General features: G+C 39.5%; 1 protein-coding gene across 2 annotated transcripts; it reads right to left on the minus strand.

The window, feature by feature from the left end:
- Nucleotides 1–2,387: 2,387 nt before the first annotated feature.
- Nucleotides 2,388–38,051, minus strand: LOC117713832 (aldo-keto reductase family 1 member C15). 2 transcript variants are annotated; one of them, XM_076939404.1, is made up of 9 exons: nucleotides 37,801–38,051; nucleotides 33,368–33,535; nucleotides 32,040–32,156; nucleotides 31,152–31,229; nucleotides 30,108–30,230; nucleotides 21,467–21,576; nucleotides 7,352–7,517; nucleotides 5,147–5,229; nucleotides 2,388–2,665 (listed from the first exon to the last, which is right to left on the minus strand). In XM_076939404.1, exons 1-9 carry the CDS (start codon nucleotides 38,020–38,022, stop codon nucleotides 2,623–2,625), a joined length of 1,110 nt encoding a protein of 369 aa, XP_076795519.1. In that variant the 5' UTR covers nucleotides 38,023–38,051; the 3' UTR covers nucleotides 2,388–2,622. The 2 variants fall into 2 exon arrangements, with proteins under 2 accessions (XP_076795519.1, XP_034366214.2); XM_034510323.2 differs by lacking the exon at nucleotides 32,040–32,156.
- Nucleotides 38,052–72,089: the final 34,038 nt, after the last annotated feature.

Genomic DNA, 72,089 nt, shown 5'->3' on the forward strand with positions numbered 1-72,089 from the left:
GCCATCATGGTCTACATTGTAAGTTCTAGAACATCCAGGGATTTGTAGAGAGACCCTGTTTCAGAAATTGAAGGAAGCAAGGAAATAGCACCTAATACTCCTATTACACGACAACCATTCATTCTTCCCATTCTTGAAGTTTTTCCAAGTAACTGTCAAGAATATTAAAGATCTGAGATTTTAATCTGACTTGCAAACATGTTTGTGCATGTGCATAGGGGTTAGTGTAGTGGTTTGAATGAAAATGGCCCTATAGGCTCATAGAGACTGGCACTTTTGGGAGGTGTGGTCTTGTCAGAGTAGGTGTGGTCTTATTGGAGGAAGTGTGTCACTTTGAGGTCTCAGATGCTCAGGCTAAGCCTAGTTATTGTTCTAAGTCAGTTCCTGCTGCCTGTAGATCCAGAGGTAGAACTCTCAACTCTTAGTACCATGTCTGCCTGCATGCTCCATGCTTCCCACCATGACAACAATGGACTAAACAACTAAAGTGTAAGGCAACACCAATTAAATGTTTTCTATTATAAGAGTTGCCATTGTTAAAGATAAGTAACAGTTTGTTACTTGTGACAGTATCTGTGGCCAAAGTCAACCCTTTCGAGTTGGTTCTTACATTTCTAGTTTCCAAAACATGAAGTGAAGCAATTGCTTGGCACTTGAACAGTCAGTAGATCGAGTAAAAAGAGAACAACTTTTGAGCATTGGAAACCCAGATTATTTGCAAGGGATGGTTAGCCTAGCTGCCTCTTTAACAAGAAGATTTGTTGCTTCTTTTATTAGACACACTTCATATTTCCTTGAAGGGAGCTACTATCTCTACATGTCATGACTGTTCACTACACAAACTTCTTGAGCAACTGACATAGAATGAAGAACAGTCAGTTCTTCTGCTTGTCACATGTAAAGTGACTTACGAAATCCTAGCACTCAGAGGGTCACACAATCCTACCCCTACGCAAAGAACACAAACCAACTGTTACTACTAGGAAGGGGTTTGGCAGTTTCCTCTATATATGTACCACACTCCAGTTGAAGACAACACATCCAAGTCTATTTTGGCAGCACAAATTGATCTTGAGAGTTGTTTGGTTTTGTTTGGTTTGTCATTTTTAGGTCACAAAGTTGTATAGGTAAGGAAAGAGAAATGGTTATGAGAGGAGCTAGGGAGTGTAGAAAGTCTGAACACAACACATACAAAATTCTTAAAGAACTGATTTTTAAAAAGAAACACAAACAGAAAAATAAGTTAATACAAAGAACAAAGAAAACACAAAACAAAAAAAACAAAAACAAATAAAACATTAAAAATTAAAAATTTAAAAGAATAAAATGTAAGGGGCCAGGCAAAATTACTTTCCAGTAGATACCTACTGATTTCTCTCTCTCTGTCTTTTTTAAGTGTTATTTTTACTTTTTAATTATGTGAATGTTTGGGGGGGGGGGGTTGCTGGCTGCTTTTGTGTGTCAACTTGACACAAGTTGGAGTTACCACAGAAAAAGAAGCTTCCCTTGAGGAAATGCCTCCATGAGATCCAGCTGTGAGGCATTTTTTCAATTATTGATCAAGGGTGGGAGGGCTCTTTTTGGGTGGTGCCATCCCTGGGCTAGTAGTCCTGGGTTCTATAAGAAAGTAACTGAGCAAGCCAGTAAGTAAAATCCCTTCATGACCTGTGCATCAGCTCCTGTTTCCTAACCTGTTTGAGTTCCACTCCTGACTTCCTTTGGTGACAAACAGCAATGTGAAAAGTGTAAGCTGATTAAACCCTTTCTTCCCCAACTTTCTTCTTGGTCATGATGTTTTGTGCAGGAATAAAAACCCTAAGACAGAGGAGGCAGGTAGGGTCACATGGTTGCATGTGCCCACAGAGGCCGATAGAGATACTCTTGTCCTAGAGCTGGAGTTACACTTGTGTCATGCCAACATGGGTACTGGGAACTAAACAGTAAGAGCATCCACACTCTGAACCTCTCAGCCCCCTCCCCCTTCCACATTTCTCATGGAATGCTTCTGAATTTATTTTGTTCAAAACACACTTATTTCAGTAGACTTACATACTCAAAACATTTATATATTTCCCTAGTTTATTACATAAACAATGCCTGAAAATAAAAAAGAAGGCTCAAAAAACAACCCAAAATAAAACTTCAACAAAGTTTAGCTAGAAAACAAAAAGAATGTATGCCACTGCCAACTAATAAAATTACCTAAACCTGCTTTGATAACTAAAAATATTAAATAAGTCGATAATACCCATTTCTTTACAATAAAAAAGTACTCTAGAATTCTTGAATAATGTTCAAGAACTTGAAGAAAATACATTCAAAAAGTATACAATCCAATTGTTGAAACTTATTTTAGTTTTTGCAAATAAAAGATGCACACACAAAACTTGCATAAAAATCAAGGAAACAACATCAAATACTTCTTTTAATTTGTAAATGCTCTGTCATTTTCTATCATTTTTAAATCATCAGGAAAAACAAATGTCCTCACTCGTGATTTGTAGTTTTGTGAGATTAGACAGGCACAAGGCAACAGGGATCCTGCTTCTTAGCCACCCCACCAAGCACAGCTACACACTGCCTGGCGGGAAGAAGGTCTCTGTGATGCTTAGCAGCTCATGTTCAATATTCTTCCAAGAATGGATAGTAAGGGTGATCCAACGCACTGAAAGAGAAGAAGAAATACTTGTTAGTTCACTAGTCACACTTCTGATAGACAAAATGATGAGTGTCCAAAATTTGAGGACCCAATGAATCTTCAGTGGACACTATCTGGCTAAATGCAACGCGATACTTAGGTTGTAGATCAAGTGATTTTTTTTTTCTTTTTAAAGTTGTGTTGTTGTTGATGATGATGATGTTGTTGATGATGCTCCTGCAGCTTATGGAGGTAAAAGGACAGATCTGTGGAGTCAGTTCTCTCTTCTCACATTCTGGGAATTGAACTCAAGTCCTTGAGTTTGCAAGACAAGTTCCTCTACTCCCTGAGCCATCCTGTCAGCCCCATTTCATGATTTTCTATATTTCAAGTTAGTAAGACTATGTAGATAAGGAAATGGGTATGTGACAGGGAGGAAAAAAGTTGAGGAATGTTTGGGAACAAAGGGTGTGTCCTGGGAAAGGATTGTCACAGGGCAAATGCCATTGCACAGAGAGAGGAGGAAGCTTACAAATATTAACTTTGAGAGTCCATCTTCCACAAAGATTATTTGAAGTACATGGTACACTGCTTTGGTATAGACAAACTTAGAATAGGCTTGATATATTACTGTGTGTTCATTATTATTGAATTCTCTTTTATTTCTTTTGATTTCAATACACATTAATGAGAAAACATTTTCCTGGGCCTCTTAATGTATCATGAGCCACAGTTTGTCTGATCCCTGTGTCTGGTGAGCAGGTTAGCCCTGAAGACACTTACTTTGACCAAAGGTCATGAGGAGATGTTTTTAAAGTCAGTCCACAATGATGCAACTTTGACTTTTAGACAAAGTCACATGTTCTCTGTGTTTACCTTGAACTCACTGAATAATAGAGGATGACTTTAAACTTCTGTTCCCCCTGTTTCCACCTCACAGGTACTGGAAATAAAAGCATAAGCTACTGTGCCTGGTTTTATATAGCGCTCGGGATCAGAGCAAGAGCGTTGTGCGTGGGAAGCATTGTTCCAACTGAGCTACAGCCCCAGCATGACTGGTTGTGAAATGGGGTTGATCCTGAGTCTGACTACATGCTGTGAACTTCAGAAGAAATCTCTCTTCTGAGGTCTATAGCGAAGCATTTGTTCCACACCTATTCTGAAAATCAGTCATGTCTTCTCTGTAATGACATTATATTGAAAGTTATCATATGTTGTTTGAGCTCACTGAGAAGCTGGCTCTGGAAGCAGAGTTGTTTATTCCCTCATTTAAGAACCAAAGTATTTGGTCTCAACCTATCTTCCAAGGCCCTTTGTCTAGGGTCATTAAACCACCATCATTACCATCACCACCACTACCACCACAACCACCACTCCCTGCCAAACTCTTAAAGGGAAAGAAAAAAGCAATGAAAGAACCCAAGAGTGAAAACATCATATCTTTGAGAACAGCTAGAGGTTTCCATAATATAAAAGTGCCTATAGTGGGAAAGAGAAGCCAGCTCAGCTATGGGAATTACCTCAGCTTCCCCTGGGACCTGCATATAATAAACTTTCAAATACCCTCCTTCTGTGTGAACTCCTGTTCCCATAGAACTTTGTTTACTCCCATGGGAAGAATGCTTGCACCTGCCAAGGAATGCCAAGGGCAAGATATGTCCCCTCCCTTCCTCAGCTGGGCTGCTCAGAGTACTCAAGGACATTATACAAACAGCCCCCATCCAGCCAAAAGACTTTCTGTCTCCTAAGCACATCTAGTCATGAGAAATACTCTGAACGTTTTTCATTGTTTCTCTCTCCCAGCTTTGAACTCCAACCTATCCAGAAGAAAATTTCAGAGAATGTCAGTGAAGATATGGTTGAGCAGCAGAGTGTGAAGTCTCCTGGTTCTGTTGAGTCTTGAATTTGACTTCAATTCCTCACCACCACTCACTAATATGGATCTTGATATTCCCCAGTTGGTTTCCTCTGGATGTTGTCAGGACCCATTTTTGATAATGCAATCTCTGTCTTTGATCATTTGTTCTAGTGGGAATCCTCACCCAAGGGGGTTAGCCACTCTTTTCTGCTCAGGACTTTCTATTATGAACGCTAGTTGACTGCCTTGGCTTCCCCGGGTGGTTTTTGCTGGATCTTTGTAAGCCTCCAGTTTAACAATGTTACCCAATTGCTGCTATTTACACTCATGCTTAGAAGCCTCACCTGAGTGACCCTGTGCTCTGCTCAGGGTCCTCTCTATTGAGAACTCAGGCTGGTTGCTTTAAAAGCATTCTCTCAGTCAACTTCTGGATATTTAGAGCGCACAATTCAATCATGTCTATCTATTTATCACTATGTGTTCTTTTACATTGACGTGCTGTATATGTAATAAACTCACCCATTCAAAACCAAACATTTAGCTACACTGACCACTCCATGGATCTATGATCATCTAAGAACATCTTCAAAGCTCATCTGCATGCTACAAAATGCAAACAACCTACGAAATGGTCTAGAGGAGTCACTTACAATGATATTTTAGAATATCGAAAATTTCTGTTGAGGCTATCGATTGCTTTCATATCCTCTGGGGTCAATTCAAATTCAAACACCTATAAAGAAAGAGCAAGTCATAAATAAATAAATAAATAAATAAATAAATAAATAAATATATTGTAGACATTTTAAATTCCAATACAGGGTTTCTACCCTGTCTTTGATCATTCAGTTCCCTGATTTAAAATGCACAACTTTCATTATTTACAATAAACCTTGATTACCACTAGAGCTTGGCAGATATTTACCCTCTATGGTATTAAAATCTATTATCCTATCAATAATTCTGAGCTATTACTTACTATGTTTCATCTGGGTTGCTCTTAACTCCAGTTGGCCAGCCCTCATGGCCACATTTTCATGAACTCATCTAACCCATGGCAACTTCTCCTCCATTTACCTTCTTCTCCCCCTCATGGTTCTCTCTAACCCCCACCCAGGAACCCTAAGCCCCACCTATGTCTGTTCTGCCCAGCTATTGGCTGTCAGCATCTTTTTTCACCAATCAGAAATACCTTGGGGGCAAAGTCACATAACTCACTTGGATCTACTGCAGACTCTCTTGTATCTGGGCAACCAGGTCTTAAGGGCTGCAGTTACTATTACAGTATACAGCAAAAACGAAACTTCAACAAACAGGGAAAGAAATAAACAAACAACTGAAGTTGCACTCTATTGGGGGAATATAAAGGGGTACAACAAGGGAGGCTTTAAGAGAAGCATTTCTGTCACCAGAAATGACACTGGCTTCCAGACGGTCTGGGTCTGAGAACATTTGGCTGAGTATTGCAATCCCTCCTTTCCTTTTTTACTCTGATCCACTTCACGAAAGAAAGACTTATCAATTGCAAATCTTCTTAAATAAGTCAGGTAAAAAGGGGACACCCAGCTATATTTTCATATCTAGATTAAATACTAGATTTAGCTTCACCAAAATTTGCTGAACATTTTTTCTTTTACCACCCTGGAGTTTGATCCAGCTTTGAAGAGAACCCGATTTTAGGACATAGTATAACTCCTCTCCAGGACCTGACTGAGTTGAAGAAAAATCATCCCCTGATAAACTGTTCAGTCATGTTACTCGATTACCTCACAGTTCTCAAATATTATCTATGTCTATTCTTCCTTCTCAAAAGAACCTTTCTGATTATCACTAAATTAATGGATCCTGTCTTAATCATTTTCTCCCATTTGAGAAAGACTCCCTTGCTCAAATCCATTTTTGTTTATATTTGATAACATGGAGTGTTTTAATAGAAAAGCAGAGATCTTTAGTAAAATATGTTAAGTCCATTACCTCTTCGTGGAAAAAAAAATCCAACAAAAATTCAAGATCTTAGGATGTAGTCATAGCTTAGTGGGTGAAATCACTTGGTGCATGAGCATGGGGACCTGAGTTCAAATCTACACCAATACAAAAAGTAAGTCATGACTGTGCCTATATCCCCAATACTATAAGGTAGAGGAAACAGCAGGACTACTCAGGCTTGATGGCTGTCAGCCTACACCAGATTCAGTTGAGAGAGCCTCTCTCAAGACAATAAAGCAGAGATTAAAGAGAAGAATATCCACTATAGAACATACACAGCACCATATACACCACATATATTAAAATCAAAAACAAAAACAGAAAACCCTGCAGAGTCCCATCCATCTGTCTACATACATACTACATATAATAAGTGATTTTGTTAATTTAGGAGAGACCCTCATATAGTCTAAACTGGCATTAAATATTATACGTATATATTTGTGTCTCTGTGTGTGTGAAAATTAAATAGTTATCTATTCATTTGTCTATTAAAAGTATCTGTGGTAGTTATGTTAGTTGTCAACTTGGCAAAATCAAGAATCAACTGTGAAATCTCACAGTTGATCTTGGGGCATGCTGGTGTAGGATTATACTAACTGATATGAGAGGACTCATTTAAATGTAGGTAGGATAATTCCCTGGGCAGGGCATCTTGGACTACATAAGGCAGATGAAGAAGAGATAAGCATGAATTCAACCTTGTCTAGTTTTTAACTGTAAATACAATATGACCAGTTTCCTCAGGCTCTTCAAGCTGCTGTCTATGGTATACAGAAGCCATGCACAGGGATGAATGAATGGCCGGTACTCCCATTTGAGGGAAAACACCTCCATGTCTTTCTGGAGAGATGATCTTGGGTCTTTACCTGGAAGTTCTCTTTGATTCTCTTCTCATTGAAGCTCTTGGCCAGAACCACGACACCTCTCTGCAGCTGGTAGTGTAGGGCAACCTGGCCTGGAGTTCGATTGTGTTTCTTGGCAATGGTCATTAAGACAGGATCCTCCAGGAGATATGGGCTATCACTGCTGACCCTGAAGAAAGAAAAGTAAAAGGACACACACACATACTCACAGGAAGATTAAAAAATCTGGTAAGCCCCCCCCCACTGGAGATTAAAAAAAAAAACTAGGAAAGAGATCAACAGGAGTCATAGTTGCAAGCATCATCAACAGAATACAAGAGATAGAAGAGAGAATCTCATGTGCAGAAGATACCATGGAAAACATTGACACAAAGAAAATGCAAATGCAAAATGCAAAAAAAAGCTCCTAACCCAAAACATCCAGGAAATCCAGGACACAATGAGAAGACCAAACCTAAGGATAATAGGTATAAATGAGGGTGAAGATTCCCAACTTAAAGAGCCAGTAAATATCTTCAACAAAATCATAAAAGAAAACTTTCCTAACCTAAAGAAAGAGATGCCTATGAACATACAAGAAGCCTACAGAACTCCTTATAGACTAGATTAGAATAAAAATTCCTCCTATCACATAATAATCAAAACACTAAATGCACAAAACAAAGAGAGAATTTAAAAGCAGTAAGGAAAAATGGTCAAGTAAATTATCAAGGCAGACCTATAAGAATTACACTAGACTTCTCACCAGAGACTATAAAAGCCAGAAGATTCTGGACAGATGTCATACAGACTCTAAGAGAACACAAATGCCAGCCCAGGCTACTATACCCAGCAAAACTCTCAAGTACCATAGATGGAGAAACCAAGATATTCTATGACAAAACCAAATTTACACAATATCTTCCCACAAATCTAGCCCTACAAAAGATAATAGAGGGAAAACTCCAACACATGGAAGGAAATTATACCCTAGAAAAAGCAAGAAAGTAATCTTCTTCCAACAAATCAAAAAGAAGATAGCCACACAAACATAAGTTCAACTCTAACAACAAAAATAGCAGGAATCGACAATCACTTTTCATTAATATCTCTTCACATCAATAGACTCAATTTCCCAATAAAAAGACAGAGACTAACAGACTGGATACATAAACAGGACCCAACATTTTGCTGCATACAGGAAACGCACCTCAATGACAAAGACAGACACTACCTCAGAATAAAAGGCTGGAAAACAATTTTCCAAGCAAATGCTCCCAAGAAACAAGCTGGAGTAGCCATTCTAATATCAAATAAAATAGACTTTCAACCAAAAGTTACCAAGGAAGATAAGGAAATACACTTCATACTCACAAGGAAAAATCAAGCAAGGTGAAATCTCAATTTTGAACATCTATGCTCCAAATGCAAGGGCATCCACATTCATAAAAGAAACTTTACTAAAGCTTAAAGCATACATTGCACCTCATACAATAATAGTGAGAGACTTCAACACCTTACTCTCAGCAAGGGACAGATTACGTAAACAGAAACTAAACAGAGACACAGTGAAACTAAGAGAAGTTATAAACCAAATGGATTTAGCAGATATCCATAGAACATTTCATCCAAAAACAAAAGAATATACCTTCTACTCAGCACCTCATGGTACCTTCTCCAAAATAGACCATATAATTGGTCACAAAACAGGCCTCAACAGATACAAGAAAACTGAAATAATCCCATGCATCCTATCAGATCACAAGACTAAGGCTGGTCTTCAATAATGGTAAAATCAATGAAAAACGCACATACACATGGAAACTGAACAATGCTCTACCTAATGATAATTTGGTCAGGGAAGAAATAAAGAAAGAAATTAAAGACTTTTTAGAATTTAATGAAAATGAAGACACGTCATACCAAACTTGTGGGACACAATGAAAGCAGTGCTAAGAGGAAAAATCATAGCTCTAAGTGCCTACAAAAAGAAACTAGAGAGAGCATACACTGGCAGTTTGGCAGCACACCTGAAAGCTCTAGAACAAAAAGAAGCAAATACACCCAGGAGAAGTAGATGGCAGCCAACAGATTGGGAAAAGATCTTTACCAATCCTATATCTGATAGAGGGCTAATATTCAAAATATACAAAAAAAAACTCAAAAAATTAGACACCAGCAAATCAGATAACCCTATTAAAAATGGGGTACAGAGCTCAACAAAGAATTCTCAACTGAGGAATATTGAATGGCCAAGAAGCACCTAAAGAAATGTCCAACATCTTTAGTCATCGGGGAAATGCAAATCAAAACAACCCTGAGATTCCACCTCACACCAGTCAGAATGACTAAGATCAAAAACTCAGGTGACAGCAGATGCTGGCAAGGATGTGGAGAACAAGGAACACTCCTCCATTGTTGGTGGGATTGTAAGCTGGTACAACTACTCTGGAAATCATCCTGGCAGTTCCTAAGAAAATTAGACATAGTGTTACCTAAGGATCCTGCTAGGCATATGCCCAAAAGATGCTCCAACATAGAACAAGGACATATGCTCCACTATGTCCATAGCAGCCTTATTTATAATAGCCAGAAGCTGGAAAGAATCCAGATGTCCTTCAACAGAGGAATGGATACAGAAAATGTGGTACATTCACACAATGGAGTATTACTCAGCTATTAAAAACAATGAATTCATGAAATTCTTAGGCAAATGGATAGAGCTAGAAAATATCCTGAGTGAGGTTACCCAGTTACAAAAGAACACACATGGTATGCACTCATTGATAAGTGGATATTAGCTCCAAAGCTCACAATACCCAAGATTCAACTCACAGACCACATGAAGCTCAAGAAGAAGAAAGACCAAAGTGTGGGTGCTTCAGTCCTTTGTAGAAGGAGTAACAAAATAGTCATGGAGCAAATATGGAGACAATGTCTGGAGCAGAGACTGGAGTAGAGACTGTCCCACCTGGGGACCCATCCCAGGTGCAATCACCAAATGCAAACACTGTTGTGGATGTTAGAAAGTGCATGCTGACAGAAGCCTGATATACCTGTCTCCTGAAAGGCTCTGCCAGAACCTGACATATACAAAGGCAGATGCTTGCAGCTAACCATTGAACTGATCACTGGATCCCCAATGGAAGAGTTAGAAAGAAGACTGAAGGAATTGAAGGGGCTTGTGGCCCCATGGGAAGATTGACAATACCAACCCACCAGAGTTCCCAGGGTCTAAACAGTTATCCTGGGAACACACATGGAGGGACCCATGGCTCCAGCTGTATATGTAATGAAGGTTGGCCCTGTGGGGCATCAGTGGGAGAAGAGGACCTTAGTCCTGTGAATTCTGGATGCCCCAGTGTAGGGGAATTCGAGGGCATGATGGCAGGAATGGGTGGATGGGTGGGGGTACACCCTCATAGAAGTAGGAGGAGGGCAGATAAGATAAGGGGTTTCTGTGGCGGGTGGGGAAATGGGGAAAGGGGGTAACATCTAAAATGTAAATAAATTATCCAATAATAATTATAATAATAAACCTTACTTAGTTACTTTCTTACTTAATAATAATAATAAACCTTAATAGATAATGGAACTGGCTATCACAGTTGAGCATTTGAGACTTTTGTCAGCAAGTTAATATTACCCATATTACTGGGATTCCTCATAATTGTCAAGGACAAGGGACTGTGGAAGGGGCCCATGGAACTTTCAAACAATATCTTCATAAAATAAAAAGGGGGGAGGTATATCCCTGTACACCACAAATTCATTTAACCATGTTCTTTTTATTTTAAATTTTTTAAAAATGTGGATGTCAAGGAACTTTCTGCTGGGTGTCTATGGCACTCTACAACTAGACATACTTATGCATAGGTGAAAGGAAAGGATCCACTTACTAGCATATGGCATGATCTCGATCAGGTATTAAATATGGGGAAGAAGGCATGTTTGTCTTTTTTCTGCAGGATGCTGAAGGAGCAGTGTGGCTACCAGAGCAATGGGTGAGACATGTTGATGCCAGGACAAAGAATGATGCTGACCTGTGAGCTTGCTGATTGTCCTGACAATGGTGACTGGGAAGCTGTATTGGATATATGTTCCTGACCCACCTTTGCTTACCTATACCCCAAATGGTACAAGCTTCCTTGCCTCAAGTTTTTAGACCTTATGGAACAGAGAATCAAAAAGAGAAGTTATAATGACCTTTGTATTTTTCTTAAAGGTGACCAGTTATTCAGACTCAATCACAGACTGGTCTAGAAATTAATCCAATATTGGAAATAATAGCCTTCATTTGGAAGGCTTGTTCTGAACATTTTCAGAGACATATTTGGAAGTTAGCTGCAGTTCTCTATGCTGTTACCCTAGCAAGAGATAAAGTTGGGACAGGATCTAGATTTCAAACAAGTATTAGTATATGTGTTAAGGCTCTTTTAATTGTCAAGTTAAAATTACTTTTGTTTGTTCTACAATACTTAATATAAGGTGCATTGATTGTACACTTTCTAATTGTGTTAGTGTATTGAAACCTGGCATGTCAGTTATAGAGGTCTATCAACCAGCTTTTGTTTTATTGCCCTGAATATCACAGAACCTTGATATTCTGAAAAAAGCTTGCAAGTACTGGATATGAGTCAGGTTTTAAGTAGAAGCAAGGAGGTAGTGGGCTTGATAATTTCCGGTATAACAGCTTTAATTTTATTAATTGCTAACACCATTGCATGTGCAATTGCTTTGACACAAGAAGTTAAGACAGCTACTTTTGTTAATCATTTAGCAAAAAAAAAAAAAAGTGTTTCTAATGTATTGAACATACAAGAGGATTTAGATAGGCACTTGGAACAATGGATTTTCTTTATCCTATTCAAATTATTGGAAGGAGGTTCAGAGTTTAAGAGTAAGGAGCCATCCCAAGTGTCATGTCAAATACCATTGGATTTGTGTTAGTTCCAAAATTTACAGGGGTAGTAATTAGAATTAGGAAGAAGTTTAAAGACACTTGCTATGTATTTGGCATAAGTCTAACACCTCTCTGGATGTTTTAACTTTGCATAGAGAGCTTATGAATTTCAAGAATGCTGCTCTGCTGAGCATTGATGCAGCAGATACTGTTGATAAAATTACCCATGGCCTGAGGTCAGTAATTCTGTTCTGGTCAAGCTTCAAGAATGGCATGTATAGCTTGATATTGCTAGCCCTTTTTGTCCTGGGAATACTTTTATTCCTGCCCATCATGTTAAAGCGTGTCTTTAACAACATCAACATGTTGGTAGCCAAAGTACATGGCTTGATCCTGAAAATAGACCCCCAGATAGTTATTAAATTAACAGGCTGGCAAGCCAAGGACAGGTAAGATTCTACACAGAGCCTGAACTACCTAAGACATAAGTGCATTGCCTTTGATAATGCATATTCCATGATGGGTAAGGAAGGCATTCTTGTCAGAACGACCTAAGACAGGCTCAGTCTTGCTACTAAACATAAAAGGGGGAGAAGCTGAGAACTTTGGGGGCTACTTGACAAGAATCTGACATGGGCCAAGGACAAGGAAATGGGCTTCAGGTGGGAGTCTGACATTAGGCTAGAACAAAGAAGTAATTTCAGGCAGGTATCTAAATTTTTGGCTAGAACAAAGAAGTAATTTCAGGCAGGTATATAAATATTAGGGTAGAACAAAGATGTAATTTCAGACTGTAATCTAAATCTTAAGCTACAACAAGAAAGTAGGCTTCCAACACGAAAATGACTTTGGGCTAGTACAGAGAAGGAGGCTCAGATATTGTGGTCATCCTGATAAGGCCTTAGAAACAGTGATCATGGGAATGTTCACAGAACTTTCCTTATTGCCTTGCTTGTTCTTTGACTATTTGTGTTTCTTGTCTTGCTTTTTCTTTGACTATTTGCATCTATTGTATTGCTAGTTCCTCAAACTAGAACTGACCTTAATACTTGCATGTAATTAGAATGGCATAACGGCAAAAAGGAGAAGGGGGATGGAATAGGGGGGTTCTAGAGAGGAAAAATGGGGAAAGGGGATGACATCTGAAATGTAAATAAATAAAATATCCAATAAAAAAATTTTAAGTGCTTATCTCTAGAACTTTTCCTTTGATAACATCAAGCCACCACTAATTAATAACTGAAAGTATGGGAAAGAAAATTAACAGACAGTAAGTCATGGAAATTGCTATAAAATTTAATGCATTACAGGTAGTTGTGATCACACTGGTCACAAAAGCACAGATGTGTGAATTACAGATAGAGATGGTGGCACACATCTGTAATTCCAGCACTTAGGAGATTAAAGCAAAGGTTCCCATCCATGAGCTTGAAGTCAGCCTGCCCTACATTGCATGACCCTATTTCAAACCATGTCCCTCAGGCAAAAGCAAAGGATTTCAGTAGAATAGGCAAAACCTCTCTGAAGCAAAAGAAATAGTAAAGAAACTAATTGACTAAAAGTGATTTAAAAACTGCCTCAAAAGAAATAACAACTTCAAAAGACATAGACAAGTTTATTATTACATTATTATTACTATTAATTAACTTCTTATTTCACTTTGTTTTACTGTACAAAATCAAGTTTCTATATTAATCATTATACTCTATTTGAAGCAATTGTCTTTGATTAATCATTACACTCTATTTAAAGACCATGTCTTTGATAGCCATCAAAACACCTTCTTTCTTATGCCTCATCTAGGTTAGGGTTTCTATTGCTGTGATAAAGCACCAAGACCAAAAGCAACCAGGGAAGGAGAGAGCTTATTTTATACTTGCACATAACAATCCATCATCAAAGGTAGGCACAGCAAGAACTCAAGAGAGGCTGAGGAGGGATGTTGCCTACAGACTTCCTCAGTCAGCTTTCCTCAACAACTCAGGACCACTATGTTGGCACAGCTCACACCAGGCTGGGCCCTTCCACATCAATTATTAATAAAAATACCATACAGTCTTGCCAATAGGCCAACTTTATGAAGATCTTTTTTTATTAATTGTGATTCCTTATTCTCCTTACCATATAAATCTTGGCTTTTGTCAAGTTGATGGAAAGTCCAGCAGTGCATGCATATACAAATCTGCAATCTTTATCTACAAATAGGTATGAGAATTCACTTAACAACAAACAGTACTATTCACTTAAGCCTATGGATTTTTTTAATTATTAATGTCCATGCAATAATATTCTCATGACATCAGCTGCATTTATCCTTTGAAAAGTCTTTAATAATATGTTGCCTGCCTGGAATGTCAATACCACCACTTCAAAAGATGGTCTTATTTTCTCCTGGGAATTCTTCCTTTTTGACTTCCATAAAACATTATCTCTGATATTATAAGAGAAAATAGTTCGAAGTCCCTCCTAAATTAAAAACTAGATGTTGTAGAAACAAAAATATATTATGGAAATGACATGAATCTGGGTTTTACGTTCTACCCAAGGATCAAAATGGCATGGCTAGGATATACGCAGTCTAATCTCTGTAAATTGTGTCTTTAAATCCCTTTTAGAGTTATTCATGAAGGAAACAGGTAGACACAGATAAAGCCAACATAAAAGAACACTGATGACCCTTGCCTGGTCCTTGTGGCTAGGGCAGACACTTAGCTGGTGTGTTCCCATGAGGATACCTTATCCCAAGACATTCTAGAGGGGCCACTAAACTCAGAGCAGCAGGTAAGAACAATCGCCCACTGCCCTAAATCCCAGAGCTTCAACTGGGAGCAGGGAGTGCTCAGGACCCACCAGGCACCCAAACACCGACCCTGTGGAATATCACTCCCTTCCACCCTTCACCTGGTCCTTGTGGCTGGGGAAGACACCTAGCTGGTCTGCTCCCATGAAGATACCATATCCTGAGACATCCTTGAGGAGCCACTGAACTCAGAGCAGCAGGCACCCATATCCTGAGACATCCTAGGGGAGCCACTATACTCAGAGCAGCTAGAGCTCAGGATCACAGGATCATAGAGACATCTGGACCCTGAGGAGTTCTGACACAAGCAAGATAACTGGAAAGGCAGGCTCCGGTCAGAGACTCTGAGTGCTGATAGCACTAGAGTTAACCAGATGGCGAAAGGCAAGTGCAAGAACTTAATCAACAGATTCCAAAGTTACTTGGTATCATCAGAACCCAGTTCTCCCACCATAGAAAGCCCAGAACACCCCATCACACAGGAAAAGCAGGATTCCGAATAAAAATCACTTCTCATGATGATGATAGAGGACTTTAAGAAGGACATAAATAATACTCTCAAAGAATTTGAGGAGAACACCGGTAAACAGGTAGAAGCCCTTAAAGAGGAAACACAAAAAACCCTTAAAGATTACAAGAAAACACAACCAAACAGGTGAAATAATTAAACAAAACCATCCAGGATGTAAAAATGGAAGTAGAAACAATAAAGAAACCTCAAAGGGAGACTACCCTGGAGATAGAAAACCTAGGAAAGAGATCAACAGGAGTCATAGTTGCAAGCATCACCAACAGAATACAAGAGATAGAAGAGAGAATCTTCTGTGCAGAAGATACCATGGAAAACATTGACAAAACTGTCAAAGAAAATGCAAAATGCAAAAAAAAAAAAAAAAAAAGTTCCTAACCCAAAACATCCAGGAAATCCAGGACACAATGAGAAGATCAAACCTAAGGATAATAGGTATAGATGAGGGTGAAGATTCCCAACTTAGAGAGCCAGTAAATATCTTCAGCAAAATTATAGAGGAAAACTTCCCTAATCTAAAGAAAGAGATGTCCATGAATATACAAGAAGCTTACAGAACTCCAAATAGACTAGACCAGAAAAGAAACACCTCCTGTCACATAATAATCAAAACATCAAATGAACAAAACAAAGAAAAAATACTAAAAGCAGTAAGGGAAAAAGGGTAAAGTAACATATAAAGGCAGACCTATAAGAATTACTCAAGACTTCTTACCAGAGACTATAAAAGCCAGAAGATCCTGGACTGATATCATACAGGCCCTAAGAAAACACAAATGCCAGCCCAGACTACTATACCCAGCAAAACTCTCAATCACTATTGATGGAGAAACCAAGATATTCCATGACAAAAGCAAATTTATACATTATCTTCCCACAAATTCAGCACTTCAAAGGAAAACTGATAGAAAACTCCAACATAAGGAGGGAAACTACAACCTAGAAAATGCAAGAAAGTAATCTTCAAACAAGCCCAAAAGAAGATAGTTACACAAACATAATTCCAACTCTAATAACAAAAATAACAGGAAACAACAATCATTTTTCTTTAATATCTCTTAATATCAATTGACTCAATTCTCCAATAAAAAGACATAGACTATCAGACTGGATACATAAATAGGACCAGAATTTTTCTGTATACAGGAAACGCACCTCTGTGAAAAAGACACACATTACCTCAGAGTAAAAGGATGGAAAACAATCTTCCAAGCAAATGGTCCCAAGAAACAAGCTGGAGTAGCAAATCTGATATCAAATAAAATCGATTTTCAACCAAAAGTAATCAAAAAAGATAAGGAAAGACACTTCATACTCATCAAAGGAAAAATGTACCAAGATTAACTCTCAGTTCTGAATATCTATGCCCCAAATGCAAGGGCACCCACATACAAAAAGAAACTTTACTAAAGCTCAAAGCATACATTGTACCTCACACAATAATAGTGGGGGATTTCAAAACCCCACTCTCAGCAATGGACAGATCATGGAAACATAAATTAAACAGACACACAATGAAACTAAGAGAAGTTATAAACCAAATGGATCTAACATATCTATAGAACATTTCATCCTAAAACAAAAGAATATACCTTTTTCTCAGCACCTCATGGTACCTTCTCCAAAACAGACCATACAATTGGTCACAAAACAGGCCTCAACAGATACAAAAAGATTGAAATAATCCTTTGCACCCTATCAGACCACCATGGACTAAGGCTGGTCTTTAATAATGGCAAAAACAATGGAAAGCCCACATACACGTGGAAACTGAACAATGCTCTACTCAATGATGACTTGGTCAAGAAAGAAAGAAAGAAAGAAAGAAAGAAAGAAAGAAAGAAAGAAAGAAAGAAAGAAAGAAAGAAAGAAAGAAAGAAGGAAGGAAGGAAGGAAGGAAGGAAGGAAGGAAGGAAGGAAGGAAGGAAAGAAAGAAAGAAAGAAAGAAAGAAAGAAAGAAAGAAAGAAAGAAGAGAAAGAAATTAAAGACCTTTTAGAATTTAATGAAAAGGAGGACACATCATACCAAAACTTGTGGGACTCCATGAAAGCAGTAATAAGAGGAAAAATCATAGCTCTAAGTGCCTACAAAAAGAAACTGGAGAGAGCATACACTAACAACTTGACAGCACACCTGAAAGTGTTAGAACAAAAAGAAGCAAATATACCCAAGAGGAGTAGACGGCAGGAAATAATCAAACTCAGGGCTGAAATCAACCAAGTAGAAACAGAAAGAACTATACAAAATATCAACAAAACCAGGAGCTGGTTCTTTGAGATATCAAGATATCAACAAGATAGATAAACCCTTAGCCACACTAACCAAAGGGCACAGAGACAGTATCCAAATTAATAAAATCAGAACTGAAAAGGGAGACATAACAACAGAAACTGAGGAAATGAAAAAAATAATCAGATCCTACTACAAAGGCCTATACACAACAAAATTGGAAAATCTGGATGAAATGGACAATTTTCTAGACAGATACCAGGTACCAAAATTAAATCAGGAGCAGATAAACCATCTAAACAGTCCCATAACCCCTAAAGAAATAGAAGCAGGCACTAAAAGTCTCCCCACCAAAAAAAGTCCAGGGTCAGATGGTTTTAGTGCAGAGTTCTATCAGATCTTCCAGGAAGACCTAATACCAATTCTCTTTAAACTATTCCACAGAATAGAAACTGTCCACAGAAAAAACACTACCCAATTCATTCTATGAAGCTGTAATTACACTCATACCTAAACCTCACAAAGACCCAACAAAAAAAGAGAACGTCAGACCAATCTCTCTTATGAATATTGATGCAAAAATACTCAATAAAAATTCTCGCAAACCGAATCCAAGAAAACATCAAAACAATCATCCATCATGATCAAGTAGGCTTTATCCCAGGAATGCAGGGATGTTTCAATATTTGGAAATCCATCAATGTAATCCACTACATAAATAAACTCAAAGAAAAAAGCCACATAATCATCTCACTAGATGCTGAGAAACTATTTGACAAAATTCAACATCCCTTCATGTTAAAAGTCTTGGAAAGATCAGGAAATTCAAGGCCCATACCTAAACATAGTAAAAGCAATATACAGCAAGCCAGTAGACAACATCAAACTAAATGGAGAGAAACTTGAAGCAATCCCACTAAGATCAGGGACTAGACAAGGCTGCCCACTCTCACCCTACCTATTCAATAGAGTACTGGAAGTCCTAGCCAGAGCAATTAGACAACAAAAGGAAGTCAAAGGGATACAAATAGGAAAGGAAGAAGTCAAAATTTCACTACTTGCAGATGATATGACAGTATACTTAAGTGACCCTTAAACTTCCACCAGAGAACTCCTAAACTTGATAAACAACTTCAGTAAAGTACTGGATATAAAATCAACTCAAACAAATCAGTAGCCTTCCTATACTCAAAAGATAAACAGGCTGAGAAAGAAATTAGGGAAATGACACCCTTCACAATAGTTACTAATAATATAAAATATCTTGGAGTGAATTTAACCAAGCAAGTGAAAGATCTGTATGACAAGAACTTCTATTCTCTGAAGAAAGAAATAGAAGAAGATCTCAGAAGATGGAAAGATCTCCCAGGCTCCTGGATTGGCAGGATTAATTTAGTAAAAATGGCCATTCTGCCAAAAGCAATCTATAGATTCAATGCAATCCAAATCAAAATTCCAAATCAATTCTTCATAGAGATAGAAAGAGCAATTTGCAAATTTATTTGGAACAACAAATAACCCAGGATAGCGAGAACTATTCTCAACAATAAAAGAACTTCTGGGGGAATCACCATCCCTGACCTCAAACTGTACTATAGAGCAATAATGATAAAAACTGCATGGTATTGGTACAGAGACAGGCAGGAAGATCAATGGAATAGAATTGAAGATCCAGAAATGAACCCACATACCTATGGTCACTTGGTCTTTGACAAAGGAGTTAAAACCATCCAGTGGAAAAAGGATAGCATTTTCAACAAATGGTGCTGGCTCAACTGGAGGTCAGCATGTAGAAGAATGCAAATCAATCCATTCTTATCCCCTTGTACAAAGCTCAAGTCCAAGTGGATAAAGGACCTTCACATAAAACCAGATACACTGAAACTAATAGAAGAGAAGGTGGGCAAGACCCTCGAATACCTAGGCACAGGGGAACAGTTCCTGAACAGAACACCAATGGCTTATGCTCTAAGATCAAGAATTGACAAATGGGACCTCATAAAATTGCAAAGCTTCTGTAAGGCAAAGGACACTGTCACTAAGACAAAACGGCAACCAACAGATTGGGAAAACATCATTACCAATCCTACATCCAATAGAGAGCTAATATCCAATATATACAAACAACTCAAGAAATTATACTCCAGACAACCAAATATCCCTATTAAAAAAAAAATGGGTTACAGAGCTAAACAAAGAATTCTCAACTGAGGAAACTCGAATGGCCAAGAAGCACCTTAAGAAATGTTCAACATCCTTAGTCATCAGAGAGATGCAAATCAAAACAACCCTGTGATACCACCTCACACCAGTGAGAATGGCTAAGATCAAAGCCCAGGTTATATTACATGCTGGCGAGGACATGGAGAGAGGGAGAAACACTCTTCCATTGTTGGTGGGATTTCAAGCTAGTACAACCATTCTGGAAATCAGTCTGTCAGTTCCTCAGAAAATTGGACATAGCATTACCTGAGGACCCAGCTATAACACTCCTGGGCATATACCCAAAAGATGCTCCAACATATAACAAGGACATATGCTCCACTATGTTCATAGCAGCCTTATTTTAATATCCAGAAGCTGGAAAGAACACAGATGTCCTTCAACAGAGGAATGGATTTAAAAAAATGTGGTACATTTACACAATAGAGTATTACTCAGCTATTAAAAATAATGAATTCAAGAAATTCTTAGGTAAATGGATGGAACTAGAAAATATCATCCTGAGTGAGGTAATCGAATCACAAAAGAACACACATGGTATTTACTCACTGATAAGTAGATATTAGCCCAAAAGCTTGAAATACCCAAGATTCAACTCACAGACCACATGAAGCTCATGAAGAAGAAAGACCAAGTGTGGATCCATTGGTCCTATGTAGAAGGAGTAACAAAATACTCAAGGGAGCAAATATGGAGACAAAGTATGAGACAGAAACTGAAGGAGGGGCGAACTGGAGACCATTTCCCCTGGTATCCATTTCATGTGCAGTCACCAGAGGTAGACACTGATATGGATGACAGAAGTGCATGCTGACAAGAGCCTGATATAGCTATCTCTTTAGAGGTCTGCCAGAGTCTGACATATTTAGAAGCAGATGCTCACAGCTAACCACTGATCTGATCAAGGGTTTCCCAATGGAGAAGTTAGAGAGAAGACTGAAGGAGCTGAAAGGGTTTACAGCCCCATGAGGAAAGCAACAATACCAATCAACCAGAGCTCCCCAGGGTCTAGACCACAAGCCTGGGAGCACATAGGGAAGGACCCATGACTCCATTTGTATATGTAGGGAGGATGGTCTTGTCGGGCATAAGTGGGAGAGGAGATCCTTGGTCCCATGAAGGATGAACACTGAGTGTGGGGGAATTCAAGGGTGCGGAGTTGGGAGTGGAGGGGTAGTTGAGGGCACATCCTCATAGAAGCAGGAGGAGGGGGTGGGATAAGAGGTTTTGGAGTGTTGGGGGTAATGGGGTAAGGTGATAAAATCTGAAATGTAAATATAGTATCCAATTAAAAAAAAAAGAACACTGATGAACCTGGAGTTCACCCAGGGCACATGAGAAATGGCTGCAATCTTAAGTTGAATTTTGCCATGGGGTTGAAATTTAGTCTGTTTGAATGCTTTATCAACATAAAATTATTGACATAAGGAAGTAAAGTCTACGAGTCTCATTACCAGTATGGGTCTCTCTGGGTTCCCAGGGCACTGTACACAACTAGAACAATGTCTTTGGACTTGCAGAACTCCAGGAGTTTGCTCTGGTTGAGATATGGGTGACATTCTACCTGTAAATTTCCAAAAGGAAATGTTAATAGAATATATGTGTCAACAATGTCATGCAGGTTTTAAAAGTGCCTTAAGGGCCAGTCTACTTCTATATTGACTTAAGTACAATATGTTTCAAATTGATTTTTTTTCCTGAAATACTTTTTTGTCCTTTTGTAAGCATTTTAAGACTAAAATCTTCTGTTCTGATTTGCGGTCTTTGTCACTTTCTATAGAATGAAGCCTAATGCCCTATTAGAGCAATGACTGAGTATAGCCCCAGGGGAGAAGACTGCAAGCTTAGCCTGAAACTCTTCTGTTCTTCTCCAGGCAGAATAGAAGGCTTGCAGAAGGAGCAGAAGGGAACAAATGAGTGTGAGCATGTAAACTATACTGGATGAGAAAATCTCCTGTCCACTAACACCCGTGGACTCAAAGGACTTTGATCTTCTGTTTTCAAATCTTTGCTCTGATCCTTAACATATAAGAAATTCAAAAGCAACATACCAAACTATCGCAGTGACTAATTTCCCCTATTACAGGAAATTTGAATCGGCTAAAATACTTAATATCTTTCATAATTAAGTCAAAGGGGAAAGAGTCAGAGTGGAAACTAAGACCCAGATTAGGGTGGGGACAGAAGAGAGAGTAAGAAAGGGGGAGAGGATGTGAGAGAGAACCTTCTGGTGTAAAGAAGTATTTAACAGCCATACCACCCAGCCACAATGGATAAACCTTCCTTACTCCCTACTTTGAACTAATTGGTTGGAAAAAAAATGTCACAGCTAGGCATAGTGGCAAACACTTAGCTACTTGGGACACTGGGGCAGGAAGGTGTCATCTTCAAGGTCAGCTGGAGCATTCAGAGAGATTCTACCTCAGAATAATTTGTTAAAGGACCCAAGAATATAACTCAAGGTTAGAGTATTTGCCTACTGTGTGTGAGGTCTTTGTTTCACACCTGAGTACCAAGGAAATAAAAAGACGTGATCGTGTTTTAGCCCTCAAGATATTCAGTGATACCAAGCATTGCTAAAAGTGTAGGTGTTTTAATAGTATTCTAGCAGCATTAACTTTTTAAAAAATGTGTTTTTCAAATATGGGCTAAAATGACATCATGCCTACTTAAGTGTGATGATGAGTGTATGTGAAAGAAGTAACTGCAATGCTCATGTACCTCTTGTAGCTTTAAATTTTGCAAAGTTAAAGGGTTTTGAAAGTTACTAAAAATATTTTCAATCTAAGTCTAGGAAAGAAACCACCACAAATTGCCTGGATTTCCACCAGAACGATGCAGCAGCAGTACAGTTTTTGGTTTTTTTGTTTTTGTTTTGGGGGCTTTATATGATTTTAAGCACGGCACACGTAATGTGCTTTACTGAGCAGCTTTTCTACGAGCAGTGATTTTAGTCTAGCAAACATGCTTGCACGTGTCTCCAGCCGCGGCGCTCCAGATGAAGCTGACCCGCTCTTGCGTATGGTGGTGCTACTCTCATGATTGCTTTAAGAACGGGTCCATTGTCCTACAAGTCCATGACTCGTATGAATAAACTATGCCAGTAAACGTTTTATGTTAAAACGTTTCTTCTTGCCCTTAGAGACAGCCCCAGAAGCCCCTTTTGGTGAAGCTCTTTTACAACTTATGTTTATTTACAGGCTATGTATTGCAACGTCTAAAGGAAATAAACACAAAGAGTCTTTAAGGAAACCGACGGTTTTCCTTTTTCCTTTGTTTTTTTTAAAGACATTCTTTCCTCGCCCAGGCTGAACTTCACTCGCTCTGTAGCTGAGGCTGCTTGAACTTCTGATCTTCCTTCCTCTGTCTCCTAACCACTGGAATCGCAGGCGTGTGCCGCTACACCCAGCTTCAGCGTCTTCATTAAGCCAACTTAGGCTGAGTTTTTGATTTCTTGTAACAGAAACATTGTACCTGACCAGGAATCATGTTATTTGATATGGTTTTCATCTATTATTGTAGCCAAAGCTTCCCCCCCCTCCCCCCTTGAGTCTCGGTATCAAAAAAAAAAAAAAAAAAAAAAAAAAAAAAAAGCCCATGAACCATTACACATTTAAACATTTCTCTATTGTAAGATATCAAAATAATTTGATAGGAGAATATTCATTAAAAATGATGGCTCAGCAGTGAAGAGTACACACGGACTTAACAGTGGACCTGAGTTCAGTGCCCAGAATTCACACCAGGTAGGTCACAACCAACTCTAGTTCCAGGGGAGCCCGACACTCCTGGCTTCTGTAAGCACCTGCAGAACTTTTCTCCCATACCCTTCCCCTCACACCCGTCCCCCACCCACTTCTCTCTCAAACACACACTCTCTTAAAAATGAATCTTCTAAAAAAAAAAATAAGCAAAAATAAAAATAAGCAAAAATGGAGTAAATGAGTACAGAAGCCAAGTGCTTTTTGTGTAACTGTAATTGCAGTGCTAGACACCCAAGGCTAGAAAATCTCAAGGCTTATTTAGTCTAGCCTGGACTGTGTACCCAGACTACAACTCAAAAGGGGTTTGGGGAGGGGGGAGAGGGGATAACATCTGAAATGTAAATAAATAAAATATCCAATTTTTTAAAAACTAAAAACAAAAACAAAATGAAAATCAAAAATGAAATGCACACATATGAGTATGTGCTTTTTTTCTGTATTTTAATATTCCACAAATAGCTTCCTAAAGGCAGGAAAAACAAAAGATATTAAAAACCTGAATCACCTTTTGTATAATCATCAGAATATTATTTAAGACTAAAATTTTTATAACACTATATATAACCATTCATTTAGTGTTTTGATCATTATGCGGCAGAAGGATTTTCTTTTCTGGTTCAATGTATTTGGTATTTTGTAACCTTCCTGTTCTATTAGAGGCATCTCTTTCTTTAGGTTTGGGAAATTCTATTCTATGATTTTATTGAAGATATTTTCTAGGCCTCTGAACTGGGAGTCTTCTCCTTCTTCTATTCCTGTTATTCTTAGGTTTGGTCTTTTCATAGTGTCCCAAATTTTCTGGATGTTGTGCCAGGAACTTTTTAGATTTAGCATTTCCTTTGGCCAGTGTATCAATTTCTTCTGTCAGATCTCCTATGCCTGAGTCTCTAACATCTCCTGTAGTCTGTTGGTGAGGCTGGCATCTGTTTTTCCTGTTTTCTTCCCTAGGTTTTCCATCTCCAGGATTCCCTCAGTTTGTGATTTCTTTATTGCTTCTGTTTCTATTTTCAGGTCCTCAACAGTTTTATTCATTCCCTTTACCTGTTTAATTTTATTTTTCTGTATTTCTTCATATTTACCCATTTCCTCTTTAAAGACCTCTACCCATTTGATTGTATTCTTCTATATTTCTTTAAGGGATTTATTCATTTCCTCTTTAAAGGCCTCCATCATCTTTATAAGATTAGAGTTAAGGTCATTTCTTTGTGCTTCGGGTGTGTTATTCTAGTACAGTTGCTGTACTAGGATAGCTGGGTTCTAGTGGTGTCATATTGCCCTGGCTTTTATTGATTGTGTTCTTACATTGACCTTTATCCTTCTGGTTGTCCCTGGTGTTGGCAGACCTGGTAGTCTCTGATGGGAGTAAGCCTCTGGGGCTTCAGACAGAGCTGGTAGTCCCTGATGAGAGTAGGCCTCTGGGATTACAGATACATTTGTTTGTCCTGGATGGTAACAGGTTTCCAGGGATACAGGCAGAGCTGGTGGTCCCTGATGGTTACAGACCCCTGAGATTGCAAGTAGTACAGTTGTGGATCTTGTTATCCTTGGGGGCAGCAGGCCTCCAGGCATGCAAGGGGGCTGTGGCCTAGGGAATAGAATGCAGAGTGGACAGGGAGGAACTCACCTCTGCTGGGTTTGTCCAGAAGGACTGGCAGACAGGGAATTGAGGTAGGAGCCTAATCTGGTAGTCCCTGATGGCTGCAGGCCTCAAGGATTGCCTAAATAGCCATTCATAACTACAAGTATTAGGAAGGGGTTTTTGTAGCAGTTGTGAGGTGTATGTGTTTTGTTTGTTTGTTTTTATTTATTTGTTTGTTTTTGCAGTGTTGATGATATAAGGTCTTATACATGCTAAACAGACAGTCTACCACAGAGATACTTTTCCAGCACCTCCTGTGGTTTTTGAATATTTATGTGAATTATGATTTGTGTGATTGCTCACTCTTCCCTCCCTCTTTCTGCTCTGCCATGCATCCATACCACTTTGGAAGTTTGTTGTGAACTCTGACACCAAACCTATCTACTGTTTTCCATTCCTCTTGGACTGGAGGGCTCCTGCAAGATGCTGTTCATCAGTCTTAGCCCCTTCCAGCACTCTTGCTTCCTGTGGTGTTCCTGACAACATACATGTATTATTTTTCCCTCAGCCTAAGAGACAGTTCTTGATTCAGCTCCTGGCCAGAACCTCTTGCCATGGTTATCAATCTGTTCTCTGAATTTTCTTTCCTTTTTTTTTTTTTTAATTCCTTAACTGTGGAGTCCACTATACATTGCTCAACTGCTCCTAAACATGATGTCTGCCTTGGTGTGCCTGATATACTCATGGTCATTCCCATTGGAAAAAAACTATTTTCCCCTCCTAACAGAGATAAATGACAACTCCATAGTTAACCTTTACCCTAGTGGCTCGATTTAGATTCAATTCATTCATTTTTTGTTGGGAGTTGACTTTAAGCAGAAAGCGGCTAGAAAGCAGCTATCAACTTTGCAGCCATCTTGAACCATATACCCTGATAGAGACTTGTTTTTCAACAGCCTACAACAGCTGAACACACTCTGACAAACATCTTCTTTATCCCACATAGCTTGTTTTGCTGTTTAGTGACCCCAGCTGCATAGTGCACGTGGTAAAATGTCTTCACCTGTGTTCTCCTGCTTGTGCTTATAAATACCCAGGATTTCCTTGTAATAGGGTGAATATAGTCAATAGGAGGTGAATAGTAGGTGTGAATATAGTCTATGGGAGACAGTAAACGAGACTTGACTACAGACCCTCTGGCTTGTCTCTATTTTTCGTGTCTCTTCCCCTTCTTCCCCCCCCACTCTCTCTCTCTCTTGCTAGACCCTGACCCGCAGACCAAAGTGGCAGAGCGGTCCAGGACATTTTGGCCCCCAAGCGTGAAGCGGAGAGGGCCGCAACATTTTGGCTGACCAAAGTGAGGCTCCAGCACGGGTCTCAACAATTTTTTAATATAACAAAATATAACATAAAGCAAAAACTGTCCCATCAAGATCAAACTAGACAAACCAACAGAAGGAACCCAAGGGAGGGCACAAGAATCAAAGACCCACTTGCTTGTACACTCTGGAATTCCATAAAACACTGAACTGGAAACCATAGTGTAAGCAGAGAAGACATGGTGCAGACCTAAGCAGGCCCTGAGCAAGCTAACTCAGTTTCTGAGTCCAATTGAGCTTTGCTCATGTTGATTTAGAGGGCCTTGTTTTCTTACTGTCCTCCACCTCCTCTGGGAGAAACAGCTGAAATTAAAGGACATTTGAGGGGTAGTATGGAAACCTAATACAGTAGAACCTTCATATAGATATATAGATATATAGATATATAGATGTATTGATATATAGATATATAGATATCATATATATAAAGTATATATAATTGTATATAATATACTCTATAATTATTATATACAACTATTGATTGACATATTGAAAGATATAGAAAACTTATGAAAAATAAAGAAAGTATTTATGACCCCTAGACCTGAGCAAAAAAATGCAGGTTCACTAGTCCAAGAAAGCAGAACTGAATGTAAGATTTCAGGCCTTTACTGCCCCTGGATACATTCTGGGAAGAGTACATTATCCCTGAGTCAGAGGACACTTTCTGGATTAACATTCCTCATACCTCAGGAAAGAGAACCCACCTGTGGTTGGGGAAGGCCCAAAGCAGAAAGACACATTCCTGACCACAAGAAAGATGCAAGTCATCTGGGTGGTCCCAGGAACTGGCTGACCGCAAGATGAATGGTTGGGCGAGGTTACATCCTTACAAAAGATAAGTGTATAAGGTGTTTTCCGCATGACCCTGACTAAATTTGGGTTGGGACCTTTTAAGACTTTCTACTGTTTTTATGTTATGTTTCCTTGGTAACCCCCCAGCCCCCTCTTGGTTTGTGGTTCTGCCCTATATAAGCCCTCCACTCCCAGCCAACTGGGTCGACACTCCTCTGCCCCTGCGTGGGTCACAAGTCTCAGCCTCAGTCAACTGACCCTGAAATATACCTCATGCTGTTGTATCAAGAATGGTGTCTTGTGAGTTTTTGGGTGGCTGTGAATTCCTGAGGCTAGAGGAAGGTCCTCCCTTCGAGGGGGGATCTTACAATATAATATTATATATTATTGAATATAATATAAGTTATACTTGAGTATATTATTAAGTAATTATACTTCATATAAGTGCTATATTAAGTATATTAAGTAATATATTAAGTGTAGTATAATAAGTATAAAATATATTACATACCTAATATATAATATATAACAATATATAATATATAATATATAACAATATATAATATAATATTTATAGTATATATAGTAAACATGACAATAGATATACTTAATAATATATAATATTTAGAATATTAATGATATACATTATATTATGTTGATATTAATGTAATTACTATTATAATAATATAATGTTAAATATTATATTATATTATATATTACTATGTAGCTTTTGCATGGCTAAAAAAACACCATCAATAGGGTAAAATAGCAGCCTACATAATGGGAAAAGATCTTCGCCAACCCTATATCTGACAGAGGGCTTATAGCCAAAATATATCAAAAGCTCAAGAAATTAGATACCAACAAACTAAAATAACCCAATAAAAAAAAATGGGATACAAAGCTAAATAGAGAATTCTCAACAGAGAAATCTCTAATGGCTGAGAGACACATAAAGAAATGTTCAACATCCCTAGTCATCGGGGAAATGCAAATCAAAACCACTCGGAGGTATATATTATATATGATTATATATTATACAGTATATAGTACATTATTATATATACTATATGTAGTATATAATGTTATACAGTATATACAGCATATATAATTATATATTACATACTATAATACATGTGTTATATGCATTATTGTAATTATATAATTATATATTATAAACTATATAATATATAATATGATACATAGTATATAAAAATGTATACATTATGTAATATATAACATATACAATTATATATAAACTATATATAGTATATTAAATTTATATATATAATCTTGCTCTTCACAAACTGACAGCAAGGCTAAAAACAATACATACACAACTCACTGAACATGGAGTTGTCAAGCTGGTGCCTAATAGAGCCTTCACCCCTATGTTCCAGCATTTTTGTTACAGGAAGGTACTCTGCATAGTGACAAAGGAAAAATGTAAACACCAGCCTAGCTGCAATCCCTTTGTTCTACAGTGGTATCCCACCTGCAAGATATACTAGTGCTTCCGCCTGCAGGAAATTCAATGAGGACCTAGGGAGTGGGGCGAAAGACTGAAGAGACAAGAGACGCGAAGAAGAACAAGTCTAGAGTCCTGATCAAGTTCTCAGTTTTAATTTCAGGTGGCCAGTTATAAGGCATAGCAAAACGGGAAGTTTAGGCAAGGATCATTGCTTAAGGCCATCCCTCTATCCCATCCTCATTGCCTAAGACCATTCCACTATCATAACCGGCTTCCCGGAAATACCAGACATCCTTTAAGTTCCTGGGGCCTGAGACCGCAAACGTCCTTTTTTAACCTTGTACTTTAACTGACGAGGTTTTTCCAGGACAGCAGGTAATTTCATAGGTTTGGCTCCCTGCATACCAGCGCAATGGTGGCACAAATCCTGTGATGTCATTTAAGACTCATGCGAGAGATGAAACCCATACCTACACTACTTGGATGACCAAAAACATGAGACTAGGAAGACCAGGGAACTAAGGTAAAACCAAATACTGGTCTCAAAGAGAAGAGAGAGAGCCTTGTTCAACCACCCACCATCAGAGAAACTTCCTTTTGTAGCAGATGGGAGCAAATACAGAGATGCACAATCAGACATCATGCCGTGAGTGAGAGATCTTGGAAACCATAGCTCTAACTGGTATATCTCCATCAAGTCTTTTCCCTCAGAGCTCAAAGAGTCCAGAGGGAAAAAAAGTTTAAGAATCCTTCTCATTATCACAGAATGGGAGAACTCATCCATCCTGTGCCCTTAATGACCATCCATGAAGCAGTACATTGCTACATCATCTGTCCCTAACAACCTTGAGCTTCAAACTAACAATGTACTTTCAACACATCTTCACCTGGGTGTCTCATAGAACTCTCAGGTCCACAGCTGATTTAGAAGACCTCGTTCTTACCAGTCTAGTCAACCTGAACCATCACTGATATTTCCTAGCTCAGAAAAAAAATAGTTGTAATCTAATTAGCTAATTCAAAACAGAAAGTTAAGAAGCATCGAGTAAGGAAGAAGTTTGCAAAGAACAAAAGGTAAGAGATGGCCAAGGTGGACTAAGAGCTTACCTGATTGCAAGTGGGCTTGCATTTCAACCCTGGTTTGTTCAGAATCAATTCCAGCTGCTTGTGATTGAAATGAGACACCCCTATAGACTTTGATAAACCTGCATCTTTACATTTCTCCAGGGCCTGGGAAGAAAGAAAAATCTGGTAAACATATATTGTACTCTGTCCTTTGGAGTTTCTCCTTGAACATTTTTGAACACTTACATAATAATTTCAGTTACTCTAAACAGTGTTGTCACTTGAATACAGCCTTGACTCATGCACATACCTGCTATGAATACATATTTGTCTGCTTGTTCAATTACATGCACATTGAGAACAGCAAATATACACAAGACTCCCCTTACCTCCTCCCACACTCTTTGGTGGCACCTGTTTTGATGCCAGGCATGCAATGGTTCTTCAATAAATGCCATCATAGTCAAAGGCATAGAATTCACAGATCTTGTGCTAATAGAAAGAGTATTGTTACATGTTTCCTATGATGTTGAAAGCTATATATGAGATAGGATGTATAATGGCATGTTTCATTCTCAATCATAGCTTTCTCTGTGCTAAGGCAGATTACGCTTCTCTAAACTTGTGTTTATCTGTCCTGGAATAGTGTTGTGACCCTTGAGTTTCTTTCTGCTGACCCCCTTTATCTAGCTTATATCTTTGATCAGCTCTATAAGGCAAAGGAATGACAACATCAAACTATAGCTGAGATTAAAAATTAAAGTCATGCCACGCAACTCTTACTTTACAGATGAGATTACAGAGATAAAGAAGGTTTTGTTTGTGTTTCTTTTCATATATTACATCCTGACCACAGTTTCCCATCCCTCACTCCCTTCAGTTCTTGTCTCCCACAAAGCCTCGCCCCAGATCTACCCCTTCTTTATTTTCCTACAGAAAAAAGCAGCCCTCCCAGGTTTATCACCCAAACATAGCATAACAAGTCACAATAAGACTTGGCATTATGATATGTCTTAGGTCTGTCAACTGATGAAAAAAACAAGTCTTACCCATAATGCATTGGGGTACCCCTGCAGCAGGACATACCTCCCATGTATCACGAATGTCCACTGTTTCTAAAATGACTTTTCCATTAGCGTCTTCTGGCATAAGTTCCTCTCCAGGCTAGAATGCAGAGAAAAAAGAAGTTAACAGATACTTTCCCTAATAGTCAATTTCTAGTGGCGAATGAATGAACTTACTCATTCAACACTTGGGAGACTATATTAATCACTTAGTGTGTATTGTGCACATGTGTCTGTAAAGGGAGACTTGGGAGATGGAAAACTGAAATTATTTAAGAGATAATACAGAATATCTTTCCCCTTGATTGCCTCCATTTTTCTCCCCCCCTCACTCCCCCACCATGAAGCCCTAAACTTCACCAATTATGAGGGCTCCTTCAACTGGAATTTATTTCATATCCCAAAGACAGAATGGTGTGAAGGATAGAACTTATGATATGAAGCATGAGGTTTTTGTCCACTTTGTGATAACTCAATTCTGAGTTAATGAGTCCATTAGATATGATCAACAATCATGTTTATGATAAGAAAATGAAGCCACAAGGCCTAAAGGAGCCCAAGCCCAAATTCAAACCCAAATTCAGATCTCTCTGTCTTAGTGTGAACGATACACAATACACATAGGCTAGAACATTAACTAAGAATGTGGAGAAACCCCTGGAGTCTCAGCTGTCTCCACATTTGGGAACTATAGCTAAACGGCAGTGGAGACCTTGAACTTTGACTCTTCAGAATACTGGAGCATGGGTATTTTAAGAAGTCTCACCTGTGGGTCAGTCAGCTGTCATAAAGAGTTAAAAGCATTTAGCCATTCTATTCTCCTCAGATAGATGTGTCTCTCTTGGCAAGAGCCCAGGAAAACTTGCTGGTCTGACATAATACAACAGCCAAGGGCATAAATAAAACTGACCTTCATAGCTATCGGCAAATGAATAAGGCAGAGATCTACATAATCCAGCCCAAGTTTCTTCAGCGATCTCTCCAGGCACTGACGAACCAACTCTGATCTAAAGAAAGTACCCCAAATCTGCAGTGTCCAAACAAAATTACACATTGTAGTGAAAGGATAGAGACCCTCTATGGTGGTATCAGCTAAGCTAAGAACAGCTAGGGCTAAATGTTTAGATAGATTTTATTTTTAAAAGTTCAGACATTATATTTTTATATATTTGATCATGATTTTACTCTTACCCATTTTTTCCCAGATCCTCCCCCATAACCCTGCCTGGGTTTATGCTGTCCTGTATAGCACACATCATCAATAGAATACTGACATTTATTTCAGTGATGGCAAAGTGAACAGTATTAACAGGACTTAGAAAACAACCAACTTAGGTATTTTGAGATTTAGAAGCTTGGGGCTTGAAGAAACGAAGAAATGATGGGCTGGTGAGAATGAAGTCACTGTCCTTAGTAAACCCAGAACAAAGTCCAAGAGAGTCAGTCTAAAAACAAATTGTCACCAGTGTAAGATAAAGATGAGACTCCTTAGAGACCTCAGCTCAGATCACATCACGAATGTCAGCTTTCCTCCTGAGAGAATGTGACAAATTTCAGTCTAGTCAGTGCTGATTTGGAAAATGATTTTTCTGTTTGTGAACAATATCTCAACATCACTTGGTAATCTACTTAAGAATTAGTTACTCAGGGTCCAGAGATGCCAGATAATCCAACAGAACTGTTTTCTTATTCTACATCTAAACAATGTCTGATACTCAAAAACAGAGTAGCTATATTCCACATTTAATATACATCAGAGCAAAACAAGATTTTTATTTTTTAATATTTTTCATTTATTGGTGTGCATGTGTGTGTGCGTGTGTCTGTGTGTGTGTCTGTATGTGTGCATGTGTGTGTGTCTGTGTGTGTATGTGTGTGTGTCTGTGTGTCTGTGTGCATGTCTGTATGTGTGTCTGTGTGTGTGTGTCTGTGTGTGTGTCTGTGTGTGTCTGTGTGTGTGCTCTTGTGTATGTGCACATGCATGGGTACCACGCATGTAGAGGTCAGAAAACAGGAATCATTTTTTTTTCTACCATGTACATCCCAGGGATCAAAGGTTGCCAAGCATAGCAACCTGCACATTTTTGCACTGAACCATTTTGCTGGCCCTGTAATCTATAATTATATAATGGGTAATAAAGAATTATGTAAATTGATAGCAAACGGGTGGTTCCTCCCTCCCCAGTAATATATCTGAATTGGCAGTGGCTTCCAGGTATTCTGGCCACAAGTGTTCACCTTGGTGGTGTAAAATAAATCCTCCCTCTTCACAGATCTGTCAACCATCTTGTCTCGAAGGGCCTGTCCAAGTTCTTCCTCATTTTCATAGTAGTATGCTGCGTCAATGTGACGGAAACCCACATCAATGGCTATTTTGGTGGCCTCAGCAGCCTTGCTCTTTGGAATCTATGAAACAAGAGTAGAGAAAGTTGGGGATGTGATCAACTCAGAAAAAAAAACAAAAAGCCATTTGTTTCTTCATAGTATGTTCTCTGAGTTGCTGTCAGCCCCATGGTTGATCTTGTTTGATGGTGCAAATCCTGATAATAGATTTACAACCTATCTGAAGACACAGACTACAACAAGACTAACTTCTAAATCTTGACTGAATGAATTTGTGATGTGGGATTCATGTGAAGCATTGGAACGTAAGTTTCACTCAATAAAGTTCAGTTGTAAGGAACTAGCTAGCAGGAAATCGAGCATAGAGGGAGAAAAATTCTAAAGCACCCGGAAAAGGGCAGGTGTACATACTCATAGGTATGGTTGGGGTGACAACTGAAAATTAGTTCCTATTATCGATCATTCCCAATTTCCATGCAAATAGGATCTTTAGTTGATGCAAGATTCTTTTGTATCCTTCATTCGACCAGTACTTGCAGTCAGCATTGCTACAGTAAGCATCTACTGAATGCCCTCGTTTTGCCCAACACTGTGTTGGATTCTGAAATCCTGGATATTTTTTCATGAACAAAAGGACAACCTCCCCTTCTTTTAAGAGGTATTTGAGAAGAAGGTGGAGAAGGTGGTTAATACAAAAGGAAGTATAAAAAGTGGGTGTGGTAGCCCACACCAACAATCATAGCACTTGTGAGGTGGAAAGGCAGGAAGATCAAATAGTCAACAACATCCTTATCTATATAGTAAGTCTAATGCCAGCCTGACTTGTAATGGAGCTTGTATTCTTCATCATCATCATCATCGTCGTCATCATCATCACCACCACCACAACCATTATCTCGTTGCTCTCCATGCATGATTCAAATATCTCTATCTTATTGTGAAAACCACACAGAAGCAGATCTTTAGCTGTTGAAGATTCCTGCTATTGCCAAGATGCATTTTAATGGCAATTAAAAGCTTAATCATGGATTTGTTATCCATTTATTTGGATTTGTTATCAATTTATAATTATATAATTTACCAGTATGGCTTTAATAGAATATGCATAAATGCATGTTGTACATTATGTTGGTAAATTTTCATAGGCTTTTAAAGCTCATCGAGAAGCTGGCTGGCTCTGCAAGCAGACTTTCCTCTCCCCCAACTTCAGACCCAAGTATGTTTGTGCCAATTGTTCTCCAAAACATTCTGCCCTGGGTCAAGTTGACCCACTGGCTTTGTACCATAAAGAGGGAAAACTCAAGCTGCTAATGGTATTGAAAACATGTGTCTTAAAAATAGCTAGGATATAAATCATTCCTGTCAGAAGTGAATGTTGTTTATCCCATGATAGGAAACCACTACTTTGAGAAGAAGGAAAGTAGAAAAGGAAAAAGAAGAAAAAGGAGGAGGAGGAAGAGGAGGAGGAGGAGGAGGAGGAGGGGGGGAGGAGGAGGAGAGGAGGAGGAAGAGGAAGAGGAAGAGGAAGAGGAAGAAGAAGAAGAAGAAGAAGAAGAAGAAGAAGAAGAAGAAGAAGAAGAAGAAGAAGAAGAAGAAGAAGAAGAAGAAGAAGAAAGATGTATCACTATAATATAAAGGGTCAGACATGGGAAGCTCAGTCCATAAGGAAAGAAAGCTAAATCACGAATTCCAGCTTATTACCTCAACTTCTCCAGTGGGTTCCTGCTGGATACTGTGAGCATCTAATTTGAAGATACCACCTCTATCCGCTGCTATTTGTTCAGTTACTTAGAAGCCTCACCCAAGGCGATACTACATTCTGCCCAGAGGGACTTGCAACAGGGAAATTCCAGCTGGCTGCCTCAATGTGACTCTCACCATTCATTTCTACTAGATGTGTGGTAGCCTCCTGATTTAATGATGCTTTGCTATATATCTGTTTCTATTCCCCCTTCATAATTCATTCTTTTACTTTTGCTTGCAAATACTTAGTAAATAACACATTCAAAATCATCATAGATGGTATGGTCAACATAGATGATGCTCCAGACAGTAAAATGGGTATTTATTATTTTCTATTCACCACATTAAACACTAGTTTATTTATTCTACTACTTGTCCTTATTGACAAAAATTGATCCACTAAAAAAAAAAATTACATGCAGAAAATTTATATGAGTCTGTCATTTTGTCTGCATCCAAACTAGGAGGATCAAAGAACAGGATGCTAGATTCATGTCCAGAAAAACCATAGTGAGAGAGTAGCAGATGCCCAGAGAGCTGACAACTACCCATCTGACCGACTATTGTTTCCAGGACAAGCACCACACCTCACAAGGCTGCCTTTGGAAGGCAAAGTCAGGATAATAATATTTACAGATTTTCCTCAAATTTCAATCAGTGTATATTTTAATGATTTAATCTGATATCCTGTGTTTGTGTTTGAAACAAACTTGGCTGGACAAATGAGTCACAAGACACACAATGGAGCAGGCTTTTGTTCCAGCAAAGGCCCATAGTTTCACTGGTAGAGTTAAAGTCAGAATAAAAGCTTCTACTAAACTGTGAAGGAGCTCCTATTTGTTCTTTTCTATTTCACAAAGGCCTGTGTTACCTTTACTTTTGTAAGTGGGGGCATTATGAAATGCATTTGTTCTGTTCCCTAAGACACAAGTTTGTCTTTAACAATATTAACAGATGTTGGCTAAAAGCTACAGAACACATAGTATACACTTAAATCTATTCCAAAGGACCATTATGCCATTGGAAATAACCTGGTTCTATCAGATGCTGATATTTCATCTTCCTTCCACCAACATTAAGAATATCGATACCTTTGTCATTTGGAGACAATTCTTCCTAAGCTACCCCAAAGCTTCTATTTCCTGTGACTAGACTTTGATACTTTCAGTTCACTGAATGAGCTGTTGAATGAGTGTATAATGTGTGTAAGAAGTGTGATCAACCCCCATTGTTACTTCATGCCTTCTTCAATACTAATCTATAAATAGAATGATTGTAGCTTCTCATAGACATTTTTAACAGTTTGACTGCACTCTAAACACTTATCTTTACACCTGTAGATAAATACATATCTCAGTCTGCTTCCAAGAAGCTTTGTTTTGCCATTTTAGTAATGACTAATACCAAGACCCACAACTAGTCAAAGTTGAGAGACTAAGTTTCTGTGAAATGCTTAGCCATAAAAGGAATATCTATGTCTCACCATTTCTTAAAGAGGCCAAGAGAACATCATAGGAAAGGAGGAAGAAAAATAATTGGGCTAGGACAGGGAAGTTGGCTCAGATATTTTGGTCATCCTGATAAGCCCTTAGAAACAGTGATCATGGGAATGTTCATGGAATTTTGATTATTGCCTTGCTTGTTCCTTAACTATTTGCATCTATTGCATTGCTAGTTCTTCAACCTAAAACTGACCTTAATACTTGCATGTAATTAAAATGGTGTAAATGCAAAAAGGAGGAGGGTGGATAGCATAGGGGGTTTCTAGGGAGAGGAAATGGGAGAAGGGGATGACACCTGAAATGTAAATAAATAAAAATATCCAATTAAAAAAAAGAAAAATAGTAAGAACCACAGGTCAAGAGAACAGGAAAACTACTGTATAACAGTGTCTTTAGCACATGACAGAACTTCTTGTATTCAGGAGCTGACAGCAGCTGTGTTGTCTGTGCAAAACCTGAACAAGATCAATCCAGTTCAACACTGCAACATGCACAGTGGATGCAATGACAAGACCTCAGCCCTACCTAAAATGCTACTGACAACTGATGGCTTCTTGGAAAGAGAGAATCTGTTTCCTTCAGGCATATCATCCCAAGTAGGTTGGCCGTGTTCTAGTGGATGGCCTTATGAATTTAATCAGCATTAATGGATGTAGTGGGTTATTAAAACAAAAGGCCATGAAGTTCGAAGGGAGATGTGTGAATGTCTGAGAGGAGTTAGAGGTGTGGGGTAACTGGTGGCTATGGCCAAAATATGTGGTGTACATGCATAAAACTTTAAAAACCAGTTCAAAGACTGGTTTTTAAAATATGTAGTAAGCACCGAGATTTTTGGGAAACAATGATACTAACAATATAAAAAGACAGTCTACCTACAAAATCATCTACCTTCAAATCTCCAGAGCTAACATTTTGGCATCTCGCCAAGTATCAAAGGTGATCTCCAAACATGAACAGAAGCAAGCTGTAGGTAGTAAAAGAAAAGTGCAGAAGAATCATCTACCAGGTATAGGTGTCCTGCCTTCTGAAATTACTTCCAGGATAAGTAGCATCCAACCCTTTAGTTCCAAAAGATCCACTTACCTCTTTAGAAGCATGCGTGCCAAATCCAAGCACTGGCATTGAATGTCCATCATTCAGATTCACTGAGTGACTATGTTTGAAATCTATGATATCCACAGCCCAGCCAATCGGACTTTGTCCTTGACTAACCTGAGCTTGCAAGGCTCCAGCACTCTTTATTTCTGTCAAGATAGGCGGGGTCAAGATTACAAAGGCTCTAAAATAAAGTTGGAGTGAGTCCATTGGCTTTCTTGTAATCCCTTCATGACCCTACAGAAATATCTTACAGGAAACAAACAGAGAAAGTTTACATATTACAAGACACTGGATTTTCAGCTCCTAAACCAAAAAGGTAATTGTGACAGTCTACTCCTGGTAATTAATTACCAGGACAGACTTACATTATAAGATACAAAATTATCACCATGGTGTTTGTTTCTATACATGAATTCTGCTACAGAACCTGTTTTTTTCCTCATTCTCTATTTGTTTTATGAACCACATTAAAAAATACATTACAGAATTTCTCAAAGTTTGATGTCCGGGCCCAAGCTCATAGAACATCAAAATTCCTTTGGAATATTTACTGTAATTTAATTATCTTCTCTGTGCTAAGGCTTCATTCAAAATTCAGATTCTCTCTATTTTTGCTTCTTTAATAGATAAAGCTCTGTATTGTTGCCTTTGTTGAAATAGTTGCCTATTTCCAGAAGAGTCTGTTCTCCTCTATCACAGTCACTATTCATCTAGTATGTACTTTTGCTTGATATGCTCTAGGAGCCTCGGGTTCTTCATGACTCCCACAGCCTCATTAGATAAGATTCATCATGCTCTCTTGCATCACCTCACATTGTACTTATCATCTATTAATGCAGCTCAAAAAAAAACATGTTGATGAATTATACACTAAATTAATTCAAAACCTCAGCTAGGATCAGAAAACCCTAAGCAGCACTTTGCTCGGGGTCACAGTTATGTCACACTTTCTTGTCTTGAAATTCTGCAAGTGCTTTTCCAATAGCACTATATCTTGTTATTTCAGTCCATCCCCATCTCTTGGCAGGGTCAGATCTTTGCCTGATTTTATTAATCCTTTTATTGTGTATTATAGGCCAGTGTTGTATAAGATATTTATTTAATGAGTACATACTTTGTCTTTTCTTTGATTCAGCAGTGAAACTGAACAGAAATAAGTCCATAAAATGCTAGGCACTAGTATGGCCCTGACCACAAAATAGTATTGGCCAAGGAAGACAAGACTCATTCTAGACACAAGAAAAACCCAGTAGTCAACCCAGACCTATTGTGAAAAATGACAGAATGAGGATTTGCTTCCTTCTTCACAGTGAATTATAACATTCTTTCTAGGTGAACAAGAAGCTGTCACTTGTCTCGGACCACTCTGCCCCATGTTGGGCACCAAAAATGTTGAAAATCGCACTACCTCACGTTTGGGGGCCAAAATGTCAGGGACTGCTCTATCAATGTTGGAACCTGCACTGCCAAAAGCCTTGGGGGCTAAATTGTTAGAGCCCACACTGTCCTAAGCTGCTCCGGGCCACAGGTCAGGGTTCAGCAAGAGAGAATGAGGACGGAAGCGAATAATGGAGACCAGACAGAGTGTGATTCAATCCTGTTTATTCTTCAGTCTCTCTTCTTCTCTCCAATTCCCTAGTTCCTAGTACCGAGTTCCAAGTCCCTAGTTCCTAGTACCAAGTCTCAGGTCCTAATCCTAGTTCCAACTGTAATAAGTCTCAAGTCCTTATCCTAGTTCTAAGTTGCTAGTCTCTTTGCCAGTTCCAAGTTACCTTCCAAGTCAGCTTCTTCTGTCTGCCTCTCACCTTATACATGTCTCACTTTTAAGTCACACCTTTAAGTCACGCCTTTAAGTCTCACACACCCAAGGGAAGATCCTGGGTATCTAAAACAAGATATTATCAGAGTGTGCTCAGCTGTTGTAGGCTGTTGTAAACAAGTCTCTTCTCAGGGTATATGGCTCAAGATGGCTGCAAAGATGATAGCCACCTTCTGTTGGCTCCCCACAGTCACCTAAGGTAGATGATGTACAGTCAATGCCTACATAGTTTTTATTTTTCTCTTTCAACTTGAAGTTTAGAAGAAAAACCTGACCAGAAGAAGCAAGAAACTAAAAGCACTCTTGTGTTTTCCTGTGACAAATTACTGATAAATGGCTAAAGGGTAGAAAGCAGTGAGTCCCAGCAAAATCAGAGGCAAGAGCCAGGAGAAACCTTCCATGCTGAAATGTCACACTGTGTCAAAGCCTCAGAGGAAAGGATGAGAAGAGAGGCTTCTGCCTGACTCAGTGCCCGGAAGATGCTGAGTCAGGGTAAGTCAGCAATATTCAGAATTGTACTTAGTCATCTAGCTGTATAGAAGCTGAGAAATCACTGAATGGTCATAAGTCCCTGGCTACTTTTACCTTCATTCTAGATGTTCCTTTCTTGTTAAAGTTTTTCTCTGTGATGCTTATTACTAAATGAAATGTTCTTGTGTTTAGCTAATTTTAATTCATTATGAGAATTTAAGCCATACTTAATGTGTATTAAAACAAAAAACAGTTGAGCGAAGAATCTCAGAAAGACAAATAACATGAGTTTTCTCATCTAAGATTCTTGCTGTTCTTAGATTTCTTTATAGAGATATATGAGGTCTATGTATATGTGATTATTCTAAACATACAATGAATGTTGCCTCTGCCTTGGACAACTCAAAGCCCATCCCTACCTGCTCTTAGGGGTTGGAGGTGAGGTGGTGCAGAGTCAACAACACAGACTCCAGGAGCAGGTGAGAAACACCTCACCAAGCTTATCTGAGCACTGCTGCAAGCTCCTTTAATACTTTCCACCTGCGCCCATTAGTCCAAGAAAACATCTCTTCTAAACAGCAGTTCTCAATTGGCTGCCATTGTCTGTACCAGCAATCCTTGGTCTCTCAGGCAGTCCTCAATTAGGTCCTCCTGCAAGAGATGCTTTTGCAGCTGCGGGTCCCCAGAGTTTACATAGAGGCAGCCCCACCGTTCCTGCTACAAATAAACACATTTAGAAAAATATAAAATAACAAAAACACATATTTTTGAAAATCAGACTAAGAGATGCAACTTTCCTTTGATTAATCAAATAGGTCTGACTTTTTCTTTAGGGAAAAGGGAATTTCTCCCATTCCACAAGCCACCTAGAGAGTATCATGAAGGAAAGCTTGCAGTCCAGGCAAGCATTTTAGCCACATCAAGCATCAAGTATAGCAGCCCACCTGTCTATCAAGTGATAATGTTGGCACAGCTAACCAACTCTAAGGGAGAAAAACAGCTATGGAAAGGCACTCAAAACACCCTTTCATGGACTCAGAAGTATGCCATGTGATGCTACCTTAAATTCAGAATAACGTGCATTACAGCTGGAATAAACTTTAAATTACTGTTCCTTTTTTGATTTTCTTATCCAGCTGCTCCCCTATCAGTCCTCATCTTTTTTAATTTTATTTTTTGTTTACCTCCCTCCATTCATTCACATGCTCATCTGAGAAGACTTAAGTTCTTCCAGCTTTGGACAATAACTGCTTTTAGAAACTGTAAAGTAATTACAAGAGAACAGTTGCCCAAGATTTAGAAATTTTTTTTAAAACTGGAGCATGTGTATTATGTGGCCAATGTCGTCACTCTAACTTGGTTATGAGACTAAACCAATCCTCACTACTCTAACGTACTGAAAAAATAAATCTGAGGGGGAGGGAGATGGATACTCAGCTGTCACACCAAAGGGAACAGCATTATTCTAGCAGCCTCCATTGTTGTGTAAACCTTCCACTGTTAGAGATTGAGGTTACATGATATACTTTATGCTCATAACTGATGTGGCTGGAGAATTGGTATTTAATTATAGCATCAGCAGAACAGAAAATGTGATGTATTTTATGCATGTCAATAAAGGAATGACCTGTTCTTGTTCTACAGAGAATGGAAATTGGAAGTCAAACACCCTCTGTATTCCAAAATAGGGTCTCAAAACATTTTGTAATTTTCATTTAAATTGTTAGGAGGCTAGGAGCTATTAGTTAATCTATCTCCCAATTCTGCTTAATATAGCACTGAATAAATGATGTAAGTTGTCGATGGATGAGTGATCAACTAGTAGCTCTCCTAGTAATTGATTTATTTTTCTTCAATAAAGTTGCATAAACCAGTGGAGAAAAAAGAAACACCCTTTCACAAAGTCATTGTGAGTCACCAATATTCAGGGCTTTATTTAGTTATATGGTTTTACAGAAGCTGAGAAATTTTGGGATGCTAATAAGATTAAAATTTTGGTTAAAGTGTGGCTGATTTGAACACAATAAAAGACTTGGAGTCACCAATATTGTGTTGGTATCTCATTAAGAAAAGAAATCAAAGCACCCCTCCATGGTGTGATTTAATCAAGAGCAGGCCCAAACTGGAGCTCTCTTCTTTGCATTCCTGTGTCTCTCATCCTCTTATCTGTTGTGTGAGTTTAAATCTGTGCCTGCCTGAAGGTTGTCTTGAGAACCCATTGCTGACTCTGCCTTTGTCTGTGTTCATGTGTCTATCTGTATCTAGTTCATCACTTGGAGAAGGAATAAAGAATACTTTACAGAAAACTCCAGTGAAGTTTTACAAAGGATTAAGTCACTGACTCCAACTGTCCCCAACTGACCCAGGTGACAAACAGTATAACAAGCACTATTGTTTATCAAGCAATATGTTTATGCTGTGTTCATGGATATCCATTTTATAAGATTGCTTTCAACTGTTTCTGTTGTTGTTTTGTAAGGCCCCCACAAAGGGAAGACCTCACCCAAGCCTCAGGAATTCACGGCCACCCAATAACTCACAGGACACCTAACTTGATGCAATCAACAAGAGGTATATTTCAATCAGCATGCTGAGGTCAAGACCCATGACCCACGTAGGGGCAGTGGGGTCTGACCCCTGGGCTTTGGAGGCAGAGAAAATGTAAAGGCAAAAACCACAAGGAAAAAAAAACCACAACCCAGGGGGGAAGCCATAACCCAGGGGGAGTGAAGGAGGGTTATTGGAGAGTACCTGTGGAAAGTCCTGGCCCATTATTTAGTTTGTGACAGGGTCCAAGGAACAGTCATGGGGCACATTTTGTATAGGCTATTCTCAAAGAGCCTATTCGTAGTCAACCATCTATCTTGTGGTCAGCCAAGTTCTTGAAACACAGAGCTCACAACCAAGCTGACCTACACTCTTGGTTCTGCTCAGCCTGTTAGGAGTTTTGAAAATTTTTAACCCTTCCAGTTTTCAACAAGTGGTTATGAGAACATATGTTCATGACTGGGGCAGGAGCTTGGAAGAGGACAAAATGTGAGATTACAGTTAAGCATTGGCTTAGGGTGTAAAGTCAATGTTGATTACTGGTAAATCAAAGTCAAGTAAGTTCTTACATTATCCTCTTAAAGATAGGTTAAATAAACAGGGGAGGTACATGGGGGTAACAATCATGGGGGTAAGTGACCTCAAAATTTGTTATTAACTTTGGTTATAAAATCCAGCAAAAGTCCAAGATTTTACATCTCTGTATAAAATCCTTTACATAAAGTATCTTTCTATCTGTCTGTGGCATGAAAGTAGAAGTAAAATGTCCAGGGAGACAGAGGAAATTCATGGAAAGAGGAGGGAAAACAGGGAAGAGGAAGTTTGAGGAAATATTCCCAACATAAAACATATGCATGTAGAAAAACTTAAAACAATTAAAATATTTTTTAAAAAAATAGACTAAGAGTAATGGCTTTCCTTGGGTAAGCAAAACTCTAGATATCCAGTTCTTTCTCTGTTCAGTGTCTACCTCATCATATAAGGCATGCCTTTTACCTATCTACTCTATTAAAGCTGTAACTTGATGTCCTCCTTCTCCTCCATTTTTCTTCTCCCTCTTCTCAAAAAGTGCTAAATCCTTTCATCTGCCTACCCTACTGTTTATTCTAACTCCAATAAAGCCATCTTCAAATTCTCCCTTTTGTAGCCTCATAAATTCATTCATCAACAAGATCAACAAGCTACAAAACTATGTTCTGTTTCCACAGTGATAGTGGAAAGAGCAACAGAGGCATATTATTGTCAACTTTTATAATGTCCTATTCAGGCTCTCCAAACGACATGAAGGTCTCTGGTCATTGTCCTAAATCTCTAGTCACCTTGTATTACAGGAACTACAGGACTGATCTGCAAATCCCTTTATGACAAAGGGCTAAACTCCCCACCAAGTAATGCCAAACCTCTCTGGATTATCTTCTTCCAAATGAGGGTGATAATCTGTTACTATAGTTCACTGTGTGCCATCAATAAGTAATGACAGTGTTCATTCCTTCAAAAGCCTTACTCAGCCAGAACTAACAAATAATCAACCAAACGCACTTTGACTAAGACTGCTTAATATAGTTACCACTCACCAACTGCCCCAGCTCATCCCCCATTTAAACCTAAAGCTCATGTAAGCTCCCAGAGGCCAGATTTGGGGTCCACTAGACCCCATTTTCTGCTCCTCTCCCCACTGGGATCACAATTAGTAAATCTATGTTTTTTGCTTTGTGCCGTAATTATTTCGTTCATCGATGTGTTCTAGTAAATCTTTCGGATATCACACAGCTGGGCTTTGCCTTTGCTCTGGAAATAATACTGATATGAGCGAAATCTGATCCTAAAAGATGGAGAGAGAAAAGACAAGAGTGTGGAAGTCAGGGTGGGTAACGAGTTAACAAACTACAGGCAAGAAAAGAACAAAATCCCACACATATTCCTGAATGTGTTAAAACCTTCATTCAAATCCTATCAGGACCCATAAGTGCCAGGAAGACCCTCCCCAAAACTCAATCCACAGGCACTTCACCTTACAGATTATCTTCATATTCTAAGTCTATCCATTTTGTCCTCTTTTCTTGTTCTACTGGCAACTGTAGGCTGCCTGTTAGGGTGATCACACACTTTGACAAACCTTGCCTGAGTGGCTGGGTTCCTTTCATCACTGAAACACATGTAAAGGAGCTGCTTGCTGTTCATCTGTCTCCTAGTAATCCAAATTTACAGGCCCACCCCCAAATTTAAGATACATAGAAAAAATACTTTCATTTCCCCTAAGTGAACCCTCCTGTCATTCCTGGATGTCCGTTCCCTAGAATTGAGGTCTGACAAGAAATCCTGCTGATCGTGGATGCTAGAGGTACCATGTACCACATGCATGCCTGGTACCTGAAGAGGTCAGAAGTGGGTATCAGATACACTGGGCTGGAGTTACAAACAGTTGTGAGGCATCATACAGGTGCTAGAACTTTTGAGAGAAACACACACACACGGAGAGAGAGAGAGAGAGAGAGAGAGAGAGAGAGAGAGAGAGAGAGAAACACAATAGAGAATTGTTTGGTAAGTGATGAACAACTTTTTCCTTGAAGGTCAATCCAAAAAATAAAATCATTTCCTGGAAAAACCTTGAGGCAAATCGGGCAAATCTGTGTGTGGGGGGGGAGGGGTCCCCACCCTACTGACACACGAAAGTGGCTCTAGGTTTATATATTTAAATTTCAGATAAGTTTAACTTACTTGAAGTATCTTAGGGCAGTGAGCATGGCACTCCCAGACAGGAGTCTCATAAAGAAATCATAATTTTATGAAAATAAAACTATATGACTGTCAGGCTAGGTTTCTGATGTTGTTGGTAACGAAATCTTGTTGCAAAAACAGCCCTGTAACTGGTTGCCTCCCCTGGCGAGTTATCATCTGCACAGTTAGTGTCTGGCAGAAGCAGGAAACTGAAGCCTCACATTTTGAACTGCATAACCAAGACAGCAAACTAGGAATGGCTTTGAAATCTCAAAGGCCACTACTAATATTCCACTTCCTCAGAGAGGCCCCATCTCCCAGACCTCTCCAAATATTGCCACCAATTGGAAAACAAATGTTTAAATGCCAGAGCCTCGAGGAGATGTTCCCTTCAAACTACCACAACTGGTTGGTAGTTTGTTTGTTTGTTTGTTTTTAATTTTTGTTTTATTTGGCTTTTTTATGCTATAATGCAGCAAACTCTTTAATAACATTTTGAACAGAGGTTCAGCAATTATTCACTTGCAGTTTCTAACTTAAGCTCGGCCAGCAGGCCATACAGAAACTAATGTTAACAATGCCCACTGAGAATGCAGCCTGAGAAATTAATAAGCACCCCTAAAGTGGAAGACAGGGTGCAGGGTTGACTCTGTATGTTGTCATAAGAAAGAGTGCATCCAAATTCCAACTACTTGCCCCCAAAGTGGAACCTCTACTGGCCAAAGAGTGAAGAGTGTGTGTGTGGTGGGGATTACCCTCCTTACCTGAATCTTAGCCTTGACAATTTCAATGAAGATGTCAATGTACTCACCCTCCAGAGTGATGGTCTTGCCAGTCAAATGGTCCCAAAGATTTGTATTTTGATCTGTGATGAAACCTGAGGACATCACAAATTTCCCATCATGCTAAACAACCCAGACACCATCAAGAATCAAGACACCCTATTTTGCTTTATTTATTGTTGCTGCTGCTGTTGTTGTTTGAGACAGGGTCTCCCACGGTAGCCCAGGCTAACCTTGGACTCCCATGATCTTCCTTCTTTGGTCTGTCAAACAGTGATATTGACATACTCCACTGTGGTGCCTCACTAAAATTTGGTGCCTTAACCCATCCTTCCATTTCCATTTCACACAGACCTTGTGTGAAAACTAAGCAAGCAAGATTTCTCAACAGAGGGCTTTATGGAGAATAATTGCAGTTACATGGTCTCCTCTCTGAGGCAAGTATTTAGATGATAGCTTAAATATCAAGGATAGAGGCTTATGTGGATTTACCAGAATTGGATAAAATAATTGACTTGCTGCCTGACAGCCATAGCACTTGGGGGTGTCTCATTGATCTGCCTCCATTCTTGATCAATCTGAAAACTTAATTTTATCATGAAAGCCAGAAATAAGTTATATGATTGCTGAAGCAAAATTAATATAGCCTGACACTAGCTAAGGTCAACATTTTTTTTAAAGGCAGGGTCTCGCTGTCTTTAAAAGTCCAAGCTATTCTCAAAGTTGAGCTTCTCCTGCCTCTGACTATGATGTGCAAGCAATATAGGTAGGTACCAGAGTAGGAAGGATTTTAATCAACAACACACTACTCTAGTAAGGAAAAGATGCTACTGGATGAAGGATCTTGGATAAAGAGAAAATTCAAGGATGGAAATGGAGTTTATTTTGCAGGAGTATTAGAGCAAGGTCAAGGTTCACTTCCCAACCTTGTCCAGGGTGGTTGGAGTATAAGTTTTTATTGAGGTATATACTTGTGGCATACAGATTTCTCATGGAATTGGGAGGGAGTCTCCCAGAATCAGTCCATGGATCAACTATCCTTCCAACACATTGAGTGGGTAGGTTTTGACTCTGTTTGGTCCTAACTGAGGCTATGGAAAAACTCAATGTTAGAGAATTTGCTCAGCTGCAATACAAACCAAAGGTTACTTTACCAACTCAAAGGTCACATGCAGGGGCTAATTATTTCCTAACTTTTTATCTGACCCCTACATCAAACTGAACTCAACCTCAGCCAACATCCATGAGCACAGAAGTGACTCAGCCTTTTTAAGGCCTTGTAGTGGAATTAGGAGCTGTGGGTGGGGAGCCTGTAGAGTCCACAAAGTGACAGTAGTAAGCTTGTGGGGTGGTTACTAAGACAATCAGTTCAGGTGATTTAATAACTAGAATGACAGAAGTTAAGCACTGAACTTCACAAGAGGCTGGGAAACAAGAGTTCTGATTCCAGATGTGGGCTGGGCTGGGCAAACAGTACATTCCTTAGATAACCCTAAGTTTTCTCAAGCAGGCCCTTTCAGATGGCCTTGAAGGTGATACTGGTTTTTATCCACTCTGGCTATTTTTGTGAGAGCAATTATTGTTCTGTCAGCAGTGGCAGATATCAAAATACATCGCTACACTGTCCCCACAACAGTCTTCTGAGAAATTCGGTTTATATTTTACAAATGTTGACTTTAGTAAGACTGAATCCATGACCGTTCTACAAAAAAAAAAAAAAATTCAGAATGAGCCAGTAGCCAAGTTGGAGATAATTAAACATAGACATAAGGTACAGGGAAAGAACAGGGCACACGGAGAATATAGGTATGGGCTTTTAGAGACCTATACTTAAATGCCTTAGCATTAGGTATATAAACCATGCCAGTGACATTTAGTTAATTTGCATCTCAAAGGAATGCTAGGAAACTTTTGTTCTTTTCTTTTGTTTTTATTTTGATAAATGGATTATAAAGTTGGAAGATACCTTGAAAGGTAATATAGTCTAAAGGTGAGTGCTACTAGGAATGTACAATGGAGATAGAACATGTCTTGTGACTATGAGGGATGCGTCTGATTGAAGCCTAGAAAATTGTGGGTTTACAACATTAAGCAAATGCTATTACATTGGAGCTCTTGACTTCTAGCTGGTGAGAAGCTTAAGCCAAACTGCTGGGTAAGGGCTCCCTTTTCCTTCTCTGGCCCATACTTCTGTTTCTACCTTGCCTTAGTAAGTATACTTCAAGAGCAACAGAGCTTCACCTTTGATAGCAGTCTTCTTCTGTAGTTACTTCAAGCATTTCAAAAGAATATTGGAAATAGACAGTGGGTTGTGAGCTCTAATTCTCCTGGAGTTCTCTTTGTATGGCTGTGATCCTTCCATTGCTCAAACAGCAAACCAGTGCAGTGCTGGAGAACAGTAATTATTTTCTGGGAAACCTACATGCACTGGATGAAACCCAAGAAACTTTCAAAGAGGTTTCACCCAAAAAGAGACTGACTTCACATAGTTCTGCAATTGTCAAAGAAATAATAACCTCAGATTGTGGGTGAAAACCAATGTTTCACAGAGGCACAATACCAAGCACCTACCTAACCACCCTAACTAAATAGGAATTTACTCTGAAGCAGCAGAGAGACTAACTTGCTGAAATATCCCATCCCACCCCTCCTTCATCGCTCTATATAAACAGGGCAGGCGAAGAGATAATCTTCCAGGGTTTTTAAAATGCACAAAAAGACATGAACTCAGTGAGCCACCTCTTCAGGGAGGCCCCACCTCTGACCATCCATCTCCCTCCACTAGTAGCACATATGATAAAAGAACATATGACAAAAGTTATTCAAAACAAAAATCATCCATTGTTAGGTCAAAGATCTCAAGATTTAACTTTCCCCTAGAAAACCCATCACAGACTCCTAGATGAGTCTCAATCCAAGCAAGTTGACAACAAAACTTTATAGAGGTAACAACCTCTCAGTAAGTATATACTTCTCCCAAAGAAACAAAAGGAGGAAAAATAAGTAGTACCAGATGCTGAGCCTCACTTCCAATCCAAGGTTGGGAGATGCCCAGGAAGCTGTGAAATTACCACTGTCTTAAGCTACACACAAACAATAGTGATGTATGTTGGCTGCTCCACTGTCTTCTGCTAGCCAATGGGAGGGAAAGCAGGGAGAACAGAAGGAATGAAGCAGAACAAAAAATAGTTTGAATCGAGAGCAATGGGAAAGTACCCAATTAAACACATTTTGAGGCTTGGATGCAGCTTGCCTCATACATGTCCTGTGTTTAGTCCCTAGCACTACATAAATAGGATAGAGTAGTATAGACCTATAATCTAAGCACTTGAGAGGTTGATATAGAAGGATAGGTAGATAGATAGATAGATAGATAGATAGATAGATAGATAGATAGATAGATAGATAGATAGATAATCTTGAATACATTTTAAATACAAAAATTTTGACAGTTAGGATTCATTATCACACATTTATGTATCATGTATCACTACACAAATATTCACTGTATCTTGCATTATATAACTATAAAATAGGAGATCTAGAGAAAATATTACATGCTAGAGTTTGAAAATGTTCCCCAAATGTGCAATATTAGGAACTCAATCTCCTGTGCAACTGTATAAGAGGAGTTTACAACATGAGAACTCTGCTCGTATGCTACGGATCTGTGTTGCTACATGAGACGAGCCAGTAGTAGTGAGATTTCCAGTTTGTTCTTCCCTCAGGTGAAGACAGTGTTACCAGCCTCACAGGGACTCAATGTTCAGACACAATCTTGGAAGTAGAGATCAGGCCCTCTCTAGGCATTAACCCGGCTAGCACCTTGATCTTGAACTTATTAGTCTCTGAACTATGAAACACCTATTCCTGCTGGTTATAAATGACTCAACTGTAGTGTTCTTTTACAGAAGCACATAATTAACTGAAACATTCTACCAGATGGTAAAGGCATTTATCCCTGGGAAGTGAACAGAGAATGTAGTTATAGTAGAAACATTTTCTCTGGTGTATTTTTGTTGTTGTTGTTGTTGTTGTTGTTGTTGTTGTTGTTGTTTGATAAGTCAGCACATGCACATGCACACACCCATGAAGTATGCTCCTTTAGCCTGCAAATCATTCCATACCCATGATCTCAGAGATCCTTAGGGAAGACATTCAATCAGCATTTCAGGAGAGACGGGGTGGGGCAATTTGGCTCAGAACTCAGTCCAGAACTTCCTAAGGACTGGTAGCCAGAAAGTAGCAGAGGTACATTTAGGTCCTGACCCTCTGACTCCTGGTCTCACATCCCAGCTCTAAAATTCTGAAATTGACACTTGACAACAACTTTAGCCCTTCTCCCTGTGGTCCCTGTTCCCTCCAGACTTTTATGAGCAGAGGAAGAACATTTTAAAACATGGTCAGCTTCTGTCTACATCTGTGTTCTACAGCTTTCTTCTCCTGGGCTTTGATTACATAATTCATTGAGGTCTACTGAAAAATTGCCAGGAGGTGCCTGGGGCACTGTGTTAGGTTGCCTTTGGTTTTGTCACAGTTCATAACAAGATTGGTGGCTTATAGAAATGTTGTGGCCAGAAATTTGACGTCCTAGGATGGGTATCAGCAGGGCTGTCCACCCTCTGGGGTTTGGGGAGAGAAAATTGCTTCATTTCTTCCCATTTCTGGTATCCCCATGCTTTCTTTGGATTGTAACAGAAACCGTCAGATTTCTGCTGTGTCTTTGGTTGTTTTTTATGTCAAACCCGCAGCCTGCTTAGAAAAGCTTTGTGGTTTACACTCAGGATAAGCCACAGTGTTTTCTCCATCTCAAGACCCTTGGGTTACAATACATCTTTAAACTTCATAAGTTACCATCATAGCTCCTGGCAATTAGCTCTGGATAGTTTTGAAGATCATGACGTAGCCTGTTGCAAACAATCAAGTAACCAGATGCCCAAGATAAACCTCATAGATAATTTCCCTCTATTGTCCTACAGGGCAAGACAAAAAGATTATAGAAAGTCCATATGGGCCTTGTTGTAAAGTTCAAGTGTTGAAAAGAAGTCAGAGAAGGTCATACATTCTAAAACCCACAGCTTGAATCCACAGATGAAAAGTCTAAGTGAAATATTGTTAAACTCCACAGTATAAGTCATCCGTTAGGATTATAATGCCATAGTAATAAAATCGACCTCATTACAGTCATTATGAGAATGGAAAAAATAGAATTATGTCCAGTATCCTTTATGCACATCAGTCATGTTGAGCTCTATAAATGCTGCATTGTTGATATTGATTATCATAATTGTTGCCAGGCAAGGACGTTGAAATGGGTTTCTCAGCACAATAAATAATAAAACATCTAGAACTAACTCTCTAAACTTCTGAATTCTCAAATGCAGGGCATTTTCCCGCATAATAAAGTGCCCCTAAAACCAGAAAAGCAGAACATACCATCGTATTTTGGCATGGCTCTGTCCTCTCTTTCTGTCACTAAGGTAATCCTGAGACCCATCCCACTGTCCTACCTACCTTTCTGTCTGAATGTGTGATCGCCTTCATTCTAGATCACTTTCCAAAGACCCTCAAATAATATTAATCACCGACAACCAGCAACACTAATCAGACTCTAGCAACTGTTCTAAGGGCTAGATGCACATGTCCATGTGTATACCCATAAATGTGCATGCCCGTTCAAATATGTATGTATAGATACACATACATCAATTGATACACAACTAAGGTTTTCATCTAATACTGACTGCAAGAGAACAAAGAAAAAATTGCTTAAATCTGGCAGAAAGAATTGAGGAAGAATTTACAGAGTAGCTGCGGTTAAGAGAAAACTCAAAATGAACTACTGAAACAACTGTGATTCCAAACACAGGAAGTTATGGGTGTAATCACAGAAACATTGCCAGAAGCAGTCTTCCTGAGCTGTGTTGTTATCACTGGGTTGAAGAGGGGCACACTACTGCTTACACAGATGTAGAAAATACTCTCCTTTTAAATGTGTACAGATGCTTGGCCTGCATATGTCTATGTATGACTTTTATGCCTAGTGACTAAAAGGCCAGAAGAGGTCCTTGGAACACCTGGAACTGGAATTTAAGATGCCTGTGATCAACCACGTGAGTGTTAGACATATAACCTGGATCATCTGGAACAACAGGAAGTGTTCCTAAACAAACTAGTTTCCAGACCCCAGAAAAAATAGTCTCATGTTGCAGGTCCTGCAGACAAACAAACAAAACACACTTTATGTTATGCTAGGCGTCCACCTTGGTACCCACTAGTAGTTTGTTTCTGACTCCAGTTCCTGAAGTTCCCTAGTAAGCTCCCAGTAATTCTGATCCAGTGACCCAGAAGTGACCATCTGCTTTTTTATGATATGACAAACAGCTGTTTTTGCTTCTGTAACCTGCTTATGCAGACATTCAAGGTCTTCTTGTGGTTTTCCTCTTTAAAAATTATTCTTTCTCCCCTCTTCATGTGGCAGTCTCTAATTTGGCTCAGAGACTGATAACCAGCTGGTAGTATCCATACATTTAACTAATTACAATCCGGATTGAGTCTGTAGCTTTTTCTCATGGTCTCAAATACCATAATAGTCTCAGAAGCCTTTCACACATGTGCACCAGAGTGAGATACTTGTCTTCTTTAGAAGTTTACCAGGGTGCATGGAGTTAAGAGCGTCTACTACTCTTCCAGATCAGAGTTTGGCTCCAAGCACTTCCATTGAGTGGCTCACAATTGCTGGTGACTTCAGCCATAGAGATCCCAGTACCCTTTTCTGAAAACCATAGACATCTTCTCTCTCTCTCTCTCTCTCTCTCTCTCTCTCTCTCTCTCTCTCTCTCTTTCTCTCTCTCTCTGTCTTCTCTCTCTCTCTCTCCTTTATTTCCTCTTCCCCCCTCTCTCTCCAGAATTTTTTAAATATCAGAAATATTTTTAAAGAAAAAAACATATCCACACATGTGTATACAGATACACATAGTAATATAAATGCACACACACACAGTGATGGCAAATTAAATGTTTCTTTTGGACTGAGAGATGCCGGTGTACCTGGTTTGAATCACATGCCCAACTAACATGTTCATCTAACACCTCATCAGCTCTTTTTTTTTTTTTTTCTGGCTCTCCATAAATCTGAGTTAATAGTCCCATCTTGTGGTCAGACTCAATATTACATCACCACAAAGCTGGTGGTTAAAGAATTGACTATTGAGGAACCATTACTCCCACCAGCCTATGTCATAGACAGAAAAACTGACGGTCCCAAAGCAGGGTGTTTTGTTCAATGTTGCACAGTCAGTAACTGTGAATATAATTAGAATGTCTTCCATTTCTAAGCACCTTTTCAGTCATTAGATCAGCAGGGCAAGCTGTAGGCAAAATAGCTTTTTTGAGCTTCTTACTCTGAGGCTTTCTAAAAATGTAATGCACTGTGTTGTGCTTGTCTTTCAGGATCTGCCATCCAAAACAGAAGAGAGGAATCTCCTGCACAGCAAGCTCAACAGCAGTCATCTCTCATCCAAGACAGAGCCCTTGCATGGGTGGATAACATTACTCAATGTTTTGTTTTGTAAGGTTTGACGAAGATGATGATTGGGAGTTTTGAGACACAATCTCATACAAACCAGGCTGGCCTTAAAATCACTCTGTAGCAGAGGATGCCCTTGAACTCCTGATCCTTCTCCCTTTACCTCCCAAGCGCTAGGATTACAGGCTTACACCACCACCATGACAGGTTTGCCATTCTGGAGACTGAGCCCAGTATTTCATACATGCTAGGTAAAGACTCCACCAACTAGGCTACAGCCCAAGCTCAAACTGCAGCATTACACAGTGTCTTACTCAACAACAGATAAGGAGACTTTTGCTTATCACATAGTAGTGGTGACCAGAATACTGAATTCTTGTTCATCATTGTCACTAATAAAATGGTCCTAATAAAGAACCATAGCACTGGCCCAGGAACTACAGAGGCAAGCTTCATCAACAGAATATAAGAAATGGAAGAATCTCAGATGTTAAGCATACAATAGAAAATATGGGTACATTGGTCAAAGAAAATATAAATCAGGGCTGGAGCAGTCTCCCAGCCCATCTGCTCCCCTCTGGAAACTGAGTCCAGAGGCACCCTAGGGAAGGCACGGACTGCAGAGCAGCAGGTAGAAGAACCCACACACCGCCCTAGGCTCTAGAAGCACAACTGGCAGTAGGGAGCCCCCAGAGCGCACATGGCATCCAGACCCTGCCCCTGCAGAGAACTATTCCCCTTCTGCCCCTGGCCCGGATACCTGTGTCTGGAGCAGTCTCCCAGTTGATCTGCTCCCCTCTGGAAACTGAGTCCAGGGGCACCCTAGGGAGGTCACAGACCTCAGAGCTGCAGAGGTACCCAAGAGAGGACATGGCCCACAGAGCTGCAGAGCAGGGGACACCATATCCTGAAGCATCCTAGAGGAGCAACTACATTCAGAGCAGCAAACACCTAGCTGGTCTACTATCGTGGAGACACCATATCCTGAGATATCCTAGAGGAGCCACTGTACAGAGAGCAGCTGGAGCTCAGGATCATAGAGTCATCCGGACCCCGGGGAGTTCTGGCACAACCAAGATAACTGGAAAGGCAGACTCCAGTCAGAACGAGTGAGTGCGAGTAGCACTATAGCTAACCAAATGGCAAAAGGCAAGCGTAAGAATGTAAACAACAGAAACCAAAGTTACTTGGCATCACCAGAACCTAGTTCCCCCACCATAGCAAGTCCTGAACACCACATCACACCAGAAAAGCAGGACTCAGAATTAAAATCACTTCTTATGATGATGATGGAGGACTTTAAAAAGGATATAAATAACACTCTCAAAGAATTTGAGGAGAACGCAGGTAAACAGGTAGAAGCCCTTAAAGAAATGAAAGAAAACAAAACCAAACAGGTGAAGGAATTACACAAAACCATCCAGGATCTAAAAATTGAAGTAGAAACAATAAAGAAATCTCAAAGGGAGACTACCCTGGAGATAGAAAACCTAGGAAAAAGATCAGGAGTCATAGACACAAGCATCACCAACAGAATACAAGAGATAGAAGAGAGAATGTCATTCCCAGAAGATACCATGGAAAACATAGACACAACGGTCAAAGAAAATGTGAAATGTAAAAAGCTCCTAACACAAAACATTCAGGAAATCCGGGACACAATGAGAAGACCAAACCTAAGGATAATGGGTATAGATGAGGGTGAAGACTCCCAACTTAAAGGGCCAGTAAATATCTTCAACAAAATTATAGAGGAAAACTTCCCTAACCTAAAGAGATTTCCTTAAATATACAAGAAGCCTGCAGAACCCCAAATAGACTAGACCAAAAATAATCACATAATAATCAAGACATCAAATATACAAAACAAAGAGAAGATACTAAAAGCAGTAAGGGAAAAAGGTAAAGTAACATATAAAGGCAGACCTATAAGAATTACACCAGATTTCTCACCAGAGACTATAAAAGCCAGAAGATCCTGGACTGATATCATACAGGCCCTAAGAGAACACAAATGCCAGCCCAGACTACTATACCCAGCAAAACTCTCAATCATTATTGATGGAGAAACCAAAATATTCCATGACAAATCCAAATTTACACAATATCTTACCACAAATCCAGCACTTCAAAGGATAATTGGTGGAAAACTCCAACACAAAGAGGGAAACTACAACCTAGAAAAAGCAAGAAAGTAATCTTCCAACAACCCTAAAAGAAGGTAGCTATACAAACATAACACCACTGCCAATAACAAAAATAACAGAAAACAACATTCATTTTTCCTTAATATCTCTTAATATCAATGGACTCAATTCTCCAATAAAAAGACACAGACTATCAGACTGGATATATAAACAGGACCCAACATTTTGCTGCATACAGGAAACACACCTTTGTGAAAAAGACAGACACTACCTCAGAGTAAAAGGTTGGAAAACAATCTTTCAAGCAAATGGCCCCAAGAAACAAGCTGGAGTATCTATTCTAATATCAAATAAAATCGTTTTTCAACCAAAAGTAATCAAAAAAGATAAAGAAGGACACTTCATATTCATCAAAGGAAAAATGTACCAAGAGGAACTTGCAATTCTGAACATCTATGCTCCAAATGCAAAAGCACCCACATACATAAAAGAAACTTTACTAAAGCTTAAAGCATACATTGCACCTCACACAATAATAGTGGGAGATTTCAACACCCCTCTCTCAGCTATAGACAGATCATGGAAACAGAAACTAAACCGAGACACAATGAAACTAACAGAAGTTATGAACCAATTGGACTTAACTGACATCTATAGAACATTTCATCATAAAACAAAAAAATATACATTTTCTCAGCACCTCACGGTACCTTCTCCGAAATAGACCATATAATTGGTCACAAAACAGGCCTCAACAGATACAAAAGACTGAAATACTCCCTTGTACCCTATCAGACCACCATGGACTAAGACTCCTCTTTGACATGGATAAAAACAACGGAAAGCCCACATACACGTGAAAACTGAACAATGTTCTACTCAATGATAACTTGGTCAAGGAAGAAAGAAAGAAAGAAATTAAAGACTTTAGATTTAAATGAAAATGAGGACACATCATATCAAAATTTGTGGGACTCCATGAAAGCAGTACTAAGAGGAAAACTCATAGCTCTAAGTACCCACAAAAAGAAAATGGTAAGAGTATACATTAATAACTTGACAGCACAACTGAAAGCGTTAGAACAAAAAGAAGCTAATATGCCCAAGAGGAGTAGACGACAGGAAATAATCAAACTCAGGGCTGAAATCAACCAAACTGAAACAGAAAGAACTATACAAAATATCAACAAAACCAGGAGCTAGTTCTTTGAGAAAATCAACAAGATAGACAAACCCTTAGCCAGACTAACCAAAGGGCGCAGAGACACTACTCAAATTAATAAAATCAGAACTGAAAACGGAGACATAACAACAGAAACAGAGGAAATTTAAAATCTCCCCACCAAAAAAGTCCAGGGCAAGATGATTTTAGTGCAGAATTCTATCAGACCTTTCAGGGAGACTTAATACCAATTCTCTTCAAATTATTCCACAGAATAGAAACAGAAGGAACAATACCCAATTCGTTCTATGAAGCTACAATTATGCTCATACCTAAGCCTCACAAAGACCCAACAAAGAAAGAGAACTACAGACCAATCTCTCTTATGAATATTGATGCAAAAATACTCAATAAAATTCTCGCAAACCAAATCCAAGAACACATCAAAGCAATCATCCATCATGATCAAGTAGGCCTTATTCCAGGAATGCAGGGATGTTTCAATATTTGGAAATCCATCAATGTAATCCACTACATAAATAAACTCAAAGAAAAAAACCACATGATCACCTCACTAGATGCTGAGAAACCATTTGACAAAATTCAACATCCCTTCATGTTAAAAGTCTTGGAAAGATTAGAAATTCAAGGTCCATACCTAAACATAGTAAAAGCAATATACAGCAAGCCAGTAGACAACATCAAACTAAATGGAGAAAAACTTGAAGCAATCCCACTAAGATCAGGGACTAGACAAGGCTCCCCACTCTCACCCTACCTATTCAATACAGTATTGGAAGTCCTAGCTAGAGCGATTAGACAACAAAAGGAAGTCAAAGGGATACAAATAGGAAAGGAAGGAGTCAAAATTTCACTATTTACAGATGATATGGTAGTATACTTAAGTGACCCTAAAACTTCCACCAGAGAACTCCTAAACCTGATAAACAACTTCAGCAAAGTGGCTGTATATAAAATCAACTCAAACAAATCAGTAGCCTTCCTCTACTCAAAGGATAAACAGGCTGGGAAAGAAATTAGGGAAATGACACCCTTCACAATACTCACAAATAATATAAAATACCTTGGAGTGAATCTAACCAAGCAAGTGAAACACCTGTATGACAAGAACTTCAAGTCTCTGAAGAAAGAAATAGAAGAAGATCTCAGAAGATGGAAAGATCTCCCATGCTCATGGATTGGCAGGATTAATTTAGTAAAAATGGCCATCTTGCCAAAAGCAATCTATAGATTCAATGCAATACCCATCAAAATTCCAAATCAATTCTTTGTAGAGATAGAAAGAGAAATTTGCAAATTTATTTGGAACAACAAAAAACCCAGGATAGCGAGAACTATTCTTAACAACAAAAGAACTTCTAGGGGAATCACCATCCCTGACCTCAAACTATACTACAGCACAATAGTAATAAAAACTGCATGGTATTGATACAGAGACAGGCAGGAAGATCAATGGAATAGAATTGAAGATCCAGAAATGAGCCCACATACCTATGGTCACTTGATCTTTGACAAAGGAGCTAAAACCATCCAGTGGGAAAAGGACAGCATTTTCAGCAAATGGTGCTGGTTCAACTGGAGGTCAACATGTAGAAGGATGCAAATCAATCCATTAATATCTCCTTGTACAAAGCTCAAATCCAAGTGGATAAAAGACCTTCACTTAAAACCAGATACACTGAAACTAATAGAAGAGAAGGTGGAGAAGACCCTCAAATACCTAGGCACAGGGGGAAAGTTCCTGAACAGAACACCAATGGCTTATGGGCTAAGATCAAGAATTGACAAATGGGACCTCATAAAATTGCAAAGCTTCTGTAAGGCAAAGGACATTGTCAATAAGACAAAGCAGCAACCAACAAATTGGGAAAAGATCTTAACCAATCCTACATCCAATAGAGGGCTAATATCCAAGATATACAAAGAATTCAAGAAATTAGACTCCAGACAACCATATAACCCTATTAAAAAATGGGGTACAGAGCTAAACAAAGAATTCTCAACAGAGGAAACTCGAATGGCTGAGAAGCACCTTAAGAAATGCTCAACATCTTTAGTCATCAGGGAAATGCAAATCAAAACAACTCTGAGATACCACCTCACACCAATCAGAATGGCTAAGATCAAAAACTCAGGTGATAGTAGATGCTGGCGAGGATGTGGAGAAAGAGGAACACTCCTTCATTGTTGGTGGGGTTGCAAGGTGGTACAACCACTCTGGAAATCAGTCTGGTGGTCCTCAGAAAACTGGACATAGCATTATCTGAGGATCCAGCTATACCACTCCTGGGCATATACCCAGAAGATGCTCCAACATATAATAAGGACATATGCTCCACTATGTTCATAGCAGCCTTATTTATAATAGCCAGAAGCTGGAAAGAACTAAGATGTCCCTCAGCAGAGGAATGGATACAAAAAAAATGTGGTACATCTACACAATGGAGTATTACTCAGCTATTAAAAATAATGAATTCGAGAAATGTTAAGGCAAATGGACAGATCTAGAAATTATCATCCTGAGTGAGTTAACCCAATCACAAAAGAATACACATGGTATTTACTCACTGTTAAGCAGATGTTACCCCAAAAGCTTGGAATAGCCAAGACTCAATCCGAAGACCACATGAAGCTCATGAAGAAGGAAGACCAAAAGGGGATGCCTCAGTTCTACTTAGAATGAGTAACAAAAATACTCAAGGGAGCAAATATGAAAACAAAACATGGGACAGAAACTGAAGGAGGGGCCATCAGGAGACCATTCCACCTGGGTATCCATTCCATGTACAGTCACCTAAGCTAGACACTGATATGGATGGCTGGAAGTGCATGCTGTCAAGAACATGATATAGCTGGCTCCTTAGAAGTCTGCCAAAGACTAACACATTCAGAGGACGATGCTCACAGTTAACCACTGATATGATCAAGGGTTTCCCAATGGAGAACTTATAGAGAAGACTGAAGGAGCAGAAAGGGTTTGTGACCCCAGGAGGAAAGCAACAATACCAAACAACCAGAGCCCCCCAAGGTCTAAACCATCAGCCTGGGAGCACATAGGGAGGGACCCGTGACTCCAGTGGTATATGTAGGGGAGGATGGCCTTGTTGGGCATAGGTGGGAGAAGAGTTTCTTGGTCCCATAAAAAATGAACACAAAGTGGGGGTGGAATGTGAGGGTGGGGAGGGGGTATTGGGGGGGTAGGTGCAGGCACTGCCTCATAGAAGCATGAGGAGGGGGATGGGAAAGGAGGTTTCTGGGTGGTGGAAGGAAGTGGGGTAAGGGATAAAATCTGAAAGGTAAATATAATACCCAATTTTTTAAAAAAGAGATGAAAAAAGGGGGAAAAGGAGAAAAAAAGAAAAATAGGAGATTTAAAACACAAATGGAAGGATTTAGAAATTTAGGAGGCAGTTTATGTTAATGGAAACAACATCATAGAAACTGGAAAATCACACCCTCATAGAAGCACAAGGAGGGGGTATGGGATAAGGGATTCCTGGGTGGTGGGGGGAATAGGATAAGGGGATAAAATTGGAAATGTAAATATTACAACCAATTTAAAAAGGGGGAAAAAGAAAAGTTGTTAGAACCAACATCTTTGAGAATAAGCAATTTAAAGAGATCCTTAAACTCCTAATGAAATAGAAGAGTTAAAACTCTCTCAGCCAAAGAAAGCCCAGGGTCATACAATTTTAGTTCATAATTCTTCCAGACTTTCAAAAAAGAGTTAATACAAATACTTCTCAACTTATTTTACAAAATAGAAACAGAGGGAACCTTGTCCAGTTAACTTTATGAGGCCACATTTATCTTGATACCTAAATCACACCAAGACTCAACAAAGAACAAAAATTATAGACCATATTTACTTATGCAATAACATAATAACACTCAATAAATATTTACAATGCAATAACACTCAATAAATATTTACAGACTGAATCCAATATCAAATCAAAAAGATCATTCAACATAATCAAGTAAGCTTCATCCCAGAGTGCAAGAATGATTTAATATATAAAAATCAATAAGTATAGTTCACTATATAAACAAACTAAAAAAAATAAAAATCACATGATCACTTCATTAAATTCAGGACAGGCCTTGAACATAATCCAACACCCCTTTATAATAAAAGTCCTGGAGAGATTGGGAATACAAAGGACATACTCCAATATAGTAAATACAGTTTATAGCAACCTGGTGGCCAATATCATCTTCAATGGAGAGAAATTCAATGCACTTTCACTAAAACCAAGAACAAGTTAAGGTCATGCATTCTCTATTCCTATTCAATACAATATGTGAAGCCATTATTGTCAAAGCAATAAGACAATTGAAAGAGATCAAGGAGATAAAATTTGGAAAGGAAGAAGTCAAAGTATCTTTATTTGCAGATGATATGATAGTATGTGTAGATAGCTCCAAAAATTCAGCCAGGGTGCTCCTACAGCTGATAAATACTGGTTAATTTGTAGCTGGCTACAAATTAACCCACAAAAAAACAGTACCCCTCCCCATATACAAAGGGCAAGCAAACTGAGAAAGAAATCAGGAAATCACCACCTTTCACAATATCCTTAAATAATATAAAATATCTTAGGGTATCTCTAACTAATCAAGTGAAAGACTTGTATGATAACAATTTCAAATCTTTGAAGAAAGAAATTGAAAAGAATATCAGATGATGGGAAGATCTTTCATGCTTACAGATCATAGGGTTAATTTAGTAAAATGGCTTCCTACCAAAAGCAGTCTACAGATTTAACACAATCCCCATCTAAATTTCTGCACAACTCCTCACAGATCTCGAAAGCACAATTCTCGACTATGCATGGATAAACAAGAAAACAAAACAAACACAAAGACAAAACAGCATGGCTAAAACAATAAAGAGCAAGGAGAGGTCTCACCATTCTTTTTTTTTTTTTTTTTTTTTTTTTGAGACAGAATTTCTCTGTATATTCCTGGCTGTCCTGGAACTCACTCTATAGACCAGGCTTGCCTCAAACTCAGAAATCTGCCTGCCTCTGCCTCCCAAGTGCTAGGACTAAAGGCGTGCGCCACCACTGCCTGGCAGGTCTCACCATTCTTGATATCAAGTTATACTACAGAGCTATAGTATTTAAAAAAAAAAAACATAGTATTAACATAAAACAGACATGCTGATCAATGTAGTCAAATTTAAGACATAAATCCACAAACCTATGGACACCTTTTTTTGACAAATAAGCAGGAATGCACACTGGAACAAAGACAGCATCCTCAACAAATGATGCTCATCTGACTGGGTGTGTACATATAGACAAATGCAAATAGAGCCATACTGGCACCCTGCACACAACTCAACTCCAAATGGATCAAATGCCTCATCATAAAACCAAGTATACTGAAGCTGATAGAAGAGAAAATGGAGAATAGCCTTAAACACATTGGCACAGGAGATGTTCTGAACAGAACAGCAATAGCACAATCACTAAGATCAACAATTAGTAAATGGGACCTCATGATACTGAAAAGCTTCTGTAAGGCAAAGGACACTGTCAACTGGACAAAGAGGCAGCCCACAGAATGAGAAAAGAGTTTTACCAACCTTACATCCAATAGAGGACTAATAACCAAAATATATAAAGAACTCAAAACCTTGATATCAAGCAACCAAATAACACAGTAACAATCGGGTACAGATCTAAACAGAATTCTCATTAGACAAAATTCAAGTGGAATTAAAGAGATACACTTAAAGAAAAGTTTGACATTCTCACCCATCAGGAAAATGCAAATCAAAACTACTTTTTGATTTGTTGGAATGGCTAAGATCAATAGCACAAGTGACAGCTCATGCTGGCAAGGATGTGGAGCAAGGGGAAACTCCTCCTTTGGTGGTGGAAATGCAAATTTGTACAACCACTATGGAGATTAGTGTGGTGGTTCTTTAGAAAGATGGGAATCAATTTACTTCAAGATCCAGCTATACCACTCTTGGCTATATACTCAAAGGACATTCCATCCTACTTGAGACACTTGCTCAACCATGTTCATTGCCACTTTATTCATAATAGCAAGAAACTGAAAACAACCTAGATGTCTCCAACCAAAGAATGGATGAAGAAACTGTGATACATTATACAATGGAGTATCACTGTTTTAAAAACCGCATCAAGACAATTACAAGCAAATGGATAGAACTAGAAAAAAAATCATGCTTAGTGAGGTAACCCAGACCCAGAAAGATAAATATGGTGTGTATTCGCTTATATCTGGTTATTAGCAGTTAAATAAATAATAACCAAGCTACAGTCAGTAGACCCAGAGAGGTTAGGCATAGAGAAAGAAACTGGGGAGGACACATAGATCCCTGGAAGTGGAAATAGAATAGATTTTATTGGCAGAATGAAGCTAGGGTGGTGATGATGAGAACAAGAGGAGCAAGTGGGAGGAGGGAGAAGAGGTGGGATTGATAGAGGGAATGAGAAGAGAGAGATAGAGAGAACTGAATGGTATTTGAAGGGAGGTATGGAAGCCTAGTGGTTTCTATGACATATAAAGGCAATCCTAATGAGATGGAACCTTAACTGCCCCTCTCTTGTCACCAAACAAAGCTTCTGGCACTGAGACCAGGTTTCATCCAATTGAATTGTTTGCTGTAAGAGTCCCGTGGAAATCCCCCCAAATCAAGACTGTTTCTAAGCCAATAGGACCTATTGTTGAAGACAACACCCACACAACTCACCAAATATGGAGAGGTTGAACTGCTATTTACATAAAACCTTCACTTACATGTTCTAATGTCTATGACATGAAAAGGTACTCTGTGGGTTCCAAAAGAGAAAAGTAAACACCAAGCCAGGCACAGATCCTTTGATCCAAAATCTGTCCTGCCTGCAAAATACTCTAGCACAAGGACGACTCAAATCTTGTGGGAGTAACCAACCAGTGTATGATCTGACTTAAGACTCATGCCAAGACTTCAGAAGAACCCCAAGAGCCTGAAGGTGGGGTCTGGGCAGGAGGGGAGCTGCTTTCCTGGGAGGGGAGCAGCCTGCAGACTGAGTATTGTGAAGGAGCCAGAGCTCAGGGTGGAAAGAGCTTTGTGGGCTGAGGCGGGAGCAGCTGGGGACTCTTTTCATAAGTGGATCTGTTGCTCTGTGGGGGAAGAAACCGTGTGCCAAATATACCCAGAAGTCTTCTCAAAACAGTTTTTAGAAAAAGTCTGTATAGAAATGGGTAATGCAAAACTTGAGAAGCAGGAAGAGGCGTGTGAAATCCTGTGCTCACATCCTGGCTGCCAAGCCATGGGAGGGCTGTGGCATGTGATTCTTCATGGGCTGCAGCCACCAGATCCCAGCAGCTTGGATCCCTCAACTCTACCTCAGGGTATAGTGATGGAGCTAAGAAAGATGTAAGGGTAGTGGGAATGGGGGGGGGGGCATGACAGTGGAGAACAGGGGAGGCCCTCCAAGGTCAGAGGAAAGTATGTCACTGTATGTCACCTATGAGGAGAGGTTGTTTAACGTAGCTCCTGGGGCGTCCTCTTGGGGCAGACAGCAGCCTTGCAGCTTAGGTTCTAGAGAATGCACAAGTCTGTACGCCCTGGCTATCCACTGCCAATTGTCTAGACTTCAGTGAGAAAAGGACCATGCAATGTTGTGGGAAGAGTGAATTCAGTGGTTGTATGTGTGCATATGTGTGCGTGGGCAGTAATGAAGACTTAATAAAGTTGCTGTATTAAAAAAAAAAAAAAAGACTCATGCCAAGAGATGGAACCCATACCTGACACTGCTTGGATGACCAAGAACTTGAGACTAGGTAGCCCAGGGACCTAGGGTAAAAGCAAATACTATTAATCTATAAATAAATAAATAAATCTTAATGATATTTTTCTCTACTCAAAAGATTGGTTCTTTATCATCATCAAAGAGGCTTCCTCCTGCCTCAGATGGGAACATATACACAGACCCACAGCCAAGTGGGTGTAAGACCTTGAAACACGTATCTCTAAATGAGAAATTCCCCATCAAATCCCTCCTATCAGGGCTCAGGAAAACTTGTGGAAGAGGAGGCAGAAGGAGATGGGGAGGCAGAAGGGATAAAGAATACCAGAACAAAGCCCTCTAAAAAATAATTAAGCAAAGTTCATAGGAGCTCACAGAGACTTAAGCAGAAAGCACACGGTCTGCACGGGTCTGTACCAGGGACTCTGTGGCAAGATAGAGAGATAGAGAGATAGAGAGATAGAGAGATGGATAGATAATACCTTTCAGTTTAGGACACTTGAATGTGTCACTGAGTGGATCTCTGATCCTTGTGCCTTTTCTTGAGGCTCTTTTAATTTTCTGCTAGCTTGACTTGTCCAACTTCAATACAATCGTTTTTATTTTTATCTTAAAGGAAATTTTAGGTATACCCACTGATATAGAAAGCAGAATGTTAACTATGTTAGCTAGTTATTACTATCAAACACCAGGAATACTGATCAAAATACCTATGACCAGCCAATCATCTTAACACGAGGGAGATGGAAGCAGAGAACTCTTAAATTCATTACCATCCCATGCTATGTATTGAGACTCTACCTTGGAAGGTATGTTAGATTATGCCAGTGTTGTGTTTGCCTGCAATAACCCAGAAGATAATAATATATACCAGCCCCCTGGCAAAAGCCAAACACACACACACATACAGAGAGAGAGAGAGAGAGAGAGAGAGAGAGAGAGAGAGAGAGAGAGAGAGAAAACAAAAGCAAACAAACAAAAACACCTTCGGCAAGAAAGTCCTTCCCAAACACCAGTGTTCTATATCAAGAGTATGAAGATGAACTTGAAACAAGCATTGTTTCTGGGACTCTATAACTAGAAAGAATCACCTAGGCTGCCCAAGTAAACACCCCTGGATCAGGTAACTGGGTCCCTGGCAATGCTCATGAACTCATTGATCCGTCCAGAAAAGCAATATAGTTTAGTCCACCAGAGGGCGCACATCAGCAAGGCGCCCTGATTCAAGCGGCAGCCCTGCCACTTACTCAATGTCTTACTATGGCCACTTCCTTAACCTTGTCCTATCTTCCTTTATCTGCAATAAAATGGACAAACTTCATGTTCCTCGTGGTCAGCATCTACCTCTACAAAACAAGAGCAACAGTAACACCCCTTAGCCATGCTGAAATCTTCGAATAAATTGAGATGTTTGGTTCATCATGTTAGCTGACCTCGGCATCACTTTGTGATAATTGTTTCTCAGAGACATTTTAATCTGGAAGTTAAACAATGATTCCTCCTGGAAAATGTTGCTAAGATCTTGTCCTGGGTTTCCCTCGGCACCCCAGTGATCTATTGAATGAATTCTAATGACACACACAGAAGATGGTGTAGACAACATATCAGGTTTGTCACAGTGTCCTAGGAGCCACAGCGAGTGTGCCACATACATGTCCTTGAAGAACAAGTGACACTGAGTCAAGGTTGAAGAAATAAAGATGCAGCACTGAGCTCCCTGGGAAGTCAGGCCAATAACCACAACCACCGGGTCTCTGCAGTGAAGCCACTGTGCCTAAGCCAGTTTGGGGACCTTTACAGATCTGCAGCTCTACATCACTGCCTAGGGAAGCTGTGGGGTGGGACAATGGATGGAACAAAACCCAGCCAAGATCAGACCCATTGTCCCTCTGCCTTAAGGTCTCATTACTTGCTTCCGAGTCTAGAATGGGTTCCTGTGAAATCGTCAGGCCTTTGTTCTCACTGGCCAGTGTTCAGATCCAAAGACCTTTAGCAGAGCAGATATTAAACACATCAGAGAGTGCTTTGAAAACTGTCTCATTGAGTTCCCCAGAATGATTTTCAATATTGTCTCAGCAGCTGTCTTAAGAGGGACACTTTTGAGATTCATTTCTTCCTGCTTTTCCTATAATTGAGAAGTATCAGAACCAAGAGTTCAATGAGACACAAAACAATTCCCCCATCTTACTTGCCAGGATTTGTCTTCATTTATCCATCATTCAGGGCAAAATTCATTGTGTAAGCAGCTACTCCAATAATGAAGCATAGAAGCTGGGCGTGGTGCCTTTGGTCTCAGACTTTGAGAGCAGAGGTGGGTGGCTCTCTGTGATTGTGAATTTTAAGTGAACCTGGTCTAGATAGCAAGTTCCAGGCCCTGTATTAAAAAGAAAGGAAGGGGGGGGGGAGGAGTATGGAGATGGTGCAGTATTTGCGGATCTAGCCTTAGGATCTCCAGAAAAGCTTTAAGATAGAACTACATGAAGGTCAGAGGAGAATGCTCCTGGGAGAGACATCCATTAGGAAACACAAAGACAAAATTGCCGGAAGACAGAAGTTGGCCCACAAAGCAGCTGCAGCAGCTCACACCTTAAAACCCTCTAGATTGAAGCAGGTCCTTGGGAGGCTGCACTCAGGAGCATGCACCCATCATCAGTGAACCACGCCCTACTTATGTAGTCAATTTTGGTAGGCTGTTTTCCTTCTTGCGGGGCAAATAATTCCACAAACTGAGAACCACCTGGGTACTCTAAGAATTCCTAAAATTCACTCTAGGCACTCTTTGTTCCTTTTACACGACCCGAGGGGCATCCAGCTCTCCTCAGCCAAGCTATTACTCCTAGACCCTGAGAAAATTCAAACGAGGAAGGGAAAGTTTTTCTATTCCCTTGCCCCGGCAGGCACATGTGGAACCTGGAGACCATCAATGCCGAGGCTGCAGCAGCCTGTGCCTCACTGTGGGTGCAATTCGATGGAAGAGCATCGATTGCCTCATTAGCCCTCTACCTGTGGCCATTAGCAGGTAGAAAAGCAAGCGCAGCAGCTGGATAAGGTAAACACAGTCTCCTCGCTGTTTGCCAAGGCTTCAGATGGACACCTCGTCGCAGTAGAGTTACCTGAACAGCAGTTTGGGCTTGCGAAAGTGAGCATGGTTGATAGGCACTCTGCTGCAGGAGCCCGACCCAACAAACCCAGAGGCAGCAGACTGAGACTATTAAAAGAGTCTTTGTTTCCATGGAAAACTTCCAGGCCTAGTGTGTCTCAGGAATCGGGGAGTCTTTTCGTTGTTGCTGGTGGTGATGATGGTGGTTGGGTTGGGTTGGGTTGGGTTGCTGTTGTTTTCTATTTCATTTATTTTTTTCAACTGAAAATAGGTTTTTCATTTCATTCAAAATATATTCTGATTATGGTTTTTTCTCCCAAATTCCTCTCAGATCCTCCCCCATTTCCCCATCCTCTCCCTCTCCCATTCCTCTCTCTCTCTCTCTCTCTCTCTCTCTCTCTCTCTCTCTCTCATCAGACAATAAGCAGGCATCTAATAATAATAACAATAACAACAATAATAATAATAAAACTGATGGGCAGTGTTGGTGCACACCTTTAATTCTAACATATGAGAGACAAAGGCAGGTGAATCTCTGTGAGTTTGAGGCCAGCCTGGTTTATACAAAGACAGTCAGGGCTATACAGAGAAGCCTTATCACAAGAAAAAGAAGAAGAGGAAGGAGGAGGAGAGGAGAAGGGGAGAGGGAGGAGAAGGAGGAGGGGGAAGAGGAAGAAGAGGAAGAAGAAGAAGAAGAAGAAGAAGAAGAAGAAGAAGAAGAAGAAGAAGAAGAAGAAGAAGAAGAAGAAGAAGAAGAAGAAGAAGGAGAGGAGGAGGAGGAGGAGGAGGAGGAGGAGGAGGAGGAGGAGGAGGAGGAGGAGGAAGCGGAAGCGGAAGCGGAAGAAGAAGCAGAAGCACAACACAACAGTATAACAACTAACAAACCAAGATAGTACATAACAAATGTACAGAATAAAAAGAGGCCAAAAAAGCACAAGAAACACATATAAATGTACACACACATACATATTTGCATACACAGAAATCCCATAAAAACACAAAACTAGAAACCATAATATAGACACAAAAGACTATAATGTGTAAAACAAATAAACAAAAAGCCCTGACAAAGCATTATGAAACAAAGATCACCCAAAGACACCATTGAGTTTGTTTTGTGCTGACCATCTACTGCTAGGCATGGGGCCTGCCCTTAAATGCATTTATATACTCAGTGAGATTCCATTAGAGAGAAAACCAGTTTTTCATTTGAGAGCAGTTATCAGTCAGAGATAACTTCTGGGTTAGGGATGCGGGCTTTTGTCCATGTCTCCTCTCAGCAGTGGGATGCATCTGGCAGAGACCCATGCAGACCCTGTGCATGTTGCCACTGTCTCTGTGAGTGCATGTATGTACCAATCCTGATGGGTTTAGAAGGCCTTGTTTTCTTTGCATTCTTCATCCTCTCTGACCCTTAAATCTTCCCACCCCATCTTCAGCAGGGTTCCCTGAGCCCTAAAAGGGGGGGTGGGGGGAATTTGATGGAGACATCCCTTTTAAGCCTGAATGTTCCAGGGTCTCTCACTCTCTGCACATTGTCTATCTGTGGGTCTCTGCATTTGTTCACATCTGCTGCAGGAGGAAGCTTCTCTAATGATGGCTGAGCAAAACACTGAGCTATGAGGGCATTAGGAATCATTGCATCGATATGTTTCTTTAGTAGAACAGTAGTATTGGGTTTTACCCTAGGTCTCTTGGCTGTCTAGTCTCAGGTTCTTGGCTACCCAAGCAGTGTCAGAGATAGGTTGGTTACTCCCACAAGCTTTGTGCACTATTACACTATTACACTGGTGTACTTACTTACCTGCAGGCCACCATTGTAGATTATAGGGTTTGTAGATTGGTTGGTGTTGACCCTTCTTCTGAAGTACCATTAGACAGTAGAAGTAAGGACTCTAAGTAGGTATCATCTCAACTTCTCTGTGCTCAGGGAGTTGTAAATGTGTTGTCTTCATCCATAGGGCTTTACCGTGAAGAGAGCCACCAACAGTCTTGACAATAGCCTAGTTTGTTTAGGGATTCCAATGAGACTCCTTTGGCCAACAACTTGATTAGACGCAACCTATCCTCAGTACTGGAAACTTCATTTAGTGGTGAGAGGTGTCCAGATGAGACTGTTTTCTCATTATTTGACAATGTCACTTAGATCTCCTTCATATATGTATATATTTTAGGAAGCTAAAATAGGCTGTGTAAGGTTTCTATATGACGCAGGGATCCCTTCTGTGGGTTCTTAATCTCACTGATAAAAGAAATTTTAATGTGTATTCGGAAGCTTCAAGGTTATTTTGTTAGAATTTGAGAAAGAAACCACATAGAAGGCAAGCTGTAAATCATGGCAGCCACCAAACGGAAGGTAGTTGGTAGAGAGGAAAGTCATCCTGTTTGAGTTAAGGACTCAAGAAATAGCAATAGCACTGGATGATGTTTCAAATGAGGAAAAGAAAAGTCTATGCAATTTGAGTTAAAACTCAGAGAAGGAGGCAGGTGTAGAATGTAGAGCTATAAGCAGTCACATACAGGGGAGGATTCTGAGTTATGTAAGTCATTATCTGGTTAAGGGGATAATGAGTTCTCCTGTCTTTTTAGCATGCCTCCAGGTGAGTCAGTTTTCCCATGGTCTCCTCATCAAGCTGTTGACAGGCTCAGCTGGATTAACAATTAAGGGAAGAAACAATAGTATGTAATATTTTGAGCAGCTTACAACATCGTTTTTCCTCCTAGGACCAGAGGTACAATCCAGATTCTAGTCATTTGACCAGGAGAAAGCTTTAAAAAAAATGTAAATCAACCAACCCCTTAGGACCACCAACTTTTCTATATGTTACTTGAAAAATTCAAGTAGTGGAAAGGCTGATAGTTCCCTCTCCAGTCTTACTAAGAAAACAGAAGTTTGGGGTACAAAGCTGATTATGACTGAAACATCCATTATCAATGCCCTCCAACTTGTCTACCTAACTAACATATTGGTGTCAGGCCACACAACCTCAAAACCTCAATGTTAGGGCCTCTCTGTGCAGGTGAAATCAAGAAAGGGTGGCAGGATTACAGATATTGTTTTTACCATATTGTATAAATTGAGGGTTTTTTTATATGTGTAAATTGTTTTGTAAGTGGAAGGATAAGACAAACTAAAAATTGTAAATTGTAAATATGTAATTTTTTTAAGTGGGAGAATAGAAAATTAAACTGAAGGCCATCGTTTTAACAAAGAACAGAGGTTAAAGGGAAAGTGAGCATTTGTCTCCCATTTTTTAAGAAAACAAACAACAAGAACAGAAACTAATAGCCAGATAGAAAAGGTAGCTTAGCCAACACCATGCAATTAATTTACGACAGAACTCAAACTCAAGTTTACCAGTTTTCATTCTGTCTACCTCCCAAAAAAAAAAAAAGAAAAGAAAAAAAGAAAAAAAAAAAAAGGAGAAAATTGGAGTAAAGAGGGGACTAAGGAGACAAATGAGAAATAAGCAGGGAATGCCGGGCAGTGGTGGCTCACGCCTTTAATCCCAGCACTTGGGAGGCAGAGGCAGGCAGATTTCTGAGTTCAAGGCCAGCCTGGTCTACAGAGTGAGTTCCAGGACAGCCAGAGATACACAGAGAAACCCTGTCTCAAAAACAAACAAAAAAAAAATTGTTGGCTGGTGAGATAGCTCAGCAGTTAAGAGCACTGACTGCTCTTCCAGAGGTCATGTGTTCAAATCTCAGCAACCACATGGTGGTTCACAACCATCCATCTGTAATAAGATCTAATGTTCTCATTTGGGTGTCTGAAGACAGCTACAGTATACTTACATATAATAAATAAATTTTAAAAAATAAATAAAAGTATGCCTTTGAAAGATTAAAAAAGAAATAAGCAGGGGGCTAGAAGAGGAAGATTAACTAGAGAAAGGATGAGAAGGAGCAAGGAAAAACAATCATCAAAAACTGATGGTGTTGGAGAGATGGCCCACAGGTTAAGAGCACTGGCTGCTCTTCCACAGGACCCAGGTCAATTCTCAGCATCCACATGGCAGTCAACAACTGTCTATAACTTGAGTTCCAAGGGGGATGCAATGCCCTCTTCTGGCTTCAGTGGGCACTGCACTCATGTCTGCACAGACAGGCAAATGGTCAAAACACCCATACACCTAGAACAATAAATAATCAATAATAAAAATCAATGGTGCTGTCCAGCAGAGCAAAACCTGCCTGTAGTCAA

The sequence above is a fragment of the Arvicanthis niloticus genome, chromosome 8 (genome assembly GCF_011762505.2).
Source record: "Arvicanthis niloticus isolate mArvNil1 chromosome 8, mArvNil1.pat.X, whole genome shotgun sequence".
Classification (NCBI taxonomy): Eukaryota; Metazoa; Chordata; class Mammalia; order Rodentia; family Muridae; genus Arvicanthis; species Arvicanthis niloticus.

Excerpts from the sequence above, each read along its gene's own strand:
- LOC117713832 (XM_076939404.1), bottom strand. The coding sequence starts at position 38,022 with ATGGACTCACTCCAACTTTATTTTAGAGCCTTTGTAATCTTGACCCCG. Across the intron at positions 30,231-31,151 it reads ACATTCGTGATACATGGGAG|GCCCTGGAGAAATGTAAAGA; the intron begins GTATGTCCTGCT and ends CTTTCTTCCCAG. Across the intron at positions 5,230-7,351 it reads GAATCAAAGAGAACTTCCAG|GTGTTTGAATTTGAATTGAC; the intron begins GTAAAGACCCAA and ends CTTTCTTTATAG.